The sequence below is a fragment of the Chrysemys picta genome, chromosome 7 (genome assembly GCF_011386835.1).
Source record: "Chrysemys picta bellii isolate R12L10 chromosome 7, ASM1138683v2, whole genome shotgun sequence".
NCBI classification, from domain to species: Eukaryota; Metazoa; Chordata; order Testudines; family Emydidae; genus Chrysemys; species Chrysemys picta.
The window spans coordinates 85,499,620-85,551,662 of record NC_088797.1 but is presented as its reverse complement, the minus strand read 5'-3'; the positions used below and the strand labels follow the sequence as shown (position 1 = coordinate 85,551,662).

At 44.9% G+C, this 52,043-nt stretch overlaps 1 protein-coding gene across 1 annotated transcript; it reads right to left on the bottom strand.

Moving 5' to 3' along the window:
• Window positions 1-14,858: 14,858 nt before the first annotated feature.
• Window positions 14,859-48,277, bottom strand: TSPAN15 (tetraspanin 15). Its single transcript, XM_005281894.5, has 8 exons — window positions 48,043-48,277; window positions 36,348-36,533; window positions 32,835-32,909; window positions 22,710-22,805; window positions 20,635-20,751; window positions 18,356-18,403; window positions 16,784-16,900; window positions 14,859-16,297 (listed from the first exon to the last, which is right to left on the bottom strand). The coding sequence occupies exons 1-8, from the start codon at window positions 48,136-48,138 to the stop codon at window positions 16,145-16,147; spliced, it is 888 nt and encodes a 295-aa protein (XP_005281951.1). The 5' UTR covers window positions 48,139-48,277; the 3' UTR covers window positions 14,859-16,144.
• Window positions 48,278-52,043: the final 3,766 nt, after the last annotated feature.

Genomic DNA, 52,043 nt, shown 5'->3' with positions numbered 1-52,043 from the left:
GGTTTAGTCCAGGTGGACACCTATGAATTCCAACTGTTGGGTCAGAATTAGGATGGATTTTAGGGCATTGATTTGTAGGCCTAGTCTTCTGAATAGAGTCGCAGTGAGCGACAAAGCATCCACCGCCTGTTGGTACGTAGAAGCTTTCAACAGGCAATCGTCCAGGTAGGGGAATATAAGTACCCCCTGTCCGCGAAGATGGGCTGCGACCACAGTGAGGACTTTGGAGAAAACTCGCGGGGTCGTGGAAAGTCCAAATGGGAGCACTTTGTACTGGAAGTGTAGGTTGCTCAGGGTATGTCTACACTACGAAATTAGGTCGAATTTATAGAAGTCGGTTGTTTAGAAATCATTTTTACAAGGTCGATTGTGTGTGTCCCCACACAAAATGCTCTAAGTGCATTAAGTCGGCGGACTGCATCCACAGTACCGAGGCTAGCATCGACTTCCGGAGCGTTGCACTGTGGTAGCTATCCCACAGTTCCTGCAGTCTCTGCTGCACATTGGAATTCTGGGTTGAGATAACAATGCCTGATGGGGCAAAAACAGTGTCGCGGGTGATTCTGGGTACATGTCGTCAGGCCCCACCCTCCCTCCCTCCCTGCCGTGAAAGCAACGTCAGACAATGTTTCGCGCCTTTTTTCAGCCCAGACGCCATAGCACTGGGATCATGGAGCCCGCTCAGATCATCACGGCAATTATGAGCACTTTAAACACCATGCGCATTATCCTGGAGTATATGCAGGACCAGAACCTGCCAAGGCAAAACCAGGCGAGGAGGCGACGGCAGCACAGCAACGAGAGTGATGAGAAAATAGACATGGCCATAGACCTTTCACAAAGTACGGGCCCCAGCAATGTGTAAATCATGGTGTTAATGGGGCAGGTTCATGCCATGGAACGCCGATTCTGGGCCAGGGAAACAAGCAGACTGGTGGGACCGCATAGTGTTGCAGGTGTGGGATGATTCCCAATGGCTGCGAAACTTTCGGATGCGTAAGGGCACTTTCATGGAACTTTGTGACTTGCTTTCCCCTGCCCTGAAGTGCCAGAATACCAAGATGAGAGCAGTTGAGACGCGAGTGGCAATAGACCTGTGGAAGCTTGAAATGCCAGACAGCTACCGGTCAGTCGGAAATCAATTTGGAGTGGGTAAATCTACTGTGGGGGCTGCTATGATCCAAGTAGCCAACGCAATCAAAGAGCTGCTGGTATCAAGGGTAGTGACTCTGGGAAACATGCAGGTCATAGTGGATGGCTTTGCTGCAATGGGATTCCCTAACTGTGGTAGGGCGACAGACAGAACCCATATCCCTATCTTGGCACCGGAGCACCAGGGTACCCAATACATAAATGGCAAGGGGTACTTTTCAATGCTGCTGCAAGCCCTGGTGGATCATAAGGGATGTTTCACTAATATCAACGTGGGATGGCCGGGAAAGGTACATGATGCTCGCGTCTTCAGGAACTCTGGTCTGTTTCAAAAGCTGCAGGAAGGGACTTTCTTCCCAGACCAGAAAATAACCGTTGGGGATGTTGAAATGCCTATAGTTATCCTTGGGGACCCAGCCTACCCCTTAATGCTATGGCTCATGAAGCCATACACAGGCAGCCTGGACAGTAGTCAGGACCTGTTCAACTATAGGCTGAGCAAGTGCCGAATGGTGGTAGAATGTGCATTTGGACGTTTAAAAGCATGCTGGCAAAGTTTACTGACTCGGATAGACCTCAGCGAAACCAATATTCCCATTGTTATTACTGCTTGCTGTGCGCTCCACAATATCTGTGAGAGTAAGGGGGAGACATTTATGGTGGGGTGGGAGATTGAGGCAAATCGCCTGGCTGCTGATTATGCGCAGCCAGACACCAGGGCAGTTAGAAGAGCACAGCAGGGCGCAGTGTGCATCAGAGAAGCTTTGAAAACCAGTTTCATGACTGGCCAGGCTATGGTGTGAAAGTTCTGTTTGTTTCTCCTTGATGAACCCTCCCCGCCCCCAGTTCACTCTACTTCCCTTTAAGCTAACCACCCTCCCCTCTCCCCTTTGATCACCGCTTGCAGAGGCAATAAAGTCATTGTTCCTTCACATTCATGCATTCTTTATTAATTCATCACACAAATAGGGGGATAACTGCCAACGTAACCTGGGAGGGGTGGAGGAGGAGGGAAGTGCCAGGTGGGGTGGGGGAGGAGATAAGGACAAGGACACACTGCACTTTAAAACTTTAAAACTTATTGAAGGCCAGCCTTCTATTGCTTGGGCAATCCTCTGGGTGGAGTGGCTGGGTGGCCAGAGGCCCCCCCGTTGCGTTCTTGGACGTCTGGGTAAGGAGGCAATGGAACTTGGGGAGGAGGGCTGTTGGTTACACAGGGGCTGTAGCGGCGGTCTGTGCTCCTGCTGCCTTTCCTGCAGCTCAGCCATACGCTGGAGCATATCAGTTTGATGCTCCAGCAGCCAGAGCATTAACTCTTGCCTTCTGTCAGCAAGCTGACGCCACCTATCCTCTTCAGCCCGCCACTTGCTCTCTTCAGCCCGCGATTCAGCCAGCCACCTCTCCTTGTACTTTTCTGCACTCTGACATTATCTGCCTCCACACATTCTGCTGTGCTCTGTCAGCGTGGGAGGACATCTGGAGTTCCGAGAACATGTCACCCCGAGTGCACCTTTTTCGCCTTCTAATCTTCACTAGCCTCTGCGAAGGAGAAACATTTGTAGCTGGTGGAGGAGAAGGGAGAGGTGGTAGTTAAAAAGACACATTTTAGAGAACAATGGGTACACTCTTTCATGTTAAATCTTGCTGTTCACATTACACAGTACATGTGCTTTCATTACAAGGTCGCATTTTTACTCTTATATTGAGGGCCTGCCGGTTTGGTGTGAGAGATCACTCACGCAGTGCCAGGCAACAGAATTCGGCTTGCAGGCAGCCATGGTAAGCCACAGTCTTTTGGCTTTTTTAACCTTCATAACATGTGGGAATGGTTTCAAACAGCAGCGCCCTCATTTCCCATACCAAGCGGCCATTGGGTTGGCCATTTAAAATGGGTTTGCAATTTAAAAGGAGGGGCTGCGGTTTCCAGGTTAACATGCAGCACAAACCCAACTAGCCTCCCTCCTCTCCCCCCCACACCCAATTCTCTGGGAAGATCACTAACAGCGGGGAACATTTCTGTTCAGCAGAGCAGGAACGGGCACCTCTGAACGTCCCCTTAATAAAATCACCCTATTTCAAACTGGTGACTGTGAATGATATCACTCTCCTGAGGATAACAAAGAGAGATAAGGAATGGATGTTGTCTGCATGCCAGCAAACACCGGGACCATACACTGCCATGCTTTGTTATGCAATGATTCCAGACTACGTGTTACTGGCCTGGCGTGGTAAAGTGTCCTACCATGGAGGACGGAATAAGGCAGCCCTCCCTAGAAACCTTTTGCAAAGGCTTTGGGAGTACATCAAGGAGAGCTTTCTGGAGATGTCCCTGGAGGATTTCCACTCCATCCCCATATATATTAACAGACTTTTCCAGTAGCTGTACTGGCCGCAAATGCCAGGGCAAATTAATCATTAAACATGCTTGCTTTTAAACCATGTGTTATATTTACAAAGGTACACTCACCAGAGGTGCCTTGTGAGTCCTCAGGGTCTGGGAGCACACCTTAGGGGGGGTTCAGGGGTTACTGGTTCCAGATCCAGGGTGAAAAACGTATCCTGACTGTTGGGGAAACCGGTTTCTCCGCTTCCTTGCTGTGAGCTATCTTCAATGTCTTCATCATCATGTTCCTCGTCCCCAAAACCCGCTTCCGTATTTCATGATTCTCCATTGACGGAGTCAAAGCACAAGGTTGGAGTAGTGGTGGCTGCACCCCCTAGCATGGCATGCAGCTCAGCATAGAAGCGGTATGTCTGCAGCTCTGCCCCAGACCTTCCGTTTGCCTCTCTGGCTTTGTGGTAGGCTTGCCTTAGCTCCTTAATTTTCACGCGGCACTGTTGTGCGTCCCTGTTATGGCCTCTATCCTTCATGGCCTTTGAGACTTTTTCTAATGTTCTGGCATTTCGTTTACTGCAACGGAGTTCAGCTAGCACTGATTCATCTCCCCATATGGCGAGCAGATCCCGTACCTCCCGTTCGGTCCATGCTGGAGCTCTTTTGCGATCCTGGGACTCCATCATGGTTACCTGTGCTGATGAGCTCTGCATGTTCACCTGGACTCTCCACCACGCTGGGCAAACAGGAAATTCAAAATTTCATGGGCCTTTTCCTGTCTACCTGGCCAGTGCATCTGAGTTGAGAGTGCTGTCCAGAGCGGTCACAATGGAGCAATCTGGGATAGCTCCCAGAAGCCAATACCGTTAAATTGCGTCCACACTACCCAAAATCCAACCCAGAAAAGCCGGTTTCAGTGCTAATCCCCTCGTCAGAGGTGGATTAAAGAAATTGATTTAAAGAGCCCTTTAAATTGGAAAAAAAAGGCTTCATCGTGTGGACGGGTCCAGGCTTAAATCAAGGTAACGCTGCTAAATTCGACCTAAAATCATAGTGTAGACCAGGCCTTACTGTGAAACAAAGGAAACTTCTGTGTGCAGGATGTATGGTAACATGGAAATAAGCATCCTGGAGGTCGAGGGCCGAGAGCCAATCTCCCTTCTCCAATGCCGGGATTATGGTTGCAAAATATTGGACTTATTTAGCTTGCGCAAGTCCAATATGGGCCTCCAGCCACCCTTTTTCTTTTGGGTGAGGAAACAGTGTGAATAAAACCTGGTCCTCCTGTGTTTGGGAAGTACAGGTTCTACGGCACCGAGTTGCAAGAGGTGATTTATTTCCTGCTGTAGTAGGTGCTCATGAGAAGGGTCCCTGAAGAGGGACAAGGAAGGGGGGTGGGTTGGTGGAATAGAGGTGAAGGGGATGGAATAGCCCTTGCGTATAATTTCCAGAACCCATTTGTCCGATGTAATGGTTGCCCAGACCGGATAGAAAGGTGTTAGGCGGTCTCCAAATGGACTGGAATCAGGAGATGGTTGCAGCAATGGAATTTGAAGGGCTCTCATGCCCTCGACCAACACTTCAAAATGCTTGTCTAGAAGTAGATGGTTGGGACGTGGTGTCTGTCATCGTCTTGGCTGACATTGTTTGCAACGTTGGTAGTACTGTCTGTGGTTGAGCACAGAGCAGTACGGAAGCGCTGGGTGTAAAATGCGCCCTGTTTCTTTTTGTTATCAGGTACATGAATTCACAACGTTTTCAGCCTGGCATGGGAGGCCTTGAGTGTATGCAAGTCTGCATCCGTGGTGTCTGCAAAGAGTTTCTGCCCCTCAAAAGGTAAGTCCTTGATCATGGCCTGGATTTCCTTGGGGAAGCTGGACAAGTGGAGCCAAGAGGCCCTCTGCATGACTACTGACATGGGATGGAGCGAGCTGCCGTGTCTGCAGAATCCAGTGATGCCTGCAAGGCCATCCTGGCAATCAGGGAACCTTCTGAGATGCTCACTTTGTATTGTATTGTTCTTTTTTGTCTGTTGGGAGATGCTCAATAAACGTAGCCATCTGTGCAAAAATGTTGTGAGTGTATTTGGCTAATAGTGCGGAGTAGTTAGTGATACGTAAATGAAGAGACGCTGAGGAATAGGCCTTCCTACCAAACAGGTCAAGGTGTTTCCAGTCTTTGTCGTAAGGGGTGGTACGAGCCAGGTTATGTTTTCCCCTTGATTAATGGCTTCGACAACCAATGAGTTTGGGCGAGGGTGAGTGAAGAGGAACTCAACCCCTTTTGCTGGCATATAATACTTCTTGTCTGAACGTTTACAAGAAGGTGGGGCCATGGCCGGTGTCTGCCAGACTGTTTCTGCAGGGTCCATATGGGAGAATTAATAGGTAATGCAATCTTGGCTGTAGGAGAGGCATGGAGAATGTCAGTGAGCTTATTCTGTGTCTCTTTTAAGCAGATGCCTAGGAAATCAGCCTCATGCTTGAATAGATCTTGGAAAGATTTAAAGTCGTCCCCCGGTGTGGGGGGAGGCATGATTGTGTCCTGTGGGGACGATGAAGCAATATGGGTAAGAGGTAGGATGTCACCCTCTATTAAGTCCTCATTGCCCTCATGCTCCTCCCCGGTGACTTCAGGGGAAACTGGGGCAACCAGTGAGGTAGATCTAGATGATCTTGGTGTTTTGGATCTGGATTGGTTAGAGGGCTGAATATTGTGAGCCCTGTACAGTGCTGATGGAACCCAGTATGGTCAATTTGGTGGGAGGGCCCTTGGGGGGCATCCATTGAGGGGGTTACCACACTGTGGGTTGTAGCCCTGAGGTTCCAGGCTTGGGTGATGAATGGCTTGGGGTGCCCATCCCAACAGTCACTTCATCCTCCTCATAGCTTGAGAGAGGAGGGGCTAAGCCAGCAGGTGTAGCTGTGAGACTCATGGCTGGTCTGGCTGGGGTGCCATCTGTGCCGAAGAGAGGCATGCCCAGGGTGGAGGCAACGACAAGGTCTGCCTGGCTAACGAAATGCTGCGGCACCGGGAAGTGTATGAGGCACACAGAGGTTAATCAGCGTCTGTGCTGCTGGTGCTGTGGGCTTGCTGTAATATATAGGAACAGCAGGTGGTGCCATAGAACTGCTCAGTGCTGAGGACGTCAGCTCTCTAGGCTGTAAGGGAACAGGCTTTGTTCTTCTTTCAGTGATTGCTCATGTGCATTCCACAATAGGTGTGTGCACTCCCCACGTGCAACGGTGCTGGAAGTTTTTCCCTTAGCAGTACCCATAGGGGAGTGCCCCTAGCGCCCCCTGGAGTGGTGCCACTATGGTGTGGTACAAGGGGTGCTGCGCTCTCCCTCCTCCCCTCCAGTTCCTTCTTGCCGCCAGTGAAGGTGCTTCGGAACTGCTCTGCTCGAGGTCTGCTGTAGCTTTCCCTCTTTGGACTTCGTTAGTTAGTTAGTATCTGTAGTTACAAAAAAAAAAGAAGAAGAAGAAGTTAGTTAGAATAGTTAAGTTTGCCCAGGTCGAGGCATGCCCTGCACCCCGGGCTTTAAGTCGTGCAACACTTGCAAACAGCCTATGCCTGTGAGTGATCTGCATGTGGACTGTTTACACTGTCTGGGGGAAAACCCAACTCAGTGACCGCTGCAAAATTTGCAGATCCTTCAAACCTTGGACCAAGAAGGAGCGGGACATTTGGCTCCGAGCCATTTTGATGAAGTCGTCCCTGACCCCAACACGACTGCACAGCTCTGCGTCGGCACCAAGCACCCCGGCATCTGTGCGTGGTGACCCAACGGTGCCCTCTGCCAGTCGACACCGCTCCCCGTCCACAGTACACTCTAAAAAGACGAAGAAGAGACCTTCTCCGCCAAGGCACTGGAGCAAGGCTGGGGGAGAGACTAGACCCGCGTTGTGCAGCTCTCGGTCCCCATCGGCTTTGCAGCCTCTGACTTAAGTTGAGCGGAGTAGCCCGGCCCACTCTGAGCCGACCTCGCTGGATGCCAGTGGCCACATACAGGTGCCTTCCACACCGGAGGCCCTGCAGGCAGCCCGAGACGTTATGTCTCTACCGGTACTGTCAACGGCTCCCAGGTCCAGAGGCAAGCTGCCACTCGGACCCCCACAGTCACCACCTGGATGGTACTGGTCACGGTCGAGGGAAGATTCCCGACGCCGTTCTCTGCACAGTGACTGTCCCTCACGCAGCCCGCACCAGTCCCCGTCGACCCCCACCAGGTTGTATGGCTGGGTGCCAAACAGCAGGGGTTCCAGGCACTGCTCCGCCTCAAGGGAACGCAGACCTTGTGATGAGAGCACGCCCCTCTGAGACCGGGACAGACAGCACCGGAAGTTGTTATCTCTGAGAAGCTATCGTAGCCCCTCGTGGTACGGATGTCGACGCCGCTCCCGCTCTTCGTCCCTTTCAAGGTCCCCACCACAGCACCGCTCCCGCAGCCCCAGGCGTCAATTGCTGTCACCCCACCATCGTGGATCCACCTGTCGGAGCTGTTCGCGGAGCAGCCACCTCAGACAGTACTCCCGCTCCTCCATGCCGGGATCACGGTCTCGTGTTCGGACCGCTCCCGACACCGTCACTCGTCCCCGTCCCAGGATAGCGGTAGATCGTATGCCAGCCCGGCCTCCCTTCGAAGTCAACAGTCGGTGGGCCAGGTGAGTCAGGCAGGGCAGTCTGCTCTGATGGTGCCACAGCAGGTGCGGTGGCACTGGGATCCCTGGCCAGTGCCATGGTACCAATGGGCCCCATGGGCCTCGACGCAGCCCCCAGTGGTGGCTCACTCAGTGGCTGGTGCCTCGGAAAGACCGTCAGCCTCCCTCTCTCAGCCTCCCAGAAAAGGGTCAGTGGAGTGCTCATCCCCAGTCCCGCACTTAGAAGGGACTACGTGGTGGGGCCTGCAGCACCGGTGGGGACGCAGACCATTGCACCCCCCTTCCTCATCCTCCCCTGATGAGGCGATCATGGACCCTCCTCCTCCCATCTCACAGGAGGACATGAAAGCCCACCAGGAATTGTTGAAAAGGGTGGCATCAAGCCTCAACCTGCAAGCTGAGGCGGTGGAGGAACCCTTGGACTCCCTCTTCAATGTCCTCTTGGCTTTAGCACCAGCCGGGTGGCTCTCCCACTCCATGAAGGGGTAGCAAAAATCTCAAATGCCCTGTGGCAAACCCCGGCTTCCTTGTCCCCCATCTCTAAGAGGGCAGAACGCAAGTATTTTGTGCCCGCCAAGGGGCACGAATATCTGTATACCCACCACACCCCCACTCTCTAGTGGTCGAGGCAGTCAACCATAGGGAGCGTCAAGGTCAACCCGCTCCTACTCCCCAAGAATCAGGACCCAAGGAGACTAGATTTATTTGGTAGAAAGATTTATTTGTCCTCGAGCTTCCAACTGAGGGTGGCTAACCACCACGCCCTGCTGGGAAGATATAACTTCCATTTGTGGAGTTCAATGCCCGAATTTGCGAACTCCCTCCAGAAGCGTGATAAGCAGGAGTTTAAGGCTCTGGTTGAGGAGGGCATAGCTGCCACTAGGGCGGCCCTTCAGGCAGCGCTGGGTGCCGCGGATACGGCTGCACGGTCTATGGACTCTGCGGTGTCCATGAGGAGAGCGTCGTGGCTCCTGCTGTCTGGGTTGTCCAGCGAGGCACAGAACTCCTCGCAGGACCTTCCGTGCAATGGCAAGACCCTGTTTGCGGAACAAACAGACCTGAAGTTACAAGGTCTTAAGGACTCTCGCACAACATTAAAGACCCTCAGTGTCTATGTCCTGGCCCCGGCCAGGACCAAGTTCAAACCGCAGCAGGCTCCCAGTCAGGCCACCCGCTCCAGATACGAGCCCCCTTATAAAAAATCAAGGGACTATAAAAAGTGCCTACAAAGGCAATCTTGGCCTGCGCCCCAGCCTAGGCCCTCTAAGGGCAAGCAGGCAGGTAAGCGCCAGTTTTGATGGGACGCCCGGGGACGACTTACCAGTTTGTGCCAGGGATCCACCCAACCTTCCCGTCTTCAACCGCCTATGTACTTTCCTCCCGGCGTGGTCACAGCTGACCTTGGACTGATGGGTCCTCAACACCGTCTCCCAGGGCTATACCCTCCAGTTTCTTTCTACCCCACTCATCCACCCTCCCTCCCCGTCCCTCTTCAGGGACCTCTCTCAGAAGAGCTTACTTGAGCAGGAGGTGAGGCAGCTCCTTTGCTTAGGAGCGGTGGAGGTGATGCCGGCAGAGTTCAGACACAAGGGGTACTACTCCCACTATTTCCTTATCCCAAAGGCCAAAGGGGGGCTTAGTCCCATCCTGGACCTGTGAGTCCTGAACCAGTACATGGTAAAGCTCAAGTTTTGCATGGTCTTTCTGGCCTCCATCATCCCCTCCCTGGATTCCGGAGACTGCTACATCGCCCTCGATCTATAGAATGCGTACTTCCACATTCATGTATTCAAGGGCCACGTGCGTATCTTCCACTTCACGGTAGGGCAGGAGCACTACCAGTTCACTGTCTTCCCGTTTGGCCTATCAATGGCTCCCAGAGTCTTCGCAAATTGTATGTCTGTGGTAGCGGCCTACCTCAGGCGTCGGGGGGTCCAGATCTTTCCCTACTTTGATGACTGGCTGGTCAAGGGCAGCTCCAGGTCACAGGTACAGGATCACGTAACACTCCTCCTGTCCACGTGCACCACACTGGGAGTGCTGGTAAACAACACCACGTCCACATTGGTACCGGTGCAATGCATAGAGTTCATTGGGGCGATTCTGGATGCGAGATCGGCCAGAGCCTCCCTCCCACTGGACAGATTCAAAACCCTAAGGGAGCTCATTAGCATGGTCACGAGGTTTCCCGTGACGACTGCCAGAGCGTGCCTTCAACTCCTGGGTCATATGTCGGCATGCACGTTCTTGGTTCATCACGCCAGACTCAGGATGCGGCCCCTTTGGCTCTGGTTGGCCTCGGTATTCTCCCAGTCCAGAGATAGGATGGACAAAGTCCTCACTGTGCCCAAACCTGTAATAGCCTCCCTATGCTGGTGGCCCTCCCCGGGGAACATGCTCCAAGAGGTCCTGTTCAGCGGCTGGTCCCCAACTGCAGAGTTGGTGTCCAATGCATCAGACTTGGGGTTGCGAGCCCATGTGGGAAACCTCCAGACCCAAGATCTGTGGTCCACGCAGGACCTAGCCCTGCACTTAAATGTCAAGGAACTCAGGGCGGTCCATCTAGCCTGCGTGGCCTTTCGCTCATGCCTAGCAGGCAGAGTAGTCAGGGTTCTCACGGACAACACGACCTCGATCAACAGGCAAGGTAGGATCCGCTCCTCAGCCTTCTGCGGGGAAGCCCTCAGGCAGTGGGACTTCTGCATAGCCCATGATATCTTCTTGGAAGCCCACCACTTACTGGGTGTCCGAAACTCTCGGGCAGATTGGCTGAGCCGGGACTTTTCCTCTCAGCACAAATGGTCGCTGCACCCGGAGGTGGTGCACAGGATTTTCCAAACGTGGGGCACTCCCCAAGTGGACCTGTTCGCAACCCAGCAGAACCACAGGTGTCCCCGCTTCTGCTCCAGGGGAGGGTTAGGCATGGGCACGATCTCCAATGCCTTCCTTCTGTCCTGGTCAGGTCAGCTTTTCTATGCCTTTCCCCCGATTCCACTGATCAGCAAGATCTCAAAAAAGATAAAGACGGACAGGGCTTGTGTCCTTCTGATCACCCCAGCATGGCCCAGGCAGCATTGGTAAGGGATTCTCACGAGCTTGGCAGTTGCCCCGTCATGGCCATTGCCAACCCGCCTGACCTGCTCTCCTAGGACGAAGATCACCTCCTCCACCCCAACCTAGCAGCCCTCCACCTCACGGCGTGGCTGCTCAGTGGCTAGGCCGGGAGGAGAGGACTTGGTCAGAAGGAGTTCAGCATGTCCTCCTGGAGAGCAGGAGACTCTCCATGCGTCAGGCCTACCTGGCGAAATGGTCTCGATTTTCCCGGTGGGCCGCTGATCGGGGTGTCTCACCAGTGGGTGCTCTGATCCAGTTTATACTAGACTATCTCCTTCATCTCAGAGCCTAGAGCCTAGCGCCCTCATCTGTCAAGGTGCACCTGATGGCCATATCGGCCTTCCACCCACCAGTGCAGGGCCACATGATACTCTCTCATGCCATGATGGCTGATTTCTTAAGGGCTTGGATCGCCTCTTGCCATATGTTAGACCCCGAGTCCCCCAGTGGGACCTGAACTTGGTGCTGGCCAGGCTAACTGGATCTCCATTTGAGCCGCTTGCTACATGCTCCTGGTCACACGTCTCATGGAAAGTAGCCTTTCTGGTGGTGATCACGTCTGCCAGACGGATCTCGAGCTCCGGGTCCTGACCTCCGAACACCCATACACAGGGTTCCATAAGGTACACCTCTGCCCACACCCTTCGTTCCTCCCCAAGGTGGTCTCCGCCTATCATATGGGTCAGGACATTTTCCTGCCAGTCCCCTGCCCCAAGCCCTATGCATCCAGTGAGCAGGAGCCACCTCCACATGCTGGATGTGAGACGGGCTCTGGCTTTTTACCTGGAACGTACAAAGCCGTTCAGGAAGTCTTCGCAACTGTTCATCACCACGGCCGAACGCATGAAAGGTCGGCCGATCTCCACTCAGCGGCCCTCCAACTGGATCAGTAAGTGTATCCATACTTGTTACGATCTGGTGGGAGTTCCCCCGCCCCCGATTGTGAGAGCGCACTCAACTAGGGTGCAAATCTCATTGGCTGTCTTTCTGGCCCACGTCCCTATTCAGGACACCTGTAGAGCTGCTGTATGGTCATCGGTCCACACGTTCACCTCACACTATGCGATAGTCTCCCAAACCAGGGAGGACGCAAGATTCGGCAGGGCTGTGCTCCGTCCCGAGTGTCTACGAACTCCTACCCACCTCAACAGATATAGCTTGGACTTTCCTATTGTGGAATGCACATGAGCAATCACTTGAAGAAGAAAAGACAGTTACGTTTTCCATAACTGGTGTTCTTCGAGATGTGTTACTCATTTCCATTCCGCATCCCGCCCTCCTTCCCCTCTGTCGAAGTTGTCTGGCAAGAAGGAACAGAAGGTTGGGGGAGCACGCAGCACCCCTAATACCGCACCATAGTGGCACCACTCCAGGGGCCGCAGGGGGCGCTCCCCTACAGGTACTGCTAAGGGAAAAACTTCCAGCACCGGTGGACCTGGCGAGCACGCACACCTATTGTGGAATAGCCATGAGCAACACATCTCGAAGAACACCAGTTATGGAAAGGTAACTGTCTTTTTTGCCACGGCTGCCTGGCTCAGAGCTAGACCACACCGGGTCTTTCACTCCTCAGGTTGCCTCTGTACTGGAGGAACCCGGTGCCACAGGGTCCGAGGATCTGTGTGCCAATGGTACAGGGGCAGATTTAGCGGTCGGCGATCACTTTTTGCATGGCGATTCTCCCTGGAGGGAGGAGTGAGACCACTTCTTTGTTTTCATGGGGGCTGGGTCCTTTGTGCTCATCTTAGAGGAGGATCCCATGTCTGACATGGCAGTTGGTGAGTGAGTGAGCTGGTGGGGAGGGGTCCCCTGCTCAGGGTCAGAGGCAGGACGCAGGGATTTCTCCAGAAGCATCAGTTTGAGCTGGAGTTCCCTAGCCTTTCTGGTCCTTGCCGTTAACTTTTTGCAGTGCTGGCACTTCTGAGTAATGTGAGTCTCCCCCAGGCAGCGAACACACTGGGAATGACCATCAGAGATTGGTATTGACAGTCTACATGTGAGGCAATGTTTAAAGCAGGGTTGGGCAAACTACAGCCTGGGGGCTGCATCCCAGCCCAAGTGCTGACCCTGCAGCTCCCATTGGCCGGGAACCACAGCCAATGGGAGCTGCAGGGGTGGCGCCTGCAGACAGGGTAGTGCAGAGCTGCCTGGCCGCGCCTCCGCTGCTTGAGGTAAGCACCGCCCAGAGCCTGCAACCCCTGACCCCCTCCCGCGCCCCAACCCACTGCGCCAGCCCTGATCCCCCTCCCGACTTCCGAACCCCTCGGTCCGAGCCCGGAGCACCCTCCCTCACCCTGAACTTCTCATTTCTGGCCCCACCCCAGAGCCCGCACCCCCAGCCGGAGCCCTCACCCCCTCCCGCATTCATGGCCCTCCATACAATTTCCATACCCAGATGTGGCCCTTAGGCCAAAAAGTTTGCCCACCCCTAGTTTAAAGCCTGGGGAGCCAGGCATAGCCGTTTGAAGAGAGTCTCTGGGTTTTTTTTTTTAAATGGAAAGGGAAGAGACAGGAACCCTGCAGGGAACAGGAAGGGATAATTTTGGGCAAAAAGAAAAGGAAAAAGTATTCTGAGGAAGAGTATTCTGAGGCGCTGCTGTTGTTCTGACCGAAGCCAACGGCAGCAGAGAAGGAACTGGAGGACGGTTGGCTGCATGTGCGCGATACCCACTCAGAGCAGCACGAGCTGGCTGCAGCACGTGCATGGCCAACCAGGGCTCTGCTACCTTAAATCTCTGACTAGAAACGCTGGGGCGCTCAAACACCTAAAAGTGGAGCACCCACAGGGACATTCCTCGAAGAAGAACAACTGAACTATTCTGTACTTGCCTGAGAGTTCATGAAAAATAGACTAGGGAGAGATTTTTCTTGTCAGTATCTCAAATGTAGTAAAGTTCATGATTGAACAGATCCCCTTTAAAACTATAATCAAAATTAGATTTAAACTATGGCCCGTGGGCCGGATTTGGCCTGCGAGCCATTTTAAGCCAGCCCACGAGCTCCTGCTGGGGAGTGGGGTCTGGGGCTTGCCCCGCTCCAGCACTCCATCTGGGGAGCAGAGTTGAGGGCCACTCCACGCAGCTCCCGGAAGCCGTGGCATAGCCCCGCTCCAGCTCCTACATGCTCCAATGGCCCTGCTCCAGTGGCCTCTCTCCGGCACTCCAATGGGAGCTGCAGCAGTGCCTGCGGACAGAGCCGGAGAAGGGACATGCCGCTGCTTCCGGGAGCCACTTGAGGAAAGCGCTGCTGGGAACCTGCACCCCTTAGCCTCTCCCCAGGCCACAACGCCCACCGTAGCCCTGATCCCCCTCCTGCTCTCCAAACCCCTCGATTCCAGCCCAGAGCACCCTCCTACATCCCAAACTCCTCATCCCAAGCCCCACCCCAGAGCCCTCACCCCCACCCTGCACCCCACTCCCCCACCCCAGAACTCCTCATTTCTGGCCCTACCCCGGAGCCCGCACCCCCCAACCACAGCCCTCACCCCCTCCCACACCCCAACCCCAATTTTGTGAGCATTCATGGCCCTCCATACAGTTTCTATTCCCAGATGTGGTCCTCGGGTCAAGAAGTTTGCCCATCCCTGAAATAAGGTGTTTGTTTTTTAAAACAAATCATAAAATTTATTGTTTATGAGAACAATCCAATTTGAAAATGAAATATCTGCACATATCAGAACAACTCCAAAAATCAATAGGCAATCTAGTTAATTTAATTGGAGGGGAAAATACAATATTTACAAGATTTAAATTAGCCAAACATCCAATAACTCTCGTACAAAATCTGTATAGTAATAAACTGTTAAAAAGTTTGTCAAAGCATTACCTGACTGACTCAAACACTAGTGTATACCTACATTATTAAAAGGCACAAAAGATTCATCCATGAAAGTGTGCTGCATTACATGCAGCTATATTTTGTCATTAAATCAGTCACTGGGGTTGCCAACCCTCCAGGATTGTCCTGGAGTTCCCAGGAATTAAAGATTAATCTTTAATTAAAGATTATGTCATGTGATGAAACCTCCAGGAATATGTCCCATCAAAATTGGCAGCCCTAGTCAGGACCAGCATGAAAAAGTTACTAAACATGTATTTGACATTATAATTTAGCTCAATATACAAAGACACACAAGTCTCCCTTATGATTAGGAATCAATATGAAAATACAAACATTTAAATATGTCAAACTAGAATACAAAAGCTCTTTCAAAAAAGTTTAGCTCTGAGTTTTCCCAACATAAAGTATTCCTCACCACAGATCTTTCAGTAATCATTAGCAAACGTTCAGTCAATCACTGTCAAGCAGGGTAGGCACCGGGGCTTGTGTTTTGAGGGTAGGTCTACACTGCAATTAACCATCCACAGCTGGCCTGTGTCAACCTTGGAGGCCATTTGCTGCCTTAGAGATATAAATGAGCACAGGATGGGAGATACAGGACCTGTGTTAGAGGCAAACAGCCACCTGGGCCAGCAGAGTTGGGGAAAGCACCAAAATAAATGTTTGAACTAAGCTACACTATGGTGGCAACGCTTCTGCCTCTGCAGAACCCACATTCCTATAAAATACACCGGATTACCTGGCCCACGTTTTAATTCTCATGAGATTTAGCACTCTCCGGGGTATGAAATGTCCCAGAGTGCACAGCCTGAGAGATCCTGTGAAAGTTCAAAGCATACTCAAAGTTTTGGGAAAAGCAGTTAAGAACACAAGGTGGAGAGAGTTAAGGTTCTGTTTTTGAAGTACACTTTTTAAAAAAAATCAAAAAGGTTTACAGATTAATTAGGCTCAAGATCTTTAAGATCTGTGGAAATACATACAAGCCACAACACAAGATTTGTTTTTTTTTAAACAGCAGTTGAGATCTTGCATGGCAGCTACATTACTCAGGATAACACATACAGCAACCTGCACTTGCAAATTCAGTTTCTGATTTCGGCTGTGTTTCTTGTAAAAGATTCTCATTAAGTTTGTATTCAGCAATGATATCCTCTACGCGAGTTATGTAAAGTAAAGATAACAACACTCCAAGGAACTGTAAAATAAAACAGCAAATATAAATAGGAGACAAAGTTCCGCTTATCCAACACCTCTCACTCTAAATTTTTATATATAAAAATTGGGGCCTCAAGCCAGTGCAATCTTGGGGAAGGGAAAATCCACATTTGGGAGGAACGAAGGAAATATATTAATGACCAGCTGATTTTAAAAAAAGACAATAGAGACTGTTTGAAACCGCTCTGGGGTATGGAATGTTAGAATAAGTCTTAGTGGAGACAGATTAGTGAGCAGAGTTCAGGTGAGGTGATTAGGGTCATGAAAAAATGCAAAATATGACATTGCTGTCACTAAATCAGTGGGGCTCTGTACAGGCACAAAGGTCCAGCCACATAAGTTTACAGAATACATAAACTTTAAATAAAACCATATTTTATTAACTATAAAATCAAATCCCATTTTGTTTACCGAAGCAATGAACCAAATATTCCCTTTAACGGACAATGTAATGTCCTAGCCTTACCTGGGGTAACAATATACCAAGCATGACGCCAGCCATGATGCTGTAGTTGTCTAAGAACCAAATGAGTACTGCATTTGTGCATCCTCGGATATATATAATGTCTCGAACACTCAGAGGCTGTAAAATAATGAAATATACCTTCAAACAACAGTTTAATTAGAAGAGAATAGAGATGTATTTTTGGAATATAAAGGGACAAATTCTGCCTCATTCATATCCATGCGACCCCTCTGAATTTGGCACAGAGGGCTTATCACCAATAATAATAATAAATAATGCATTCTGAAGTTTTTCAAGTCTAAATAAGTGCTTTTTACATTCCATTTATACTTTGCTGAAAAAAATATACCTGATCCTAATTTTAGACCATATGGAATACAAAGGCATCTATCCACCCTTTCAGCCCTACTTTTCAAGCTGCTGCTGCTGGAATACAAAAATACAAAACCATAGACAAAGTGCTATCCTGCCTTGCAATAGGCTCCAAGTAGGCTGGAGGCAAAAGAATATAAGTCTCAATCCTACAATATTTTGAGCACTCTAGACCTGGACTGATAAGGCATTTGAGCCCATGAGTAGTCCCATTGAAATGAATGGAACTGCTCATGTGGTTAAAATCAAGCACATGTTTAAATGCTTTGCTGGATCAGGGCCAGACTGGAATGCTTAGCAGCTTGCAGGATAAAGCCCTCAGTCAATGAGCCTAAATGAAGGGAAAGATCATATTTAAAGGTGATTGCCAATCTAAAAAAATTGACAACTGAAATTGGCATTTTATGCTAAGTGCCTTATGAGAGAGGTATTTAGTCCAACAGTAATTCTTGTTCTACTAGCCTATGAAGTACAGACCTGTGGCAGATCAAGTTATTGGCTTCTGTTCAGTATGCACTCTACTGCTGTACTGTGGACCTGAGCATGCAGCCCTTTCTCACATGGCTAGTCCCAACAAAGCCCACAACACTGAAGTCAATGGACTACTCCCATAAGTGAGATCTACAGGACTGGGCCATATGTCACAACTACACTTAAAAAGCATTAAAAGACTGCTCACAAAAAATACGGAACATCCTACTTCCTCTCCAGTGTTACATTATTTTGTGAAGTTTTCTATATTTTATACCAACTATTATGGGATATAAGATACTGTAAGAACTAAAAGTAAGCTTTACAAAGATGTGTTTTTATTTAGTGAGAAGCCTTGACTTTCCTAAAAAATAATTTCCTGGTTGTAGTCATGGCATTAGTATTACTGAAATAGTCTGTTGTATACTGAACATGCAGCATTAGATGTTGGTCTGTATTTCTCCTATTTGGAAAGGAATTTTTCATCTGAGTCAAACCAGCAAACCTAAAGGTGGAAGAAAGAGAGCATTTCTCAGGCAAGCCATATGTTTCCTCATGGATTACTCTAGATAAATCAGGTTACTCTTTGATTTCTTTATACTTCAAAAATTGGCAAAAAAAAGTTAAAATAATGTAAGCATTATATTAATAATTTACTTAACCTTAACAAAATCCAGAAAGAAGGAACATGAAACACTTTACAATTAAGAGACTTTACAATTAAATTACCTCTCTGTCAATCATTTTATATCCACACATAGTGTTCATAATGTCTGTCTGAAAAGAAAAAATAAATGTCAAAAATCGGAAAAAATAATCACAAAAGCAAATTTATTTTTACTTTTCACTTATCAGATTTATGTAAAAGCAACTTCAAAACTTGCAGTGAAGCCATAGCTGTGCCTACACAATCTCTTCTCCTCACAGGCCCTCCTTGTCCAGGTAGGATCATGTCTTGTGCATGGAGTCAGCATGGTTGGTTAGGCAGTTGCACACTAGGGTGAGCTGCTAGGTGTGCTTGCCATGGTGGGCAGTCAGGAAAAGGCATTCAAAAATACAAGAGTATTTTAAAGAGGGGGTGGCTTCCGGTTTCTGTGACACCTGGCCAGTAGAATTTATGGTGACTAGAGCAGTCACTGTCACAAGGAATGGATTATTGTAAGACAGCTGTTGGAGGACAGTTAGGGTAGACACAAGTCACAAAGTGTCTACACTTGCACTTTGTCAGTCTCAGTAGGTTGACCATGGCTTCACGCCATACAAGGAGGTGGTTTTACTGCATTGCTGTAATGGGGCACTTACTTCGGCGGATACAAATTTGAGCATAGGACATGCACAAATAGGTTGACAGAAAGTGACTTACGTTGACCTAACTTTGTAGTGTAGACCAGGATGAAGGAAAGTGTAGGCCCACTACTTAGCAGAGAAGGAGAGCTAATAATGGAAGACCCCAAGAAGGCTGAGGTGTTTTGTACCTGTTTTGCTTCAGTCTTCACTAAAAAGGTAAATTGTGACCAGATGCTTTACACAACTAATATTAACGATGAGGGGGAAGGAACAAAAGCCAGAATAGGGAAAGAACAAGTTAAAGAATATTTAGATAAGTTAGATATATTCAAGTTGGCAGGGCCTGGATCTGCACAGAAAGCAAACATGTAAATTTGACATGACAAATACAGTATAAAAGACAATCGGGTAGCCTTTTATCTAAGATGGAGAACTACAAGTACCTGGGAACATGCAGAAAGATGTATGCAGCAAGTACAGATGTTAATGCCAAATTCCCTTATTTCAAAACTAATTTGGTCAGGATCAGGAAAACATGGAACTGCACAATGAACAAAGTTGAGGAACTATACAAGTATCTTATTTTTCTGTCTTGTACATAGACCTCACTTCCAAAGACTGAAACAAAGTGGGAAAGGCATTTCCAGTATTTTTTTTTAATTGTGGACCATTTCCTTATCAAAGTTAGTGTTACACTTTGCGCCTTCAAAGTAAGAGCACTGGTTATAGAATGCTTGTGATGGGTAAGATAGATTTAGAAACTGTTCCAAACCACTAAACAAACCAGTACTTTTGGAAGGGTTCAGATGAAAAAAAAAGAAAAGTTAGTTTCTGCCTGTCTCTCTGACAGCAAGCTGACATTCACTGCTTTTGGGCTCGCAGCAGAAAGAGCAGGGGTATTTTTGAGCTATTCAGACCAATTTTCCTGCTGTGTGTCATGCCATTTGAGGAAAGAAGAGGTTAGTTTCTCATTGTATGTATTCAGGTTTCTCACATCATTGGGAATGAACTACTAGTTAAGAGTGTGTGTGTACATACACGTGAATGCAACTTATGAGAATGCATATAATGCTAAAGGGAAAGCATGAACAGTCAAAAGAACTTAGGGCTGGCCTACACTGGGGGGGGGGGAGGGGGGATCGATCCAAGGTACGCAACTTTAGCGTAGCTGAAGTCAAAGTATCTTGGATCGAATTATCTGGGGTCCACAACGGCGCGGGATCAACGGCCGTGGCTCCCCCATCGACTGCGCTATCGCCGCTTGCTCTGGTGGAGTTTTGGAGTCGACGGTGAGCGCGTTCGGGGATCGATATATCGCGTCCTAACGAGACGCGATATATCGATCCCGATATGGCGGGTAGTGAAGACGTACCCTTAGAGATGACATGCAAATTAGCAAGGATAAGAGAAGTATTTAGTATGCAACCAAATCAGAATTACTTTCCCCTTTTTAAGTTCCTCAGAGTCACAGATCACCAGCTCCCACTATATACTATATTGGCCCCCTAACAACTTTGGGGAGACTACACTTAGCATAAAAACCTAGCAACTATGAAAATCTGTTCCTTTTTGCTTAATTAACAGACATACTTCCCAAGATTCTTAACTGATGAAAAGTTATTCTTTAAGAGAATGAGTAATTTAGGATAGTTATTTTCTGTGAATCACTGAGATTTAAAGGAAACCAGCTAAAATAATAAGATCAAATAGAGTATACATACCTTATTTCTAATACAACAAGTATAGGGCACTCCACAGGCTAATGGCCCTGGTGCAGAACACGCATGGTACTGATTCTGTGACCAGTCTTTAAAATCTTCCCCACCACAACACTTAAACTTAAAAAAGAAAAAAAAATCTGTCTTAATAAAAATGTTTCTAATAATTGCAGAATGAATCAAATATAAAAATGAATTAATTTTAAGAAAGTTCAAATATCAGAGAGGAAAGAGGCAGCAGCTACTAAGGTATCTGCTTGTCATACCATTGACTCATTAGCAAAAGTTATAGGACAGCATGTCCCAAAATTGTAGTCAAAGTCACAAATAAAATATGCAGGATAAGGGAAAATCACATTTAAAATGCATTGGATCAGATTCAATGTTTCAAGAAAAATGCCCAAACATCATCTATAGAAGAATCCAGTAAAACCACAGGATTAGAGGCAAAATGAAAGAGGAAAAGCTCTCATCATGTCTGTAGAGCTGGTTAAATAGTATATTTTGCATAAAATTGTATCCACAGGAAAGTTTCTATCTGACTGACAAGGAGGGAAAAGCTAAATTGAAAGATCCAGTTTGTTGTTAATGTACATATGCCATGAATGGGTAGTGTTGAAGCTGGGGCTGTAATGGGACTATCAACTTTGCTTTGATTAGCAGGTGTGTGTATGTACATGGCATTGCCCCTGAAAACAGAAAGAATATTAAGACATCTAAAGAATCAGGCTCCTGAAGAGCAGGATCCAACTTCAATATGCTGTCTATTCAAAACGACTAGCAGCATTATGGATACATCTCATGTCCCGCCATCATTCATTAAGCCATTACTCTAAGTTTGACAGTAAAAGTAACTGATACTCGGTCCCAGCTCTATTTCTGAAAGATGATAGATATTGGTTTGGATCTCAATTACACAAAACTTATTTCTTTTTTAGTTGAATTTTGAGTTGGTCAATTTTGACCAGGTTCCTATAAAAAAAATAAAAATAAAAGAGTTTAAATACAAAAAAGATATTTTATCTAAGGATGTTCTTGCAAATTATAAAAAACAGCAGAATGTTTTCAAAGTGATTTAATTAACAGAATAGGACTGTGATCCTGCAAACAAAACAAATATAGTTAATTTACAGTAGTCCAGTTAGTTAAAAAAGCCCCCCGCTATTGCTTTTTTCAAAATGAGGAAAAAGTGTGTTTATTTATCACTGGTACTTATAATCATTGTCCATATACATAACTATTTGTAGAACATGGAAACTCTTAGAAGGGTCTGAACTAAAATGACAAGATATCTTAAAGATGGTTTGCTTTTGAAAACTTTTTCCATGTTTACTTTGTTTTTGAAAGTACTGTGGTGTTTCCATAATGATGTTACAAAATTTGTGCACCATCTAGAGCCATTTAAGAAAAAGGTTTTAACACATCTATACATTGTATAGGCTCCCTATACACACATCTGACCACTTTCTGTTTCTTCTATAGTCTCAAAAGTATATGTCAGAATTCTTAAATAATCCAATAAACATTTTAACACAGTAGCTTTAATAAAGGCTATGAGTCAACCACATATGCTATTAAATACTGTTCAGCTGCACTCAACATCATTTCTGAATTTTAGTAACAGATATACCTCCTTCAGTAAGCATTTCAAGAAGAAATTTGAAGAATTTGTTTAATCAAAATACTTCATAGCTTTTGTAAGCGAGGCCCAGTCCAATGCCCATGACAGTGGATTTCAAAGGAAATCTTTGCGTTGTCTTCAGTGGGATTTGGATCATGCCCTTAGTCCCAGATTCACATTCAGAGGTGTAGGGGTTGCAGTTTGCACTCCTCACACCTGGGAGGGAAAGGGGGCTTTAAAAGCCAACTAGGACTCCATAAAATCCCTGCCAGCAGAAAGTCTACAAGAGATTTTCCAGCTCATACAAGGGAGTCTATTCCCCCTGTTAATGGGAGTTAGATTAACACACCAATGGAAGAATAGGCTCCGTAATATTTATTATCAAGAGTGACATTCAAGGGTTTACCACGTCCCCTTCTAGCATTAGTTTTAATTAAATACTCCCAGAAAAACAAACCTGCTTTTGAACAAAATCCATTATGTTTTTGAAGTCCAGATCATCATAATAATTCCTAATTCCTCTTCGGATATTATCATTTAAAAAGTCAATTGTCTAGGGGACAAAAGCAAAATAAGATGCATCACTTACATATTCTACAACAATATTTAAGACTCAGCACTTATTGATAGGGTATCTAATGGGCATAAAACTAGCACAAACAGATATTCTGTCATAATAGATGCGGGTAGTAACTAAATTGGGCCCTGATCATGTAAAGATTTATTCACTTGCTTAATTTTAAGCAGATAAGTAGTCCCATTGACATCACTGATTAAAGTTTAAGCACATGCATATGTTTTTGGATCATCAGGGCCTTAGATGTCACTTTTTATGATAGTATAAATAATTAACATTGCCTAGCTCTTACATAGCACTTTTCATCTATAGAACACAAAGCACTTTACAAAGGAGGCAAATATCATTATCCCCATTTTACAGATAAGGAAACCAAGGGCTGGTCCACACTAAGCTCCCAGTTCGAACTAAGATACGCAACTTCAGCTACGTGAATAATGTAGCTGAAGTCGAAGTATCTTAGTTCGAACTTAAAGGTTCTTACCGCGGGTCCACATGTGGCAGGCAAGCTCCCCCGTCGACTCCGCCTACTCCTCTCGCGGAGCAGGATTACTGGCGTCAATGGCGAGCACTTCCGGGATCAATTTATCGCGTCTAGACAAGACGCGATAAATCGATCCCAGAAGATCGATTGCTTGCCGCCGAACCAGCGGGTAAGTATAGACGTACCCCAAGGGATGAAGAAATGAAGCGATTTGCCCAAGGTCACCCAGCAGGCTAGTGGCAAAGACAGGAAACAGCCCAGGTCATCTGAGACCAAGTCTAGTGCAACCTGACCCTTAACAAGTCAGCTCAGATTGTGGGATTGGGGAATGGTCCAGATCCCTGGCAGCTCAAGCGCAATGGCCTGCTAAAGGCAGCCCTCCGGGGTTAGAAGAGCTACAAATGGTAAATTCACAACCTATCTCATTTTTGGAATGCCCGCCGAGAACTTTTCCTCTCAGCTTACCCAGAACACCTAGTCGAGTTCTGGGAAAACACTTCATCCAGTTCTCTGGGATTCAAAAACTCAGTTCAACTCCAGCTACTCATTCGGATTACTTTATTAGGCATGTAACAACTCTATGCCCATCCTGGCCAAGCCCAGACACAGGGAGGTTAGGTACAGGATGGAAACATAATTACACATCATGTCACACACTACACAGTATATATACATTTTTTTCATGCTACTAATATCTATACTTCTTGAATCTAATTGGTTTGTACATCGTATAGATCATGTAAGGACCAATCACTTTGCAGATCATGTAAACCCCAATTGCTTATTTCCTCACCTTAATATTACAAGCTTATTAGTTCAGGGTGTTCCCGCTTATCGCAACCAGTCACCAGCACACAGTCTCTCACACCCTTGTTTACAGTGTAACCTTGCACTCAAATCAAGCTATATGCAAGTTTAGTCATGCCCAGCAAGACCTATGCCTACACTTAAAACTGACAGGATTAGCTGCATGGACCCAGGCACACTCCGTAAAGGGAGGCACAAGGTGGAACCAGGCTTCTTCCTGCTCTACCTTCCTTGCTGCTGCACATCCCAGCCTCTGTTGCCCTCCTTCCTTCAGGGTTATTCCTTGCATGAAGTACATGCTGTGGGGTCAACTGGGTTGGAAGAGATTTCATGGGTACATGTGGTAGAATTCATTTGTATTTGATTTGCAAAATCACAACTTTGTCTGGTTTGCCCTGGCAGAATGGGTTAGATTCCCCTTCAGATGATAAAATTAACAAAGAGGTGATTTGTGCTCTCAACCCCACACTGGTCAGGAGTTAGAATAATGCCTCTTACTAGTACATTGGGTATCAGTCCAACTCTCCTAAAGAAAAGGCCTGGAGATGCATGGAGGCCTAGGCACTTAGAAAATGTTGTTCACTCTCATAATTTTATCCAAGCCTTGCAATATTTGGTTGTTCTTCTTAAATCCCAAGCTAATGGAACCATGTGATTATGTAAGACTCTCAGCTTCCATGTTTTAAAAAGTTTCTAACTCTCAAGGTTGCGGAGAAAAGATTAAAAACATGAATCCTAAAGGCTGTAAAACCAGATGGGCAATAAGTGGATCTGGTTTTTATTTTAAAAAGACACATTTTATGAGGTCTGACTCACAATTTTTGTATGCTTGAGTTGGCAATACTGCTTATGTAAGGCCTGGTTGTTATGTAAGGCCTCATGAAGTGCTCTGCACAAGACTGTGGCCTTGATCAGGCTTTAGAACAGCTGCAGGACTTGGTAGGCCTTAGAGTAACATGGGTTCGCTTTGGGCCAGAATAGGTTAGGATGCTCTGTCTTTGAGCATTGGAAAGCGGTCTTCCCTCCTTTTCACTGCTGCCAGGAAAAGTGCCTTTAGAAAACACTTTAAGTTAAAGGTTTAGTACAGTTCCTGTCACTCATAAGGTTGCCAGGTGTCTGGTTTTAGACAGGACCACCTGGTCAAAAAGGGACCCTGGCAGCTCCAATCAGCACCGCTGACTGGACCGTTAAAAGTCCGGTTGATGCGGGGCTGGCGGGCTCCCTACCCGGCTCCACACAGCTCCCGGGAAGCGGCTGGCATGTCCCTCCAGCTCTTAGGCGTAAGGGCAGCCACAGGGGTTCCATGCATTGCCCCCGCCCCACGCGCTGGCTCCCCCCGGCCAATGGGAGCTGTGGGGGCAGCGCCTGCGGGCAGGGGCAGTGCACAGAGCCTCCTGGCTGCACCTCCACCTAGGAGCCGGAGGGACATGCCAGCTACTTTCCGGGAGTCGCCGCCCGGAGCCCGCATCCTGAACCCCCTCCTGCACCCCAACCCTCTGCCCCAGCCCTGAGCCCCCTCCTGCACTCAAACTCCCTCCCAGAGCCCAGACCCCAGAGCCCCTCCCACACCCCAGCCCCCTGCCTCAGCCCGGAGCCCCCTCCTACACTCCAAATCCCTCATCCCCGGCCCCACCCCAGAGCCCGCACCCTTAGCCAGAGCCATCAGCCCCTCCCACACCCCAACACCCTGCCCCAGACCAGTGAAAATGAGCGAGTGAGTGAGGGTGGGGGAGAGTGAGTGGGGGCGAGGCCTCAGGGAAGAGACAGGGCAGAGGGCGGGGCAAGGGTATTTGGTTTTCTGAGATTAGAAAGTTGGCAACCCTAGTTACTTGGCCAAAATATTTCAATTCCTGTCTCTATCCTCACTGCTCCCCTGCCATTCCCAATGATACAAAGCAGAATAATCTCTCATCAAACATACAAATAGTTTATGGTCTAACATGAAAATAAATAATTGTGCTAAAGATCATTAGTGAAACAAAGAGCTTCAGTTTCGCTGGAATAGAAAGGAGAGGGAAGAAATGAATATTTGCATACTTTACAAACATGGCATTGAGCACATATAAAAGTCATCCAGAAAAGAAGCTGTAGATATAAGAAGCGATGTCTCCTGAGCTCAATGTACTGGGAACTACATAAATGAATCAAGAAGAGAGCCTAAGAGGTAAGAAAAAATGTCTAGAACTTTTCTCTTTTAAGCATCCAATACAGTCACAGCCTTCCTGAAATGGACAATCCTCAGAACCAGAACACCTCAATCTTCCTTACAAATAAAACTTCCATAATTAAGAAATGTATCAAGACTAGACTTCACTGGTCAGAAATAGGTACAGCAGTTTCCTTAGTATGTAGAGAATGCCCCACAATAAATAAAGTCTGTAGAAATAATAAAGTATCGTGTTCACTTCTTCGATTCTGTTAATATTATATTTCTTAAATCCCAATAAAACAAACATCTGCAGAAAACAATTGATTATATAAGAAATCTAATCGTCATCTTTTTGCCAATATCAAATACATCCTTTATCCAAGAGTCAAAATCCTGCAAGTGGGTGGACTCAACTGATGGGTCTTTTAATTTCTAGCTTTTGTACACTTATATAAGAGCATCCCAAAAGAAGAGAATAACACTGTAAAAGTCAAGAATATATCAATAAGAAAACCAAATTTGTCTTCACAATATGCAAAATTAAACAATGAAAAACTGAAAATTAAATAAATAGTTTAGCGTTTGAGTCTATAAACCTGTATTTCTTTATACCTAGTTGAAAACAATTGTGAGGGAGCACACATAAAGCAAGCTAAAGATTTATAATACATTTGTATACCAAGATCTGCACACATTAATCACATATTTAGTCTCTTATCTTCCCAATTCCTCTCCTCTCTCCAAGCCCTCAACTTCTTTCTTGACATTTTTGTTCAGTTCTGACACACAAGGAAGAAGCTAACTGAGGCCACAGTAGTTCTTTTCCTATAGCTCTGGTAGCTTAACATTAGTAGTAGTTTAACATTATAGCCAACACATATCTATGCAAGAAGATGGACTCATTTTCTTCAGCTGTCAGCTCCTCAGAGAAAGCCTTCATGAGAGCATCTTCCTTCAGACTTCAAGAAACAGAAACAGGGGATGTTCATTACAACCACAAGGTAGGCCCCATGAGCTTGTCAGGCTGGCTTGTTCCTCATCATGACTAAGGCTATGCCCACACTACAAATTTTGACTACAACATATCAGCATAAAGTAGCATATCACTCATGCACGTGCATACTTGGCTCCTTGGGTCAGAGCTGCACACATTCACCAGGATTGCTTGCATCGATGCACTGTGTGGTGCACCATGGGCAGGTAACCCAATGTGCAACTCACCACCATCCAGCGCACTGTTTTTTGGGAAGTTTTGGCAATGCATGTTTGGGCAGTAATGAATTGTGCAAGGGTGACTGGGAACAAGGGATCAACTTCCCAGCATGCAACTTTCTCCATCCCATAATTTCATCCATATCCCATATTTTTTGTGCCTTTTGTGCCACCTTCTGGCAACTGCATGTAGTGTGGTAGCTCTCTTTCTCGTGCGGCAACTGCCTCCTTCTGCAGCATAGCCCACCCATCTGGGCCAGATCAATCCTAGGGCTTTCCCCTGCTGGAGTAGTCCAAACAAAACAAAGGGAAATTAATAAAACTTGGAGTCCATATGAGAGGAAGAGGGGAATGCTTCCCTCTCAGGCTGTCTCTGTAGCAGGTCCTCCCTTCCCTCAGGGAGGGACCCTTTGGCAGTTGTCCTGGGGAAAGATTCTGCCTTTCCTTCCACTCTCTTCTGCTGGGGTTGCAGATCTGGTCTCTTCCCTGCTCTGCCACCAAATGAGCTGCTCCCCTGCCTTTTAACTCCTCTACCAATTGGTGCATTTCCTACAGGTGTGAAGGGGCAGGGCTGGCTGAACCCAGAGCAGTTCTTAACCCCTTGTTGCCCAGTGTGGGGTTTGTATACCCCATCACATGCCCCTAAAGTTTTAAACAAAACATGCTTATTGACACTTCTGCTTCAGAGTGCTTGTGCACAGCACCACTCACAACACCAGCCATTGTGAGTATGGCCCACCAGGGGTGAGGGAAATGAGGAGGAAATTGCTTGATTGCATGAGACTATGAGTATAAAGCAATGGCACTGAAAACTGGCACCATTTTCACAGGCAGTGGTCATTTTAACTGATATCTCCCTCCTGAGGGTAACAAAAGCACAGAGAGCACAGCTGCTGCCGGCGTTCCGCATGGGCCCGTATGCCACTACCCTGTTTACTGCAATGGTGCGTGCCAAAGCTATTGCCGACTGGCGTGGGAAAGCATCCTACCACAGAGGAAGAAATAAGGCTGCCATTCACAGAAACCTTCAGGAGAGAATTGCAGAGTACCTCGATGAAAGTTTCAGCAATATCTCTCAGGAGGATTCAAGGGAAATTCCTGTGTACACACACACAAAGTGCTCTGTATGGCCCCCACCACATAACTCTACAGGGGGGATGAAAAGGAGATAACAACACTATCTTTGTTTGTTGTACCAGTGCTTCTTCCAATATCAGTAAATTAATGAAAAGTCAATAGCTGTGATCTGCTAAGTTGAGGGCATCATCAGTACATCATTGAAAGGAGTCATACATTTACACACATACTCCAATTTCCTTCCCCTTGACCTAGGCTCAACTGCCATGACTGACTGGATTGCAAGTGGAATCTCAAAAAGGTCCTGGCTCATGGCATAGTTGAACCCCCTGGTTGCATGTCCCCCATCCTCCTCCTCATCATCATCATCATCCTTGCTGTTCACAGGTATCCACAGTGGTCTGCAGGGTTGTTGTGAGGTCTCCACCAAGTATGGCATGCAACTCACTGTATAAAGGGCAGGTCTGTGGCTCAGCATCAGTTTGACTGTTGGCCTCCCTGGCCTGCTGGTATGCCTGCTGCAGGTACTTCACTTTCACATGGCACTGTTGCTGATCCTCCATGCAATCTGCTTGCAGATATATACATTTCTGTGGCTGGTCCATACCTGTGCCTGCACAGCCTCTTCTCCCCACAGTCCCAGGAGGCATAGGTGCTGATTCCGTTGGTGCTCAGGGGCTGGAGCACCCACGGAAAAAAATTGGCAGCTCCCCGCCCGCCCCCCCCCCCCCCCGCTCCAGCTTACCTCTGCCTCCTCCCCAAGCACACCGCCACGTCCTGCTTCTCCCCCCTCCCTGGGCTTGCGCCGCGAAACAGCTGATTCGCGGGGCAGGGAGGGAGGGGGGAGGAGGGGGAACGCAGCGCGCTGGGAGAAGAAGCGAGGCCGGGGCAGGGATTTGGGGAAGGGATCCAATAGGGGCAGGGAGGGGGCGGAGTTAGGGCGGGGACTTTGGGGATGGGGTTGGAATGGGGGCGAGGCCAGGAGCGGGGAAAGGGTGGAGTTGGGCGCAGGGTGGGTGCAGGCCCCTACTGGCGCCAGAGAAACTTGGCGCCTATGCCAGGAAGTCCAATATCTCCAGTCTACTCCAGGCCAGAGTATGTCTGGAATGTGTAGCTGGCATGGACAGCTGGGCACTTGCACACAACAATGTAGAGCCAACATGTGTGCTCGCCGAGATGAACAATCAGGAAAAGGCATTTCAAAAATTTGTAGGGTTTTACGGGTGGAGAGGTCTTCTGGTCTCCAGGTCCTTTGGGCAGTGACCAGAGCAGTCAGTGTTGGGCATTGTGGGACAGCTGCTGGAGGACAGTTAGGGTCAACATAAGGAACACAGCATCTACACACATGCTGTATTGACCCCAGTATATCGAACAAGACTCAGTGCTGCTTGGGGAGGTGGTGTTACTGTATCGCCATAACAGGTGCTTAGATCAGAGGGAGACAAATTTAAGTGTAGACACATGCACAATTAGATCAATGCAAGACAGCTTAGGTCAATCTACCTGTGTAGTATAGACCGTGCCTTAGTCCCCAAAGGATGGTCCAGTGGTCATCTCACCTCTTTCATTCTGGGAATCTCATTTTCCCTTCTGAAGCCCTCATCTATTTCTCCTCTAGTTAACTGTAATTGCTCATCCCTTGACTAGAAAGGCGAATGAGAGGGCTCATTTGACATCTGTAAAAGACTGCAGATATTTGCTAAGGGAGGGAGCGAATAAAGATTCTCCATCTTAGTTATATTTGATAATGTTTCAGAAGGTAGAGATCCAACTGGTGTATCTTATTGGCTGAGAATTGCGTGCAAGAGACATTGTGCTGCTGTCCTAATGAATTCATTTCTGCTGCACAATAGGAAATAATAAAACAACCTTCCACAGGCAAACAGAAGTAGGAAGAGAAGATAAGAAGATGCTTTTCTAGAAGAGATGTATATCTTATATATATACACACCACCAAATTTTCATATTTCCACGTGCATGATAGTTTTCTTTCTTGATTGAACCAATATTCTGCCTAACTAGATACCAGCAGGGATGATACTTATGCTTAGTCAAATTCTCAATTTTGGCTATCCCAAGGGAAACTTAGAGCTAATGAAGTGTGGTGCAGTTTCATGCTGCCATCTAGAGCAGTGGTCCCCAACTTTTTTTGTCTGGCGGGTGCCAGACGACGAGCCACGGAGGACCGTGGTGGCGGACGAGCATCCGCCAAAATGCCGCCGACAAGCGGTAATGTCAATAGGCGTCGCTGCCAAAATGCCGCTCTGAAGCAGCAACGTCAATAGGCGTCACCGCCGAAATGCCGCCGACAAGCAGCAGCATCCAGAGGTGGCCACCAGACAAGCAGCCACCGAAATGCCGCCGAGAAGCAGCAATGTTAAGAAGCGCTACCGCCGAAATGCCGCCGAATTTGGCAGCGACGCCCCTTGATGACGCTGCTTCATGGCGGCATTTCGGCGGCGACGCCTCTTGACATTGCCGCTTCACAGCAGCATTTCGGTAGCTGCTTGTCCGGCGACCACAGTCCTCGGCAGCTAATCGTCCAGCACCCGCCCCACAGGAAAGGTTGGGGACCACTGCCCTATAGAATACACAATGGCCCCATAAAAATGAAATTGCTATAACGATTTCAAACATCACTTACACACTAGAATAATGGGGACAGGCTGTACATAATAGCTACATGAAAAATAAATACATAACTGATACTTTCTCTGTTATGAAAGATAAAGGATGGTAAACAGATGCCATTATAAGATATTTCTTACAGTAAGTATGACTCAAAGAAAAGCAAGTAACTTTTCAGCTTTCAGAGGGAAGTGGCTTATGCAAAACATCAGCATTTAAATTCAGTGCATCACTGAATACAATAGGATGTTTAAAATCATTTCCTTATCCATAAACCATTAACACCAAACCTTCCACCAACCCTAAAAGAGGATAGTACAGCCCCCAGATCTCTTCAGTTATTAATCTCTCTGCTGAGTCAGTCAACTAAGCCAATAGAAATAAAGTTGTGAGGGGAGAGTTAGAGGAATAACCATTTGGACCCTTTTCTTTATGAAAATCAATAGCAACCCTTCCCCCACTCAAAAAACAGCAATTTCAGATATTTTATTTACCATTAACCAAATCTTCTACTTACTATAATGTCCGCTCATTTTGATTCTAATGCAGTGTAAACACATTTGCTGGGTTCCATTCTGATATCTAGTTTCTCACTTTAAGTGGAATTTAGAAGAATAATTTGCACAATGTTAAGTATATGTTACTGTCGCTGTTAAATATAACTTTTAAAAGTGAAGATAACCCATCTTTTGATATTACAATTCAATTTCAGAACTTCACTGTAGCATCAAGTGGAAAAAGCAGTGCTGGGGAAAGGGAAAGCTTGTTTCAATACAACAGTGAGAAATAAAATGGCAAGATTCATCATTTGAAAATGATGTGTTTAAAGCTATCCATAAGAACACTTTCTGTACAAGAGATAGATGTAGGAACTGGGGGGTGGCCCTTTGTTTTTTGCTCCTTTGTTCTTTTTGAATGTTCTTACTGATTTTGCCAATATAAAAATAGAAAAAATAAAAATAAATGTGTATAGGTTTCTGCTACTTAATCTGGCATGTACATTTATGTCCTAAAACTTTAACAGAAAAGAATAATCTATTACCTATCTGCCAAAAACACACACACACATAGATTAAACAGTCCATTTTTTAATTTAATCAATACACAAAGTGTTTGGTTGATCTAGTCTGTCGGAGCAAAGTAGTTTGGTTATTGAAAGAAAGATACTCTGACCCAGTAACAGAACTGAGATAATGTAAGCACTACTGTACTAATATACACGAGTAAGGTGAAAACAAAATGCAAAACAGATTGTTCACCCAAAAGTGCCCAAGTCTCCCTAGGCAGCTGAAATTTTCAGAAAGCAGCAAAGGGTGGGACATGGGAGATAAAATGAAGAAAAGCATTTCACAACACAGAAAGCTTTTGCAAACCAGTTCTGCACGTATTGCAGATCCTTACTAATGAGCCACACACATAACCTTTTCCTTTATTCTTCGGTCTCAAAATAAGTTGCACAAGTTATGACCATTCCTTTTTTTCCTACTAATTTGAAAAAAACTTTAAAACCAGTACCTTTCTTTAGTCCCTCACCTTTTAGTGTTCAGATGACAATTTGAATACTTTTACCCTCTAAACAGTGTAGCCACACATTTGCATAGTGTCATAATATTACTAAGGAGTAAAAATGTAAACTAATTTTGCTTACCTGATTTCTGAAGATTAGTGCCACAACTCCACCAACCAGTTCAATGAAGAGACAAATACCAAGGATGTACATAAACTGCAAAATGTAATTGCAAAAAAATATCCTAAATAAGCTTAGGATCAAATTTCCTCAGTTATTCTTTCAATTATTCTGCTTTAAATCAGGAATTTTTAACCTCCAACATATTGAACAATTTTCAAAATCTCGATGTACTTTTGAAAGACAACAGGAAAACTCAAGGTTAAAATATATCTATCTATCTATATATCTATATATAAAAACTGTGGTTTGAGAGATTCTTTTCCCCATATTACTAATTGTACCTTTTTCCATTTGGCAACACTGAAAATTAATTTTCCTGTTTTCAACTGCATTGAAATTAATATAGCTTTTTTAAAACTTGCACTGCATTTACCGTGCCAAAACACCTCTTCCTCTCTTTATAACAGCATCATAGCTCTTGGAATAGCATATTAACAAATCGCTAAAACACAGAACATTATGTTTTTGTGCTTCCTGAAAAGATCAGTAGTATTCAAAGTCAGCCAAATCTGGGACTTAGTACATTTGATAGCAAAGAGAGAGCGCTTTAAGAGGATCAGATGTTAACTACCACCACACTTCCCTTTTTCAAAAACATGAGGGCAAAAACTAGTGCTGTACTATGTGGACAGAGCACGGGAAATTTCCGTACTTCCTGCTTCTGACCTATTCCTTCCTCTCCCAACCCCCAACCAGGAAAATACAGTTTGTCACTTGTGAACACAAACACATACCAAGAGTAAACAAGTCCCAGAAGTAAACACTGCAGACTGCCCACATTAATAAACTGAGCTTATTCAGACAGTTGTGAACAACCTGGAACTACTACAGATTGAAGTCCTTTCCTCTGCTAGAGACAGAATTAGTTTAAGAAAGAAGCACTATGAACCTTTATGGTTCAAATCCATGGTAAACTTTCCTGCCATAGAATGGGAAGCAATACCGCTGTACAATTAGAGACTATGATCATTCAACCTCAGATTTTATCTGTATCTGTATGGTATCTGTCAATTTCCAGTGTACTTTTTAAAATCGCAATCACCCATCATTTTAGCCTACATTATGTATCACATTTAACTATTCAGTAAATAAAATTTGACAGGTGAATAAAAATTGTGTTTATATGTTTTCCTTATTGTAATTTATGTTTATAACTTAAGTTTGTGACCACAGCACTCTGCAGGGGTGAATGGAATTGCCCTCAAATAGCTACACTCATTCTTTCACAGAAATAGCAGAGAAGTGCTAGGTTGCTGCTGTTTCCTCCTCAGGGATCTCAGCTCTAAGACTTTGAGGAGCTATGTGCTACAATGTCATCAATATACTGAATACGCAGTTGTACATTTCCTTTTCAATGAACCCCACAGAACCAATCCCCCTGCTTTCCCCAATGAATGGTAGACAGAGATTTGGATGTGAGCCAACTTGTTTAGATTCAGTCTGAGTCTAGTATCAGGGGGTAGCTGTGTTAGTCTGTATCCACAAAAACAACAAGGAGTCCAGTGGCACCTTAAAGACTAACAGATTTATTTGGGCATAAGCTTTCGTGGGTAAAAAACTTCACTTCTTTAGATGCATGGAGAGGGGGAGGAGCTGCACTGTGGGGGCAGGGGAGCAGGCGGGCGGTGCGGGTGGCAGGAGCATGGGGAACGCAGCTGGAGGACTCAGGAGGAGCACTGGGCAGCCGCGCAGCCGGCTGGAGAGAAGCGGCACTTTGAAGGGGAAACCACCGCTTCTCTCCAGCTGTGCGGCTGCCCCTGGTCCTCCTGAGTCCTCCACCCATGTTCGCAGGGCCACATTTCGAAAGGGCCTTGGGGTTTGGCCCCAGGCCCCAGCAAGTCTAAGCCAGCCCTCGCGATCCCATTAAAACAGAGTTGCAACCCACTTTGGGGTCCCAACCCACAGTTTGAGAACTGCTGCAAAATCCATCTATTGAAGTAGTTCACAGTTTCAAGGTTCTACTCTTCTCTGTTCTCAAATAGTAGCAGTGGCCAGATATTTTTTCTTTCATTTTCAGCTGGCCAAGAGATTGTGCCATTTCCTCTCAAATGCAGTCCTCACCACAATACATGCCTTTGTTATCATTAGGTTACACAAATGGCACACAGTGTACCTGGGGCTAACTTAGACAGCTATTTGTAAGCGTCAGTCAGTGCAATCCACTTTGACTGCCTATTCATGATTGGGGTTATTACCTATAAAGCCCTTACTTCTCTAGGTCCCAGTTATCTCATCAAAGACTGATTCTCCTCCTAGGTGCGGTTATATCAACAACACATAGAAAGATTGCTTCAGCTATCTTTTTCAAGGGTGAAGCTCACACAAGTTTGAGGTAGGGCATTCATAGGCCTTGGCTACACTGGCGCTGTACAGCTCTGCAACTTGCTGCACTCAGGGGTGTGAAAACGCCCCCCCCCCGAGCGCAGCGAGTGCAGCACTGTAAAGCTCCAGTGTAATCAGCGCCTGCAGTGCTGCACGCTCGCTCGCAGCGCTGCAAGCTACTCCCCTCGGAGCGGTGGAGTACTTACAGCGCTGCGAGAGAGTTCTTGCAGCACTGGCGGTGCAACTACACTCGTGCTTCACAGCGCTGCTGCGGCTTGCCAAGTGTAGCCAAGGCCATAGTGGTGAACCCTCTAGAATTAGATATCACTAGGCATTCACCGTCTTTTAAAGTGAGTTATAGGATATCCCTTTATTTAGCTTTTCTCTAGCTGTTAGTCTTGGAATCTCTTAAAACTGTTTATTTACAACTTTCATCTGACATAGATCACTTGAGAGAAGCTCAATTTACTGCTATACAGGACTGCAAAGAATATGCTCTTTGTTTTTAGAAGATGCTGTTTTGTACATTTCTAATCTCCAGGTATATAAAGTGAGACCAGATACTATGATGATGGGAATCTTATTACCTTATACTAATTAGAAAATATTACAAGTATTCATAATATTAATTCTACTTATAAATAAACAATCTAATCTCTCAATCTTTGACATTTTTATTTATTCATCATTTGTTCACTCATGGCGCTGTGCACACACACGATGAGATTTTCAAAAGTGCTCAGCATTGGCTGAACTCTGCTCCCACAGAAGTCAATAATGATTTCAGTGGGAGCAGAGCTGGGCCAATGCTGAACGCTTGTGAAAATCCAACTTGTACATATTAAATAATAATCCAGATGATTCATTACGAAGATACCTGGGCAATGAAATATTCGTAAGAACAGATTGTTATAAAGGATTTAAAATGTTTAATTAAAGTAAAAAAAGTGACTTGATTGTATTGCTTCTAAAGTTGTGTGTACCAGCCTTCCTTTACATAGTTTCTCTCTATTATTTAATTGAAGGAGAGGAAAAAATATTGTGTTTTTTATACAATGTTATAAAAGATAGATGAAGCAATGGTTAGGGAGACTGAGTTCAAGAAATATCTAAAAACTATAAAAGACAGTAAAAAACAAGAGTACTTACTGCTTGAAGAAGGCCTATATTGTCTCTTAAAGAAGCCAATACACCCACAAACGATACAAGAAACATTACAATGCCCAAGAGTATTAAAATAATTGCTGGGGCTAGAAAGGCACTTTCAAGGGTTTTATACTTCTGTCTTTCAACTTCTGCATAAATTCCAATAGCAAGAATAAGTGCTCCTATCAACTGCAATGAAAAAAAGAAAAACAGGTGTTATTTTTGTTTCAAATAATAATATTTACCTTAAATACAGAGATGTCATTTGATGAATTGTATTAAATTTGTCTTTGTCACTTCTTGTCATATACAAATATTGCCACTAATTGCTTTGGAATTAATTACAAATCATTTACTTCTACAATTACTGTGCACTAGGTTAAGAAAAAAACTTAAAAGTACTGGTCTCTAAATTTAACTTGTATAATGTTCTCTTTGCAGATCATACAGACCCCAAAATTAAAGTACACTGCAAGCAAATAAGTTCAAAGTGGCCCTGTACATAGTTATACATGTGCACACCACTTCATGCCAAGAGAATTATGAAAAGTTGATAAAAAAAAAAGTTTACTATAGATACTGGACCTATAGATACTCCACTAACATCAGTAACAAAACTCCCACTGACTTCTACAGTGCATGCTTAGGCTCAATACAAAGAAGGATTTTCTAGGAAAGACAGGACTAATATTTGGTTAAGCATCATCCAGTTCCAATTATCTTCCAGTGCAAAGGCTCCTTCTCGTTTTCCACTTAATCGGATAAACCTTGGCCACCTCTGACAAACAATACTGTTTTGGGAGCCAATCTGATAGCTCCACATTTTGACAATAACAGTCACACGGGCACTTTTCCACTTAGCAAAACTCTGCATAAGATGTACAAGGGCTTAGTCCATGTGAAAGTTTTACCAACCTGCCTTTTTTCCTTCCCTCCGCCAACTGAATTTGAAGAGAGAATTTTATGTTCCTTGTAGACCAGATCTTCCTACTTGTATGTCAGACTTGCAAAAAAGTCTGTATATTATAGAGGATGAGCAATAGTTCTAGAGGACTTCACATTTCTTTCAAACATTTTCCCTGGCAGGTTTAATATAGTGGATTTTCTTAGCTATCCCAAAATAAAATTTGAGATTAGATAGTCAAAAACAGTAGAATGTTTTATTATAGTTGGGAAGAGTCAAATTTAAGTATCTTTAAACTATAGACATCACTGTTACGCTAATAATTCAATTTTGCCAAGATTAGCAATTTTCCCCTTTACATCATAAATGCAAGCTTTCAGGAAAAAAATATTAGACTTGTTATTCTGCTCTTGTATGGCTATTTCAGCCTGCCAATTCAAATTCTCTACTATTCAGTCCACAAGATGATTGCATTTGGACTCATATTAGCTATGGACACGTGTATTTGGTCACAGCTTCTATTACTCTTGTTAGGCTATGTCTACACTAGCACTTTTGTCAGTAAAACTTTTGTCGGTCAGGGGTGTGAAAAAACACTTCCCTGACAGACACAAGTGCCTGTTGTGGACAGCGCTATGTCGATGGGAGGCGCTCTTCCTCCAACATAGCTACTGCCAGTCGTTGGGGGTGGTTGAATTATGCCAACGGGAGAGCTCTCTCCAATTGGCAAAGAGCGCAGAAGACCTTACCGTGGTGCAGCTTCTGTGCCGCGCTAAGGTCTGTAGTGTAGACATAGCCAGTAATACTAAGTAACTTCCAAGAGCTTTGCAAGTTCTTGATCCTTTTGCTGCCATAGCAAATCTCACCCACACAACACTTCTATACATGGTATACTTGATATTAATGTCTTTTTCTCTTTGTGCATTAACAATTATCACTGTCTTGTTGAATTCAACCATTAAATAACTAAATCAATAAGACTGAATTCAAGCTAACACCCTTCCCTCAATTCAGAGTGCCTTTTGTATAAGGGAGTTTATGAATCACAGAAGAGAAAAGACAGAGCGCTTATTCAACTTTGCTATTTACATTACAAGCCCTTTTCTACTCTAGCTATTTTTAACTGGTTTTACATCTTTAGAAGGCTGATCTCTAATATTAGTTTAGCTTTTAAAAAGCAAAATGTTTTGAATTATCAGTTATAAATTATATTATTTATCATAACAATTCATATTACTCTAGCTGGTATGAAACTTGGGAACATTGGCAAACAACCCAAAGAATCTTCAATAAACCTTATAATAGTAATAGTATAATAGTAGATTTGCAAAGTCCATTAATTTTAAAAGAATTATTATGTAATGTAGTATTTTAATCTTATTCTAAAAATGTTGATACTGAATAATGCTTTGAGGTTATTGCAGTTTACAAAGAACTCTGAGATGAGGAAAATAGTTTGCGAAAAGCCAATAACAGAACACACAAATGGATTAGTCCTGTGTTTATTTAAAATCTGTCTCTCATCACTTGAATACAATTGTATATGATTTTTCAGGTTCACCCCTTAAACAATGTCTTATCAAAAATCTTGGGTACCAACTTAATGGATAAATTGCAGCTTTTCGGCTATTATAGCATGCATATTAATATAACTAATACATGTCTAGAAAATACCTTTTTTGTTAAAATATATACATCTGGGTTTGGCTAGCCTTACAGCCCTATATTCCTTACTTGGCTTAAAGTTTTATTTTAATTTTTGTGTTAGATCTTCCTATCCAAGACCATAAAAATAAAAATACAGTGAAATGATTTGCAATAAAAAGTTTAAAATGTGCCCTTTTAAGAATAGATAAACTCACTAGTAAGCCAATAAAGTTCCTAGTGTTACTGCCCAGAAACAGCACCGCTTTTTCTTTTACACACTGCTGCTGTTGTACAGGTCTAAATCTGTATTTGATTAAATCAGCACCTTCAGATCTGCCATGATTTCAAATGCCTGCTTTACACTCTGCTATATCAAAGCCTCTTACAGCCACCACAGTTAGGACTGTGTCAGTTTTTCCATTACAAACTCCAACTTTCAGGAACTTAAATCTCAACAATAAAATCTACTCCAGAGTGAAATCTGGTATACAATGTTTCTTGTTTGGAATTAGTTTGTTTAAAAAGAAAATAAGAAATCTGTCCACAATAATCTCTTTAATTGTATACATTGTAAGAGCTGAAAAACAAGTTTCAGGTGTATGTTTGCACTCTGGTAGCTTAGAAATTGTAAATTTTACAACCCTTTACTATACACTGTTCAAACTCCCTACTACTGCAGATAATTTAAACCTATTATAGACTTGCAGTTACACTAAGTATACTCTGCTAGGAAAGGCATGCTGTGGACACTCGAGGGAAACAAACCATCTCGGCCCACCAGCGGCTTATCCTGATGGCCTGGGAGCCAAAGTTTGCTGACCCCTGAATTATAGGGTCGGCTTATGAACGGGTTATAAAAATTTTCCATTTTTACTTATCCATCTGGCGGGGAGGGGGGGGTCGGCTGATAAATGAACCGGCTTATGATCGAGTATATACGGTAATTACCCCTCTATCCAGCAATACCATTACTTTAATAAACTTGTCCTCGTGTGCACTTCTCTTACACACAGGTGGAATATTTTTTTGTAAAATGTGTGTAATAAACCAGCTTTATTACTGTACTCATTATTTCTATTAGCAAACCATCAAAAAACAAAACTCACAGCCTAGATGGCTAAAAAAACCAGCATCATTGCTTTGCCTCAACCAGGAGGTAACAGTTTGGGAAAGGACTTTAACCCCTCCAACTTACCCTTTTCTGCCAGTGTTCACTCTTCTCCTCCTTCCAGCTGCTGCAGAAATCTAAACCACACATAGGCCATGTCTACGCTACCAATTTGTGTCGACAAAAGTGATGTCGACACCCAAAAGTCGACATAATAAAAATCACAATTTCGTGTTCACACTTACTCCCTCTGTCGGCAGATCGCGTCCACAGTGGGGGCACCAACATCAACAATGTGACCAATGCACTGTGGGTACCTGTCCCACAGTCCAGCACGACACCTGTAACCGTGCCTTTGGGGGCCACAACTTAGGATGCCAAATTCAGGAAAAACTGATGAGAAATAGGGTAGACACACCCCAAGACTGGTGGCTAATCCCCCATAGGATATACCAAACCAGCAACAAAAGTAAACTTCTGTTTCACCACACTGGCTAACAAGAAGTCATAAAAGCAGTTTCCTTAGACATTCCAGTTCTTATATCACCACTAAAGACACTGGATTTAAAGGTGAGTGGTTCTTTACAACCAGTCTCATCAAATAAAAGATTCTCCTGATCTCAAAGGACCAGCCACACACCCAGATCAATATATAACCCAGATCTTACCCAAAAATCAAGCTGATGCCAATCCTTTAGTATCTAAAACCTAAAGGCCTATTCATAAAAAGAAAGGTGAGAGTTAAAATTAGTTAAAGGAATCAAATACATACAATAATTGCAAAGTTCTTGGTTCAGGCTCGTAGCAGTGATGGAATAAAGTGATGGCTTAAGTCAAGTCTCTGGCTGCTTCCAAATCATTGGAAGGTCCTCAATTCCTTGGTTAGAATGCTTCCATTAATGTAAGTTCATAATCCAGAGGCTGGAGCAGAAAAGACGCAAAACAGAGATGTTTCCAGAGCCTTTGATATCTTCTGCCATGTGGAGAGTATCCCATCGTTCTTACCATGGAAAAGTACAGTAACAAGATGGTGGTTGGAGTCACATGGACAAGTCACATGTCCATGCATTTCGCTTAGTCATTGCAGGAAATTCCATTAAGTGTAATAGGCATCTCCCATGGTTCAGTATCACTTAAATGTTCTTTTATGGGCCACTCAATTTGAATAGTACCTCCAAGATGTGCTGGCTAACTACCTTGTGGGTGTTACCCCAGGAGCAAACATTTGAAATCCAGGTATAGAGCCAATACTTATAACTTCAAATAAAAAATGATACATTCATATAAATGGCATGGGGAGGGATAGCTCAGTGGTTTGACCATTGGCCTACTAAACCCAGGGTTGTGAGCTCAATCCTTGAGGGGGCCACCTAGGGAGCTGGGGCAAAAATCAGTACTTGGTCCTGCTAGTGAAGGCAGGGGGCTGGACTTGATGACCTTTCAGGGTCCCTTCCAGTTCTATGAGATACAGGTATATCTCCATATATTTATTTTTATAATCATAACCAGCAAATCACGGCGGATCACAGCGTATTTTGGGACAGGGCTAAATGTCCCATGATGCATTGCTTTCTGTCCCAGCTCTCAAGGATCTTCTGGCTTTTTTTGCGGCATTTTTGCAATGGCCCTTCTTTGCTGTGCAGCCTGGCATCTTTGTGAGAAGGGTTGGATCCTGCCCTGCTCGCCTATGCTCTGTTAACTGTCATGAAGACTTTGCAGATGGCAGTGCAATTAATTGTGAAGTTCCTAACTGAGGAAGACTCGCAGGCACCCAACATTCTGCGTGATATGGATAGGAGCAACTTTAGATTGCTTTTGGCATTCACAGAGCAGGTGCATAGGGTAGATCGTCGCTTTTGGGCTCAGGAAGCAAGAACTGAATGGTGGGATCATATCATCATGCAGATGTGGGATAAGGAGCAGTGGCTACAAAACTTTTGGATACGGAAAGCCACCTTCCTGGAACTACGTGCAGAGCTCGCCCCAGATCTGCGGAGCAAGGACACTAGAATGAGAGCTACTGTCTCGGTAGAGAAGCGTGTGGCAATCGCTATGTGGAAGCTGGCGAGTTCAGACTGCTACCGTCGGTCACGAATCAGTTTGGAGTGGGGAAGTCGACGTTGAAGCTGCTTTAAGGGCAATAAATCACGTCCTGGACTGTGACTCTGAGAAATGTGCATGAAATTGTGGATGGCTTTGCAGAAATGGGTTTCCCTAACGGTGGAGGGGTGATAGATGGCCACACATATTCCCATTTTGGCACCAGACCACCTTGAGACAGAGTACATCAATAGGAAGGAGTATTTCTCCATGGTGTTGCAGGCGCTTGTGGATCACCATGGGCGTTTCACTGACATCACTGCGGGGTGATCTGGAAAGGTGCATAACGCATGCATCTTCAGGAACACCGGCCTGTACAGAAAGCTTCAAGCGGGGACTTTCTTTCCAAACCAGAAGATTACAGTGGGGGATGTTGACATACCCACAGTGATCCTGGGGGATCCTACGTACCCCTTACAGCCATGGTTCATGAAACCTTACATGGGACACTTGGACAGCAGTAAGGAGCGGTTCAACAACAGGCTCAGTAGGTGCTGGATGACAGTTGAATGTGCCTTTGACAGATTAAAGGCATGCTGGTGATGCCTTTATGGCAGGTTAGACCTCACTGAGGATAATATTCCCATAGTCATAGCCGCGTGCTGTATGTTGCATAATCTTTGTGAAGCTAAGGGTGGAAAGGTTTGCTCAGGGGTAGAGTGTTGAGGCAGACTGCTTGGCCACTGATTTTGAGCAGCCAGATACCAGGGCTGTCAGAGGAGCCCAGAAGGGGGCTATTCGAATCAGGGGTGTTTTAAGGCAGCACTTTGACAATGATCACCAGTAACATATCTCTGTCAGAGGTGCTTCAATGTTACATTACATGCAGTTTTCTAGGGGACAATGGTGACATTTGGGGGCCTTATATTCCAGTAAGGAAGTGATTAAATTGCCAGTTCATGTATTGGTAGAGCCTGCTATCTCAATTTGTAGGAAATAAATAAAGATGATTTACCATTATAAAACTTTGCTTTTATTGCACAAGAAACAGCACACACAAACACACAGATGCTTGGTGGGAAAGGAGGAACCAGAGAACGACAGACTTTTCACAACTGTGTGTAGGTCCAGCTATCATTGTGAAAGTTCTCTGAGGGGGTGGAGTGAAGGGGAAACCGAGAAGTCCCAGAGAGTGGAAAGGAATGTGCAGGCTGAGTGCATGGAAAATAGTTCTGAATACTCTGCAGTGGAGGTGGAGAACTTGTCTTCTCAGTCTGCAGCATTATTAAGAACTTCAGCATATGTTCCACTACTTTAATCATCCACTCAGTTCCATTCTTAACAAATGCGTGAGTCTCTTTTCTGTCATGCCATTCGGCTTCCCAGTACTCCTTGTGTTTCAGGATTGGCATTGTGGGACACCTCCTGGAGGCTAATTAAAGCGATGGAATCAAGCCTGGTGTCTACACTGGCACTTATCAACAAAAATGTAGAGGAAAAAGACATAAATCTCTCGTGAGGGTGGATGAATTTTGTCGCAAAAGCCAGGCATTTTTCCCAACAAAAGTCACCTTGCAGTGTGTATGCACTCACTGTTTTGGTCGACAAAGGGCAGTTTTGGCAACAAAACTTGGCAGTGTAGACAAGGCCACAAAGACATATGTATATTTTGCATCCTGTCCCTTCACAACTGAATTTAAATTTGGCAAATCATATTTTATTCACACCAGAAGTGATTTGGCCTTGATTTGTATTAATTGGATATGTCTCACCAAAGGATAGGGACATCCTCTGTATTTTTGTGTGTGTGGAAAACAGTGGAGTCACTTTCCCAAGTGGAAGAAAAAGCAGTTTTTTAATTACTGGTTCCAGCACAAAATTTACTATTTAATTCGCATACAAAAGTTTAAGTGTGTCAAGTAATTCTGTGACTATCAGCACTAGCTATTTTCATCCTGAAATCTTGGATGGGGGAAATGGGTTTTATTTTAAAACATAATTATGGTTAGAACCTCTGGAAAAACAGCTTTTTAAAACTGTATAAGTGACTAAGATCTTATCTACATTAAGGTTGTATTCGTGTTTGACGCCAGTTTCAAAACTCAATTACAGTCTAACAGTGTTGTAAAATGCTTTATGTTCACATCACATCCACTATTGTTACAAACCCTACTACAGGCCAACCTAGGATGCAGGCCTTGGAGGAGAAGGGAATTGATAATGTTATTATGGCTAGCATAACATAAATCCTTCTTCACATTGGAGAGAGAAATTATGCTACTACCTCATTAGCTGGAAGTGTTGGAAATCAGTTGTCTAGAAAAGTCAGCAGTTTTTGAACAGAGTTCTAGATGCACAGTTGAAACCATAGCAGTGTCAGGACCTTGCAACAAATTTATTCATTTTGACAGTCAAAACAGGTTTTTTCAGACTATTTTTATTCCTCTTTGTGCATCTTCAATAATGTTGACAGGAGCAAAAATTAGTTTAAGTAAATGGATGTGTCTCAGAAAATTTGTAAAATGCACATGTGGCAAGCAACAGGATTAGATTTGGAGAGACCCATGTGCTTGATCAAACCCACAAATTAAGAAAAAAAAGTCTTACAATTTACAGATTTTATACTTATTCTTTAATTAAATGCTCCAGCCCTGACCCATTATTGCAAAAAATCATTAATGTTAAGTGTTAAGTTTTTTTACAACAACAGTAATTCTGGCAATTACCAGGAGAAACAAGGGGTAAAGGTAGCTTTACATTACCTTTGCCTCAATTCTATGCTGAGACTGCCAGCAGGTGGTTTGGCCCCTACAGCAGGTTAGCAAAACTCTTGACACTAGAGGAATTCCCAGTTGCCCCAGTAGGCCAGCTCTCTAGCTGCTTTGCAAGTGTGCTCAAGAGGGTAGCGCCCACAGAAACTAATAGAAGTAAATGGGAGGTGAATGTGCTCAGCACAAAACAAAATATAATCCTAACAGAGGGGAAAGTATAGAGCCATTAAGTACAGTCAATAAAGGTTTAAGCAAGTGAGTATAACATATTGAAATTCCTTCACAAGCTAGAAGGGTTGTTCACTATAAAGAACAAAACTCTACTCTCACAGAAGTCAGTGGGATTGTGTCAGCATAACAGAAAAAACAATTCAGCCTTAGGTACTTATTACACATTTGGACAAGTAAGGAGATCTGTTTCACTTGACTGGGAGAATGGAGAATTTAGAGGGAACACAAGCCTGTGACATATTTCAAACAATACATCATACGTTCAATCTGTGAAAGAAGACAATTATACTAACAAAGGAAGCCCTCTGCAAGAATAAATGCCATCAGCCCCCATCCTTTCCTCCTCCAACAGTTCTTTCATTGTGGCCTCCGTCCCACTTCAAGTTCCAAACCACCTTCTTAATATATTAATGAGTTAAGCATTTAGATATAAATAAGGTTAAAATAAATAAAATGAAAGGATCACTAAAATATAGATGTCTTGGGAATTCTATATTTGTAGGTCTGTTATTTATAGTTTTTCTTCTTTTCATTTTTGGAACATTTACAGTAATTTTGTTGAGGGTGGGGTGGCTTGGTAAAACCTGCCTGGACTCTGTGCTGGGGTGACAAGGAGTTATTTAAAGTGTTTATAAACTTTCCTTCATTAACATACGAATTTAAATTCTGTCTCTTCAGGATTTTTTTGTAAACTATATGTTTGCAAAATCCATTCACATAAGCTAATCTGAGCTCACCCGAACATTATTATGAACTAACATTTCTAATTACCAAAACATTATATCTAATTTCCTTTTAACAACTATTCCATGGTATTAGACTGCACCTTATGTATTTTGATATATGATAGGAGGAACAAGTTTAGCATACTTTCTTAGTTGAAAATCCACGGGGGAGGAAGGGGAGAAATACAAATAAAGACTAAATTTCTTAAGGTGTTTGAAAGCTACTTTCGTCTGGGCAGGTACTCAGTGATACCAGGGCTGACTTTTCTGTTACTTAGTGGTGTATTATTAAGTGATGTATTATGCCACACTAGAACAAGCCTACCATGCCAAATGAAAGAGCAGACAAGTAAATGAAGTACAAGGGTGCCTTTACAGAAAGTTTGCTTACAGAAAAAAAGATAATGTGGTGTTTAAGAAAGAATAGAAGGCATACCTGTGTATAAATCAATTTACTAGAAACCCTTTGAACACAGAACAACAGAACAAAATTAGTAAAATGTTATTACTAGGACAAGTATCCTAATGTGGGAAGGCTAGAATTATTGTTGCCCTGACCTTTTTTTGCAGAAGGTTCTACTTAGGGAATGGTTGCTAGAGTGAAACCAGGAGTCCAAGGAGGAGAAAAGGTTAATTTTCTATTAAAAAATAGAAAAAAATAATAAAACAAAAAAGGCTAAAAGATACCTAATACTCCCAAAAGTCTGAACTAAAGGCAATGTGCTTTATGTTCTGATTTTCAGTTATTCCTCAAATTGTAGTTGTTTCTTCAAAACAAAACCTAAAGGGATACTACATTATAAAGACTCAGAAACCCAAGGTAACATGTTCTCCCAACTCATGCTTTAAAAACAAAAAGCCTTACTTTAAAAATCTATCCCTACTAGGGAAAAATTATCAGATCTTCAAAACGAGAAATGCAGTAGTCTTGAATCTGGAGCATTTTGAAGACAAAGACAGAAACAAATCTCATCTACGAATCTGAAATGTCAACATATGTGACATTTCCCAGCACAGAAAATAGTCTGTTAGATTCTACTGTAAATCCAGAACTTCACACCCTGAAAATGGAAATTTGCCTTTTTTTTTTTACCTAAATGAGTGTTCACCACTGATCATTGTTTTCATACTCAGGATGCATATCAGAGGTGAAGTTGCCACTTTTGAGAAGGAGAGACATGTAAATTGGATTTGGGCTATAACAGCCTGGATGATGTCTCTTTCAACAGAAGCTCTATGAGACTACTTTCTCTTCACGCCTGAACAATTTTCTTAGGCACTATGAGAGCTGGTCTGCTGCTTTGCACAATAGTATAACTATCACACAGCGGAGAGTTTGTACTACCTTTGGAAACTATGAAAATCAGTAAAAGACATCAAACAACATTGCACCTTCCTCTTTTAAAAGCACAGAACAGAGCAGATGAAACATCACTGAACAACCCACAAGCTTAAAATTGAAATCATCCTACATTAATCAGACACAAAACAACTGGTTCTCTAGTGGGTGAGGTCTTTCCCCTTCTTAGCTTTCCTACTCCCATCTGAGTGAGACAAAGCAATGTTTTATGGAAAATCAACTGATTTTCATGCCACCTGCCACACCCTTCCACCTTTGAAAGTCGCCAATTGCCAAAACCAGTTGATCGTTACCCAGTGACAACCACAAAACTGCGCCCCAGAGGCTTCCAAAGGTCCTTCTAGGGCATGCGGTGCATTGCGGCCAGAGATCTCATTCGGTTACAAAATTCTTCCATGCCCATCCACTAAACCCTGCCGAAGGGGGAAACGTCCCTGGCCTTCTCACGCACTTCACGGACCAGCCCACGAGGTGAGCCCCGGGAACGCACATCCACGCTGAGGATGACTCGAGAGTTCCGCCCACCCCCCCCAAAAACAACCAAAAATAAATAAAAACAACAACTCTGCCCCGGAGTGCGCGGGCAGCTCTCGCCCTGGCATGGGGGTATTTGCTGGTGTGTTGTTGGTGTAACACAAGGGCGCACTGCCAGGGCTGGAGAGGCGGTGCCTCCCCCCCCCCCACACACACACACACACACGGGCCGGGGGCGCTGGGCTCCAGGACCGCACCCGCAGCGCCAGCTCGCCTCAGCGCAGCATCTCCAGGCGGGCGCTGTATCCCGGCGCCTGGGCAGGGCGGTGAACGTAGCCCTCTCGCGCAGACCGGTCCCAGCGGGGATCGGGGTCTCTCCTCGGCCGCCCCCCTCCCGCCCCAGCCCGCGGGAGTCCCCGGCCGCCGGCCCGCGCTCACCCAGAAGAACATGGAGTAGACGATGAGGGTGAACTTGAGGCAGAGGTAGGAGAAGCGCGCACAGTAGCGGATGTTCTCCGAGTCCCCGGCCGCCATCCTGCTCCCCGGGCCGGCCCGCTTCCTGCTTCTCCCGCCGCCACCTGCCCGCGAGCGGCACCCAGCCGGCGGCGGAGTCTCGCAGCCGCGGCCAGCACCACTGGGTGGCAGCGGCGCAGGAGCGATCGCTCAGCTGGGGGCGGGGGACGCCCAGGGAGGGATGTGTGTGTTTCACTGGACGGGGAAGGAGAATGCAGAATACAGAGGGGACACAAGCCTGCGACGTATGTCACACGATCCATCATAGGCTGAAGCTGTGAACGAAAACAATTCTTCTAAGCAAGTGGGAATCTCGGTGTTCTGACCATGGAGCCTTTCTGCTTATAGCTGATGAGTTACAGCACGATTCAGTCAAGAACTTAAAAGAGTCTAATTCACACTGTGTCTTCAGTCAGGACCTGGAGTTTGACAGCATCTCTTCCCTGACGAAGGAGACGGAGTACACATTTACATTGCTTCTAATTTCTTTGTGTCAGTGTTACGAACATAATTACGACCATACTGGGTGTGACCAATTCGTCACAGAGACCCCCTTGGGACTGTCACCTGACATGCTGAAATTACCTCTGAGCCCGTTTTCCCTGCCAACTTGGGATTTCAGAACCCTGCCTTGTTGAACCAGACACTCTAGCCTGCTGCAACACAGACCCAAGGTCTGAACCACACCCCCAAAGTTGCAGGCTTTAAGTGCTCCTGTCTGTAGCACCCAGACACCCAGCTCCCAATGGGATCCAAACCCCAAATAAATCCATTTTACTCTGTATAAAGCTTATACAGGGTAAAATTCATAAATTGTCTGCCCTCTATAACACAGCTAGAGAGATATGCACAGCTGTTTGCTCCCCCATGTATTAATCACTTACTCTGGGGTTTATTAATAAACAAAAGTGATTTTATTAAATATAACAAGTAGGATTTAAGTGGTTCCAAGTAATAACAGACAGAACAAAGTAAGTCACCTAGCAAAATAAAACAAAACATGCAAGTCTAAGCTTAATACATTAAGAAATTGATTACAGGTAATATCTCACCCTCAGAGATGTTCCAATAAGCTTCTTTCACAAATTAGACTCCTTCCTAGTCTGGGCCCTATCCTTTCCCTGGGTACAGTCCTTGTTAGTTCCAGCAGGCATCTTAGATGGTAAGCAGGGCTTTCTCATGACTGACCTCCATTTGTCCTGTTCCACCCCCTTTTATAGCTTTTGCACCAGGCTGGAATCTTTTGTCTCCCTGGGTCCCCACCCCTCCTTCTAAATGGAAAAGTACCAGATTTAAGATGGATTCCAGTATCATGAGACATGGTCACATGTCCTGTGAGACCCCAGTCTTCATTCTTCCTGGACTGGCCCACATGTACACAGGAAGGTTTGCAAGTAAACAGAACCATTTACAGTTCATTGATTCTGAAGCCCCCTTAATGGCTTCCACTTAATATGTTTACATCAGTAATACAAGTTTATATCTTATTCTCCTAAATCTAGACATAGAAATAATACATGCAAACAAATAAGATGAACACACTCAGTAGATTATAAGCTTTGTAATGATACCTTACAAGAGACCTTTTGCATAAAGCATATTCCAGTTACATCATATTCACATTCACAAGCATATTTTTATAAAGCATATGAAGTGCAACATCACACTGGGTCAGACCAAAGGTGATTCTAGCCCAGTATTCTGTCTTCTGACAGTGGCCGATGTCAGGTGTCCCAAAGGGAATGAACAGAACAGGTAATCCTCAAGTGATCCATCCCCTGTTGCCCATTCCCAGCATCTGGCAAACAGAGGTTAGGGACACTGTCCGTGCTCATCCTGGCTAATAGCCATTGATGGACCTATCCTCTGCTGGAATGCTCTCCTTACCCAACCAAAGCTTCCACTTATTTCTTCTGAGCATTCATCACTCTGGGTAATGGGAGCTTTGCATCTCAAAATTCTGCACACAGGAACTTGGGTACATGTAATGTTGCATACATAGGGTTGCCAACCCTCCAGGATTGTCCTGGAGTCTCCAGGAATTAAAGATTAATTCTAATTAAAGATAATGTCATGTGATGAAACCTCCAGGAATTTGTCCAACCAAAGATAATAACCCTATTAATACACAAAGCTGTAGGCTGAGTTGAAGTCACAGGAGCAGGAAAGAATCCACTGATTGTCCTTCATGTGGGAACAAATGATACGGCTAGATTCTCACTGGAATGAATCAAGGGCGATTATGCAAGGCTGGGGAAGATGCTTAAGGAATTCGAGGCTCAGGTGATCTTCAGTGGGATTCTGCCTGTTCCTAAAGAAGGGCAACAAAGGTGTGACAAGATTATGATGCTCAACAGATGGCTCAGGCAGTGGTGCTATAAGGAGGGCTTTGGGATGTATGTCCATGAATGCCTCCCAGTGGCCAGAGGACTGTTCTCTCGGGATGGACTTCACCTGAATAGGGCAGGAAATAAACTGATTAAGAGAGCTTTAAACTATGAATTTGGGGGAGATGGTTGGGAGATGTACAGGTAATCTCCACGCCGGATTTTAACATTGAGAGGGAAGAAAACGAAGTAAGAAAGGATACAGCCGTGGGTAGGAGAATGGACATAAGGAGGAAAGGTAGTGTAGATACCAGTCTAATAGGTGATACTGGCAGTAGAATGTCTGTGCCTAATCGGGTAAAGAATGTGAGCGAAACCAAACAGCAAAAATTAAGATGTTTGTACACTAATGCGAGGAGCCTAGGTAACAAAATGGAGGAACTAGAGCTACTGGTGCAGGAAGTGAAACCAGATATAGGGATGACAGAAACATGGTGGAATAGTAGTCATGACTGGAGTACAGGTATTGAAGGGTATGTGCTGTTTAGGAAAGACAGAAATAAAGGCAAAGGTGGTGGAGTAGCATTGTATATCAATGATAAGGTAGACTGTAAAGAAATAAGAAGTGATGGAATGGATAAGACAGAGTCTGTCTGGGCAAAAATAACATTGGGGAAGAAAGCTACTAGAGCCTCCCTTGGGATAGTGCTTGGGGTGTGCTACAGACCACCGGGATCCAATTTGGATATGGATAGAAACCTCTTTAATGTTTTTAATGAAGTAAATACTAATGGGAATTTTGTGATCATGGGAAACTAACTTCCCAGATATAGACTGGAGGACAAGTGCTAGTAATAATAATAGGGCTCAGATTTTCTTGGATGTGATAGCTGATGGATTCCTTCACCAAGTAGTTGCTGAACCAACAAGAGGGGACGCCATTTTAGATTTGGTTTTGGTGAGTAGTGAGGACCTCATAGAAGAAATGATTGTAGGGGACAACCTTGGTTCGAGCGATCATGAGCTAATTCAGTTCAAACTAGATGGAAGGATAAACAAAAATAGATCTGGGTCTAGGGTTTTTTATTTCAAAAGGGCTAACTTTAAAGAATTAAGGAAATTAGTTAGGGAAGTGGATTGGACTGAAGAACTCATGGATCTAAAGGCAGAGGAGGCCTGGAATTACTTCAAGTCAAAGTTGCAGAAACTATCAGAAGTTTGCATCCCAAGACAGGGGAAAATATTCATAGGCAGGCGTTGTAGACCAAGCTGGATGAGCAAGCATCTCAGAGAGGTGATTAAGAAAAAGCAGAAAGCCTACAAGGAATGGAAGATGGGAGGGATCAGCAAGGAACGCTACCTTATGGAGGTCAGAACATGTAGGGATAAAGTGAGAAAGGCCAAAAGCCATGTCGAGTTGGACCTTGCAAAGGGAATTACAGCCAAGAGTAAAAGGTTCTATAGCCATATAAATAAGAAGAAAACAAAGAAGGAAGAAGTGGGACTGCTAAACACTGAGGATGGAGTGGAGGTTAAGGATAACCTAGGCATAGCCCAATATATAAACAAATACTTTGCCTCAGTCTTTAATGAGGCTAA

Coding starts and splice junctions, on each gene's coding strand:
- TSPAN15 (XM_005281894.5), bottom strand. CDS start 48,138: ATGGCGGCCGGGGACTCGGAGAACATCCGCTACTGTGCGCGCTTCTCC. Junction 18,404..20,634: donor CTTGTTGTATTAGAAATAAG/GTATGTATACTC, acceptor TTTTCTTTTCAG/ACAGACATTATGAACACTAT. Junction 16,298..16,783: donor TTGGTATATTGTTACCCCAG/GTAAGGCTAGGA, acceptor TTTATTTTACAG/TTCCTTGGAGTGTTGTTATC.